The sequence below is a fragment of the Arachis stenosperma genome, chromosome 4, assembly GCF_014773155.1.
Source record: "Arachis stenosperma cultivar V10309 chromosome 4, arast.V10309.gnm1.PFL2, whole genome shotgun sequence".
Taxonomy (NCBI): Eukaryota; Viridiplantae; Streptophyta; class Magnoliopsida; order Fabales; family Fabaceae; genus Arachis; species Arachis stenosperma.
Genome location: NC_080380.1, coordinates 121545969 through 121618057, shown reverse-complemented (window position 1 = coordinate 121618057; position 72089 = coordinate 121545969). Strand labels below are relative to the sequence as shown.

Genomic DNA, 72089 nt, shown 5'->3' with positions numbered 1-72089 from the left:
AGTATATAATATAAAAACTCCCAAAGTAGATCTTTACTTCTGGAAGAGTTTCCAGCACACTTAGCGTGCTGCCTCACATCCTGTATCTGAAAAATAACAAATACATATGGAATGAGAACCAGAGGTTCTCAGTATGGTGATGGTGTTTGCATTGATAATAAATAATGTCCTGGAAAGCCAAAGGCATTCCAAACCTCCAACAACCCATATTTATATCTTAAAGTTTTCTCTAAACCATAATAGGGTAACTATATCTATGGAATCTAATCTAATTCCTCACTTCCCGTTCTCTACAGACCTCTATTTTACCATGTAGAACAACCCTCAGCGTCTCTTCCACCAGTATGATGAGGAATCTCTCAGAAAACAAACACAAACAAGGAGAAATACAAATATAGAAACAGATACGGCAAATAGATCAAATAGCAGTTAGTTATAGATAAGCAATTAGGCAAGCCAAACAAATGCATACTCAAACAAAATATACAAGTGCATATGATGCATGTCTGCCCTATGGCCGATGATATCATTTGTCGGTTATACGGCAAAATCCGACATGTCCGGTAGCTAACCCTGGATAGAAACACTACCTCGCGGAGCAAGTGGGACTAAGCCATAACCCTTGCATACTACCCACTTAACCCAGAGCAAGTGGAACGAACCACTACTCCTACATACTACCCAGGTGGGCATTTACAAACTCAACCCAGAGCAAGTGGGGCAAACCACAACTCTTACTATTACCCATGTGTCTCAAACTACTAACCCGGAGCAAGTGGGACGAACCATAACCCTTGCTACTACTCAGGTGTCTCAAACATTAACTTGAAGCAAGTGGAACAAGGCCTGATCCTTGCATACTACCCAGGCAGCACATCTCAATCTCATAACCATCCTCATCACATTTCAATCTCTTAGTCATTCACATTATCCTCATAATCACAATCAATCATTTTCATTGTAATAATTATCCTCATCATAACTCCACATCTTGTAACACCCTAATTACCCTAAGCCTTACCTCGTGTCGTAAAGCAAAGGTTAATCAAAGGTTACGAGAATTCTAAAGCTTATACATATTATATAGAAAGAAATAATATATTCTAGAAGCCCGATGAAGAATTAAGCTAAAAAACAGGATTTGAAAAGCGTAAAACGTACTCGCAAAACTACACTAAACGAGGCACAAGATATACATACAGATATCAACTTATATATATAGATATATCAAAAGATAATAGCTATAAGGATCTAGCCGCCACTTGCGGAGTTTAAGCCGGCTAGTTATATACAGACATACAGAGTTTAGAAAGTAAAACAGCTTATACAAGTTTTTCTCTCAAAGTAAGTCTGTAGGTACAAAAATACAAAAGTGAAAGATTTAAATAAAGTAAATCAAAAGACTTCAAAACGGAATAGAGATCCTCCGCTCTATCACCACCACCAACTTACCGAGGTGCGTTGCGACCTGCATCTGAAAAACAACAACAGAATATGGTATGAGAACCAGAGGTTCTCAGTATGGTAACAGTGCCCAGTGATGTAAGATATAAGACTCCGGGATGCCGGAGGCAATCCTAGAACTTCATATCCATCACAAGATTCATCTTAAAGCATAACTAAAACATTATAACATAACTTAAAACCATAACATAATAAAGGGGTAATCTAACTTAGTGGATTTTCTAAACTAACATATCTCCGCTGTCCCACAGCCTTCACCAACCTATCCTCCATGCGATCCCATCGCCACCGCCTTCCGAACCTCCTCAATTCCAGTAGAAAGCACAATTAATACAATGCAAGTAAAGCACAAGTATAAGCATGTATATCAAGTAATTCAAATAGACAATTAGGCATGTTATACAATTAAGCAATCAAACTCAAGTCGGCAAAGCAAACAAACAGTTAGAATGTGCACATGATGAATGCCTGTCCTACTGGCTGTGATATCACATTGTCGGTTCAACTGCCAACCTGACACATCCCCCCGGGATGTTACCTTTCGGTCACGAATAAAATGGGTACCCCGGCGATATCATGCCCGGTTCACGGTCCAGGGATATAATGCCCGCTGCACTCTTGTGATTCCGAAAGGATGCGAGCGAGATACTCTGCCACAGACCTCACATCTCAACGTAAGCAGAATTAACCACCGCCCTTACACCGCCGCCGCAACCTCGACAGGCGGGATTAACCGCCGTCCCTGCCAGGCGAATAGTGTCTCAACAATCTTATCAAAATATTACATCAGGTGTTTTTAAAATCATTTCATTCAGTACTCAGTAGTTTACCACTTCCACAATTCATTCAGTACTCATTAGTCCACCAATTTCACAATTCATCCAGTACTCATTAACACAATCCTCCACCTTCTCACTCAACCAAATTCGTCCTCAGTACTCCAGAAACCTATGCCTCCGTTCTCTAATAATTTTTACCAGAAATACCTAATTAGATTCACCTAGGACTTTCTCTATGTTTTGACATCTAAAAACAAGCCAAAGAGTCTTAGATAAGTGTCACAGAAGCTTACAAGCTTGCTGGGAAGGTGAAACAGTTAAAAACAAGGTTTCTATTGAAAAACAAGGCAGTGTGTGTACGCATAGGGGTGTGCATATGCACGCCCATGAGGATTTTCAAGAAGTGTGCGTACGCATAGAGGTGTGCGTACGCACAGGAGTAAAATTTTGCAATTCTGCTCGTTCACACAAGGCGTGCGAACGCCCTCAATAGAATACACCTTCCAATGTGTGCGTGTGCATAGCTTGCAAAACTTCATTGGTTGTGTGTGCGCACAGAGCGTGCTAGCGCTCCCAACAGTAGCCATATCCCCGTGTGTGCGTGTGTACAAGGCTGTGCATGCGCACACTTTCAAAAATACACAGGGTGTGCGTGTGCACAGGGCTGTGCGTGCGCACACAAACCAGAAATCACAAATTCTGCAACATTCATAGAATTCAGATTTTAGACACCAACTTTCAACGATCATATCTTTCTCTACAAAATTCAGATTTCCACAAAATTTATACCATTTTAAAGCTTTTTAAATTATATTTCATTTAATATAAAATGCATTCAATTTCAAAAACCATAGCTCAAGATATGATTCGTCAAAGTTCACCAAAAATCCATTTTTACCAAAGTTCCCTAAATTCTCAACTTGCCAACATTTCCAACCAAAACCAAACCAAAACCACTCCAAACTCCAATATACCTCATAACTTACCTCTTGTGCCACAAATCATCATTTACACCAATTTCTATTCACATTATACATTCTTCAACCTCAATTTATCAATTATTTCACACTAAAACATTTTTCACCCAACACAATCACCCATCATCATTATATCACCAACAATCATCATGATCAATCTCAATCTAAATCTTCAACACCATATTATCAACATCAACATCACAATTCATCAAAATAACTCAGATCATCATACATCATCATACAACAATTCCAACAACCAATTTAATCCAATCCTATCCTATGGGTCACTAGCCTAAGTGTCCATAAATATTATACATTACATAGAGGAAACCGAAACCATACCTTGGCCGATTCCCAATATGTATTAAATAACTAAATTAACCTCCACCAAGCTTCCACAAGCTCTCAAACTCAATCAAGCCACCAAGTCCACTTTCAAGTCACCAACATTATCCATATAACACCAATTCAAGCTATATACACATAATTCATAATTAATCAACCTAGGGTTCATCATAATCACAATTTCACAAGAGTTAAGAATAAACTCACCTTACCCAATGTTGATTAGGTCAAAACCCAATAGGAAATCAATGGCTAGAGTGTACCTAAACACCCAAAATAAAAAATTTCACTCAACACTGATGAGCGGATATTTTATACGCTTTTTGGGGGTAATTTCATGTAGATTTTAGTATGTTTTAATTAGTTTTTAGTTAAATTTTATTAGTTTTTAGGCAAAAATCATATTTCTGGAATTTACTATGAGTTTGTGTATTTTTCTATGATTTCAGGTATTTTCTGGCTGAAATTGAGGGAGCTGAGCAAAAATCTGAGTTAGGCTGAAAAAGGACTGTTGATGCTGTTGGATCCTGACCTCCTTGTACTCGAAATGAATTTTTTGGAGCTACAGAAGTCCAATTGGCGCGCTCTCAACGGCGTTGGAAAGTAGACATCCAGGGCTTTCCAGCAATAAATAATAGTTCATACTTTGCGCGAAGAAAGACGATGTAACTTGGCGTTGAACGCCAAGTACATGCTGCTGTCTGGAGTTAAACGCCAGAAACACGTCATGATCCGGAGTTGAACGCCCAAAACACGTTATAACTTGGAGTTCAACTCCAAGAAATGCCTCAACTCATGGATAGCTTTAGTCTCAACCCCAGCACACACCAAGTGGGCCCCAGAAGTGGATTTCTGCACCAATTATCTTAGTCTACTCATATTCTGTAAACCTAGGTTACTAGTTTATTATTTAAACAACTTTTAGAGACTTATCTTGTACCTCATGACATTTTCAGATCTGAATTACATACTTTTTGACGGCATGAGTCTCTAAACTCCATTGTTGGGGGTGAGGAGCTCTGCAGCGTCTCGATGAATTAATACAATTACTTTGTTTTCCATTCAAACACGCTTGTTCTTATCTAAGATGTTCATTCGCGCTTAATTATGGAGAAGGTGGTGATCCATGACACTCATCACCTTCCTCAATCCATGAACGTGTGCCTGACAACCACCTCCGTTCTACATTAGATTGAATGAGTATCTCTAAGATTCTTTAATCAGAATCTTCGTGGTATAAGCCGGATTGATGGTGGCATTCATGAGAATCCGGAAAGTCTAAACCTTGTCTGTGGTATTCCGAGTAGGATTTTGGGATTGAATGACTGTGACGAGCTTCAAACTCCTGAAGGCTGGGCGTTAGTGACAGATGCAAAAGAATCAATGGATTCTATTCCAACCTGATTAAGGACCGACAGATGATTAGCCGTGCTGTGACAGAGCATAGGAACGTTTTCACTGAGAGGATGGGAGGTAGCCATTGACAACAGTGACACCCTACATAGAGCTTGCCATGGAAGGGATCTTGCGTGTGGGAAAAGGATTTCAAGGAAAAGTAGAAATTCAAAGGACAAAGCATCTCCAAAACTCCAACATGTTTCTCATTATTGCACACCAAGTAACAATTTGATTCTCTTTTATTTTTCTAATAATTTTAAACACTTTGACTTCTTACAATTAAATCCAAATAATCTTATTGGCCTCCTGACTAAGATTAATAAAATAAATATAGCCTGCTTCAAACCAATAATCTCCGTGGGATCGACCCTTACTCACGTAAGGTATTACTTGGACGACCGAGTGCACTTGCTGGTTAGTTGTGCGGATCACAAATTCGTGCACCAAGTTTTTGGCTCCGTTGCCGGGGATTATTCGAGTTTGAACAACTAAAGGTTTATTTTGTTGCTTAGATTAGGAAGAATTTATCCTTTTTTTACTAGAATTGCATCTTTTATTATCCCTTTTTAAAAAAAAAATTTTTTTTTCAAAAATATTAGTTTTCTTTATCAAATTTTAATTTTTTTCGTGAGTTTAGTGTTTTGTTCTAAGTTTGGTGTCAATTGCATATTTTATATTTTTCTTTAAAATTTTCGAACTTGTGTTCTTTGTTCCTCATTGATCTTCAAGTTGTTCTTGTTTACTTTTCTTGTTTGATCTTGAGTTTTTCTTGTTTTGTGTCTTTTCTTGTTTTTCTTGTGCTTTTTCAAAACATTAACTTTCAAAAATTATACTTTTATCCATAAAAATAATACATCTTTAAAATACGTTACATTTTTAGCTCAGTTGATTATAGCGTGGGTTTATGTTCTTAGCAATTGGGCACCTTCTTTTTAAAATCCTTTTTTAAAAATAATTTTTCTTGATTTAATCTTGTGCCAAACTTTAAGTTTGGTGTTTTCTTGTTAATCTTTTCATAATTTTCGAAAATTTTATTAAAGATTTCTAAAAATTTTAAGTTTGGTGTTCTTCCTTTTGTTCTTGGTGTTCTTGTGAATCTTCAAGGTGTTCTTGAGTTTTTCTTGTGTCTTGATCTTAAAATTTTTAAGTTTGGCGTTCCTTGGTGTTTTCCCTCCAAAATTTTTGAAAATAAGGAGCATTAGATCTAAAAATTTTAAGTCTTGTGTCTTTTATGTGTTTTTCTCTTTCATCATAAAATTCAAAATTCAAAAAAATATCTTTTCTAACTAATTTTGAACTATTTTTTCGAAAATTTTTTATAAAAATTTAGATTTCAATTTCAAAATTTTTCAATTCTTATCTTTTTAAGTTTTTTAAAAAAAAATTTTATCTTTTTCAAAAATAGCCTAACCACTTTCTCTCTCCTCACTTTTTCAAAAGTCTTCATAAAATATTTTCAAATTCTTATTACTTTTTTTTATTTTAATTTTCTTATTTTATCTTATTTTTATTTTGGTTTTTATTTTATTTCGAATTTTTTATTTATAAACTAAAAATTTAAATCCACATTACCCCTTTACTCCAACATGGACATAAGCGGAAATGAACTGTCCAGGAGGACTCTGGGGTCATATGCTAACCCCACTACTACTTTATATGGGAGTAGTATCTGTATACCCTCCATTGGAGTTAGTAGCTTTGAGTTGAATCCTCAGCTCATTATCATGGTGCAGCAAAACTGCCAGTATTCCGGTCTTCCACAGGAAGAACCTACAGAGTTTCTGGCACAATTTTTACAAATTGCTGACACAGTACATGATAAGGAAGTAGATCAGGATGTCTACAGATTGTTACTGTTTCCATTTGCTGTAAAAGATCAAGCTAAGAGATGGTTAAATAACCAGCCTAAGAACAGCATAAAAACATGGAAACAGCTGTCAGAAAAATTCCTGAATCACTATTTCCCTCCAAAACGGATGACACAGCTACGGCTAAGCATCCAAGGCTTCAAACAAGGAGATAATGAATCCCTTTATGATGCTTGGGAGAGATACAGAGAGATGCTAAGAAAATGCCCCTCTGAAATGTTTTCAGAGTGGGTGCAATTAGACATCTTCTACTATGGGCTTACAGAAAAAGCTCAGATTTCTCTAGACCACTCAGTTGGTGGATCTATACATATGAGAAAAACAATTGAAGAACCTCAAGAGCTTATTGATACAGTTGCCAGATATCAGCATCTGTACCTAAACAGTGAATCTTCCATGAAAGAAGAAGCTAAAACAGTAACTGCTGAACTCAATCCGGTAGATCAAGCTAATGAATTCAATCAGCAGCTGGACTTTCTAACCCAGCAGCTAGCCGAATTCAAGGAAATACTCCAGGAAACAAGAATGGCTAACAGGAATATGGAAGTACATTTAAAGCAAACAGAAAAGCAACTATCAAAACAAATAATAGAAGAATGCCAAGCAGTTCAATTAAGAAGTGGGAAAACATTAAATACCTCACTTCAAAGCAGTAGGAAGCCAAGAAATGAACAAATGGCTGCTCAAAATCCCTCTGAGGACAATCAGAGCCCAGAGAGGAATAATGCTGGCGCTGAACGCCCAGACCATGCTCATTCCTGGCGTTCAACGCCAGAAACAAGCATGAATCCGGCGTTGAACGCCCAAAGGAAGCACAGTTCTGGCGTTCAGACGCCAGTAACAAATAAGGAGTTGGCGTCTAACGCCACTCCAGCTTCCACCCCTGGCATTCAAATGCCAGTGGGGGATCAGTCACATACAAGTGCTGATAACAACCCTTCTAAAAAGGCTTCCCAACCCACTTCTGTAGGTAATAAACCTGCAGCAACTAAGGTTGAGGAATATAAAGCCAAAATGCCTTATCCTCAAAAACTCCGCCAAGCGAAACAGGATAAGCAATTTGCCCTCTTTGCAGACTATCTCAGGACTCTTGAAATAAAGATTCCGTTTGCAGAAGCACTTGAGCAAATACCCTCTTATGCTAAGTTCATGAAAGAGATCTTAATTCATAAGAAGGATTGGAGAGAAACTGAAAAAGTTTACCTCACTGAAGAATGCAGTGCAGTCATTCTGAAAAGCTTACCTGAGAAGCTTAAAGACCCCGGGAGCTTTATGATACCATGCACATTAGAGGGTAATTGTACCAAGCAAGCTCTATGTGATCTTGGGGCAAGTATCAACTTAATACCTGCATCTATTATCACAAAGCTTGGTTTGACTGAAGAAGTCAAACCAACCCGGATATGTCTTCAACTTGCTGATGGCTCCATTAAATACCCATTAGGCGTGATTGAAGACATGATTGTCAAGGTTGGGCCATTTGCCTTTCCTACTGACTTTGTGGTGCTGGAAATGGAGGAGCACAAGAGTGCAACTCTCATTCTAGGAAGACCTTTCTTAGCAACTGGCCGAACCCTCATTGACGTCCAAAAAGGGGAAGTAACCCTGAGAGTCAATGAGGAGGAGTTCAAGTTGAATGTTGCCAAAGCCATGCAATATCTAGACACCCCAGATGACTGCATGAGTATTGATATCGTTGACTCTCTGGTAAGAGAGGTCAATATGGCTGAGAGTCTCGAATCAGAGCTAGAAGACATCTTTAAAGATGTTCAGCCTGATTTGGAGGAATCAGAGAGAATAATAGAACCTCTGAAAATCCCTCAGGAAGAGGAGAAACCTCCCAAACCTGAGCTCAAACCATTACCACCATCCCTGAAATATGCATTTCTAGGAGAAGGTGATACCTTTCCTGTAATCATAAGCTCTACCTTAGAGCCACAGGAAGAGGAAGCACTAATTCAAGTGCTAAGGACACACAAGACAGCTCTTGGGTGGTCCATCAGTGATCTTAAAGGCATTAGCCCAGCCAGATGCATGCACAAGATCCTATTGGAGGATGACGCCAAGCTAGTGGTCCAACCACAAAGGCGGCTGAATCCAGCCATGAAGGAAGTTGTGCAGAAGGAGGTCACTAAATTACTAGAGGCTGGGATTATTTATCCTATTTCTGACAGCCCCTGGGTAAGCCCTGTCCAAGTCGTCCCTAAGAAGGGAGGCATGACAGTGGTTCATAATGAAAAAAATGAACTGGTTCCTACAAGAACAGTTACAGGGTGGCGTATGTGTATTGATTATAGAAGGCTCAATACAGCCACCAGAAGGATCATTTTCCTTTACCATTCATAGACCAAATGCTAGAAAGACTAGCAGGTCATGAATACTACTGCTTCCTGGATGGATATTCAGGTTATAATCAAATTGCAGTAGATCCCCAGGATCAAGAGAAAACGGCATTCACATGCCCATCTGGAGTATTTGCATACAGAAGGATGCCATTTGGCTTGTGCAATGCACCTGCAACCTTTCAAAGGTGCATGCTCTCTATCTTCTCTGATATGGTAGAGAAGTTTCTGGAAGTCTTCATGGATGACTTTTCAGTATTTGGAGACTCATTCAGCTCCTGCCTTAACCATTTAGCACTTGTTCTGAAAAGATGCCAAGAGACCAACCTAGTTTTAAACTGGGAAAAATGTCACTTTATGGTGACTGAAGGGATTGTCCTTGGGCATAAAATTTCAAACAAAGGAATAGAGGTGGATCAAGCTAAAGTTGAAGTAATTGAAAAATTACCACCACCTGCCAATGTTAAGGCAATCAGAAGCTTTCTGGGGCATGCAGGATTCTATAGGAGGTTTATAAAGGATTTTTCAAAAATTGCAAAACCTCTGAGCAATCTGCTAGCTGCTAACACGCCATTTGTGTTTGACACAAAGTGTCTGCAGGCGTTTGAGACCCTGAAAGCTAAGCTGGTCACAGCACCAGTTATTTCTGCACCAGACTGGACATTACCCTTTGAACTAATATGTGATGCCAATGACCATACCATTGGTGCAGTATTAGGACAGAGGCATAACAAGCTTCTGCATGTCATTTATTATGCTAGCAGTGTTTTAAATGATGCCCAGAAAAATTACACAACCACAGAAAAAGAATTACTTGCAGTGGTTTATGCCATTGACAAGTTTAGATCCTACTTAGTAGGATCAAAAGTGATTGTGTACACTGACCATGCTGCTCTTAAATATCTACTCACAAAGCAGGATTCAAAGCCCAGGCTCATAAGATGGGTGTTGCTTCTGCAAGAGTTTGATATAGAAATAAGAGACAGAAAAGGAACAGAGAATCAAGTAGCTGATCACCTGTCCCGGATAGAACCAGTAGTAGGAGCATCCCTCCCTCCTACTGAGATCTCTGAAACCTTTCCGGATGAGCAATTGTTTGCTGTTCAGGAAGCTCTGTGGTTTGCAGACATTACAAACTATAAGTCACAAGGTTCTCTTTTTGTAACAATGGAGAGGAAGCATGAAAAGCTTCTCTCACTGCAGAGTCAACCAAAGCCCCCACAGTCCAACTCTAAGTTTGGTGTTGGGAGGCCACAACCAAACTCTAAGTTTGGCGTTGAACCCCCACATTCAAACTCTAAATTTGATGTTGGGAGGTCCCTACCTTGCTCTGATTATCTGTGAGACTCCATGAGAGCTCACTGTCCAGCTAAGGACAATAGAGAAGCGCTTGCTGGGAGGCAACCCAGCCAATCACAAAATTTAATTTTATTTGTTTTTGTTGATTTTTACAGGTATATGTCAAAGTATCTTCAAGGTAAAAAAGCAATTGATTGAATTCACAGAGTTACAAGGGAATTTGGAAGCTCACTGGCGTGAAAAAGCCAGTAAGAAATGTTTTGGGCGTTGAACGCCCAAAAGAAGCACCCACTGGGCGTTCAACGCCAGTAAGGGTAGCCATCTTGGCGTTCAACGCTAGAAAGAAGCAACAGCTGGGCGTTGAACGCCCAGGAGAAGCATCAATTGGGCGTTAAACGCCCAAAACATGCAGCAGTTGGGCGTTTAACGCCAGAATGGTGGGGAGGAGGTAAAATTCGTTTTCCTTCACAAATTTTCTAATTTTTATGTTTCAATTCATGATTTCTTGCATAAACATGTTTCAATTCCAAAAATTTTAATCCTAATTTCTAAAAACCCTAATTTCTAAAATCCCTTTTTTTTTTTCAAAAATATCAAATGTATCTTAATTCATAAACACAAATCTTTTTCCAATCCAATTCTTTTTCAAATCTTTTTAATTTCTTCTCATATCTTTTTCAACTCATCTTATCTTTTTTTCGAAACTGCCTCTCCTTCTACTCCTCTCCTTTCCTTTCTTTTGCTTGAGGACAAGCAAACCTCTAAGTTTGGTGTGATTTGCCATGATCACTGAGCTAAAACTCATTAAGATCATGGCACCTAAGGGAACAGGAAGAGCAAGGATGTGAACTTAAGGGAGCTGAAGCGTCAGAAATTAATTCTTGAAGGCACCCCACAGACTAGAGGAACATCCACTTCCCAAAATACAGGTTGTTAAGTTCTAATTCTAGCTTTAACTCTGTGATAGTATTATTATAGGATTTTACCTTAGAAGTTATATAGGAGTAGTAGTAATTAGCATATCTACTTTGGCTTTATTTCCAATTAAGTTATAACTTATTTTTCTCATCATCATCAAACATGAATAAAATAGTAGATTTGTAGAATAAAGAGGCAATTTAATTTTTTTGAGTTCTTAATAAGGAATATTCTAATTATTTATATGTGGTGGCAATACTTTTTGTCTTCTGAATGAATGCTTGAACAGTGCATATTTTTGATATTGAATTTTATGAATGTTAAAATTGTTGGCTCCTGAAAGAATGATGAACAAGAGAAATGTTATTGATGATCTGAAAAATCATGAAATTGATTCTTGAAGCAAGAAAAAGCAGTGAAAAAAAAAATTTCTTGCGAAAAAAAAATGCCAAAAAGAGAGAAAGAAAAAGCAAGCAGAAAAAGTCAATAGCCCTTAAAACCAAAAGGCAAGGGTAAAAAGGATCCAATGCTTTGAGCATTAATGGATAGGAGGGCCCAAGGAAATAAATCCAGGCCTAAGCGGCTAAATCAAGCTGTCCCTAACCATGTGCTTGTGGCATGCAGGTCCAAGTGAAAAGCTTGAGACTGAGTGGTTAAAGTCGTGATCCAAAGCAAAAGAGTGTGCTTAAGAACTCTGGACACCTCTAATTGGGGACTCTAGCAAAGCTGAGTCACAATCTGAAAAGGTTCACCCAATTATGTGTCTGTGGCATTTATGTATCCGGTGGTAATACTGGAAAACAAAGTGCTTAGGGCCACGGCCAAGACTCATAAAGTAGCTGTGTTCAAGAATCAACAAACTAAACTAGGAGAATCAATAATACTATCTGAATTCTGAGTTCCTATGGATGCCAACCATTCTGAATTTCAAAGGATAAAGTGAGATGCCAAAACTGTTCAGAAGCAAAAAGCTACTAGCCCGCTCATCTAATTAGAATCTGAGCTTCACTTGAAACTCTGAGATATTATTGTTTCTTAATTTCTTTTCATCCTATTTTATTTATCTAGTTGCTTGAGGACAAGCAACAGTTTAAGTTTGGTGTTGTGATGAGCGGATATTTTATACACTTTTTGGGGGTAATTTCATGTAGATTTTAGTATGTTTTAATTAGTTTTTAGTTAAATTTTATTAGTTTTTAGGCAAAAATCATATTTCTGGACTTTACTATGAGTTTGTGTATTTTTCTGTGATTTCAGGTATTTTCTGGCTGAAATTTAGGGAGCTGAGCAAAAATCTGAGTTAGGCTGAAAAAGGACTGCTGATGCTGTTGGATCCTGACCTCCTTGCACTCGAAATGGATTTTTTGGAGCTACAGGAGTCCAATTGGCGCGCTCTCAACGGCTTTGGAAAGTAGACATCCAGGGCTTTCCCGCAATATATAATAGTCCATACTTTGCGTGAAGAAAGATGACGTAACTTGGCGTTGAACGCCAAGTACATGCTGCTGTCTGGAGTTAAACACCAGAAACACGTCATGATCCGGAGTTGAACGCCCAAAACACGTTATAACTTGGAGTTCAACTCCAAGAAAAGCCTCAACTCGTGGATAGCTTTAGTCTCAACCCCAGCACACACCAAGTGGGCCCCAAAAGTGGATTTCTGCACCAATTATCTTAGTCTACTCATATTCTGTAAACCTAGGTTACTAGTTTATTATTTAAACAACTTTTAGAGACTTATCTTGTACCTCATGACATTTTCAGATCTGAATTACATACTTTTTGATGGCATGAGTCTCTAAACTCCATTGTTGGGGGTGAGGAGCTCTGCAGCGTCTCGATGAATTAATACAATTACTTTGTTTTCCATTCAAACACGCTTGTTCTTATCTAAGATGTTCATTCGCGCTTAATTATGGAGAAGGTGGTGATCCATGACACTCATCACCTTCCTCAATCCATGAACGTGTGCCTGACAACCACCTCCGTTCTACATCAGATTGAATGAGTATCTCTAAGATTCTTTAATCAGAATCTTCGTGGTATAAGCCAGATTGATGGCGGCATTCATGAGAATCCGGAAAGTCTAAACCTTGTCTGTGGTATTCCGAGTAGGATTCTGGGATTGAATGAATGTGACGAGCTTCAAACTTCTGAAGGCTGGGCGTTAGTGACAGATGCAAAAGAATCAATGGATTCTATTCCAACCTGATTGAGGACCGACAGATGATTAGCCATGCTCTGACAGAGCATAGGAACGTTTTCACTGAGAGGATGGGAGGTAGCCATTGACAACGGTGACACCCTACATAGAGCTTGCCATGGAAGGGATCTTGCGTGTGGGAAAAGGATTTCAAGGAAAAGTAGAAATTCAAAGGACAAAGCATCTCCAAAACTCCAACATGTTTCTTATTATTGCACACCAAGTAACAATTTGATTCTCTTTTATTTTTCTAATAATTTTAAACACTTTGACTTCTTATAATTAAATCCAAATAATCTTATTGGCCTCCTGACTAAGATTAATAAAATAAATATAGCCTGCTTCAAACCAATAATCTCCGTGGGATCAACCCTTACTCACGTAAGGTATTACTTTGACGACCCAGTGCACTTGCTGGTTAGTTGTGCGGATCACAAATTCGTGCACCAAACACCATAGCCAAATTCGAATGAACTAGGAAAGAAGTTGAAGGTTCCTTACCGCTTTGTTCAGATGAAATCGAAGAGCTCGATGAGAGTTTCACGTGGCAACTGACGGCACGCGAATCGGAGCTCTGTAGCTCAAGTTATAAGAGAAAGAAGGAGAAGATGAATAGTAAATGAAACCCTCACCTCTCCTCTCTTTTATTCACGTTGCTACTGCTGTTTGGTATTAGAAGTGGCTGAAATGGCCACTTAAATGGCTATATATATATGTTGGGTTTGGCCCGGTCCAATCCGTTAGCGTTTTTGGCCTAACTTTGGGCCAAACCTTTAAAGTTAGTATTCGGTTTTCAATTCTAAATATTTTTCTAAGGTTTTCTACTATTTTTAATTATTCTCGCACAGTACCGGACAGACCCAAACCGGTACTGCCGGTTCATTTACCGGTATGCGTTTTTACGCAATTTTTCGAAGAAAATTACATTTTCTAACTCAGAAAAATCTACTAAGTCCAAATATCATATTTATATTTTCTAATTAATATTCTAAAATTTTGAACCCATTTTGGACAATTAAATTATTATTATTTTACGCTAATTAATTGGTTAATTAATTTGCGATTCTTACACATCTCAACATCATTATCATTTTCATCATGTCCCAATAAAAAATCAGTTATCCTCATCACAACTCTCTCATTACACTATCCATTTTTTCTCAATATTAATTCAACACCTTCAATATGTTTGCTCTTATTTTGAAGCCTAAAAACTAGCTATCGGGACTTAAACAAGGGCTACAAAAGTTTACAAGTTTTCCAAGAAGGTCAAACAGTTAAAAATAGAGTTTTATGTGAAAAACAGGACTAGTTTGTACGCATCATTGCTGTGCGCACGCATGCACTAGAATGAATTCCTAGCCTGTGCGTAGGCAGCATTACTATGCATACGCATAACTTGTAAAATTCTAGGGTGTGCATACACACACCCCTCGTGCGTACTCACGAGTCTCGTCACACGTCCTGTTCTGTGCGTGCACACGATAGGGTGCGTGGGCACCCAAACTAGAAATTATAGTTTTCTGCAACTTCTCAAGTTTCAATTTTTTATACCTAACTTTCAATGTTCATAACTTTATCTACAAAACTCTATTTTCTTTCATTTTTAAATCGTTTTAAAACTCTTATAATCATCTTTGATTTAAGATAAAATTCACTCAATTCCAAACTTCGAGGGCCAAGTTATGACCCGCCGAAGTTGGTTAAAATTATGTTTTTACCATATTTTGCCAACTCCTCTAATTGTCAAAATTTTCAACCCAGAACCAAACCAACCACAACCAAATCATTACCAATTACTTATATACACTAACACATACTCTTTATCCACTTCACAATCATTTCAACAATCAAATCCTTCAAATCATTCAATAATTTCTACTCACAAACTCACCAATTTCCACTATTATCATCAATCATTGTCAACAACAATGATTAACATATATTCTACCACATCAATAATCATCATCGATCACATTTTATCCACATACTAAATCAAACCTTTATTCAAATCACCAACTTTGCAATTTACACATTCAACACCAAATTAAACAATTATCATTGATGAGCGGATAATTTATACGCTTTTTGGCATTGTTTTTAGTATGTTTTTAGTTTGTTTTAGTTAGTTTTTATTATATTTTTATTAGTTTTTAGTTAAAATTCACTTTTATGGACTTTACTATGAGTTTGTGTATTTTTCTGTGATTTCAGGTATTTTCTGGCTGAAATTGAGGGACCTGAGCAAAAATCTGATTCAAAGGCTGAAAAGGACTGCAAATGCTGTTGGATTCTGACCTCCCTGCACTCGAAGTGGATTTTCTGGAGCTACAGAAGCCCAATTGGCGTGCTCTTAATTGCGTTAAAAAGTAGACATCCTGGGCTTTTCAGCAATGCATAATAGTCCATACTTTGTCCGAGATTTGATGGCCCAAACCGGCGTTCCAAATCAGCTCAAAACTGCCCGGCGTTAAACGCTGAAACTGGCACAAGAATGGGAGTTAAATGCCCAAACTATCACAAAAGCTGGTGTTTAACTCCAAGAGAAGTCTCTACACGAAAATGCTTCAATGCTCAGCCCAAGCACACACCAAGTGGGCCCGGAAGTGGATTTTTATGTCATTTACTCATCTTTGTAAACCCTAGGCTACTAGTTTTCTACAAATAGGACCTTTTGCTATTGTATTTTTATATTTGGATCTTTGGTCATCTTGAGATCTTTGAATCTTCTGATCACGTTTTGGGGGGGCTGGCCTCACGGCCATGCCTGAACCTTGTTCTTATGTATTTTCAATGGTGGAGTTTCTACACACCATAGATTAAGGTGTGGAGCTCTGCTGTACCTCGAGTATTAATGCAATTACTATTGTTCTTCTATTCAATTCAGCTTATTCTTGTTCTAAGATACTCATTCGCACCCAAGAACATGATGAATGTGATGATTATGTGACGCTCATCATCATTCTCACTTATGAACGCGTGCCTGACAACCACTTCCGTTCTACAAGCAAACAAGGCTTGAATGTTTATCTCTTGGATTCCTTAATCAGAATCTTCGTGGTATAAGCTAGAATTGATGGTGGCATTCAAGAGAATCCGGAAGGTCTAAACCTTGTCTGTGGTATTCTGAGTAGGATTCAATGATTGAATGACTGTGACGAGCTTCAAACTCCTGAAGGCTGGGCGTTAGTGACAGACGCAAAAGAATCAATGGATTCTATTCCAACCTGATTGAGAACCGACAGATGATTAGCCGTGCTGTGACAGGGTGCGTTGAACATTTTCACTGAGAGGACGGGACTGTAGCCATTGACAACGGTGATGCCCAACATACAGCTTGCCATGGAAAGGAGTAAGAAGGATTGGATGAAGACAGTAGGAAAGCAGAGAGACAGAAGGGACAAAGCATCTCCATACGCTTATCTAAAATTTTCACCAATGAATTACATAAGTATCTCTATCTTTATTTTATGCTTTATTCATATATCATCCATAACCATTTGAATATGCCTGACTGAGATTTACAAGGTGACCATAGCTTGCTTTATACCAATAATCTCTGTGCGATCGACCCTTACTCGCGTAAGATTTATTACTTGGACGACCCAGTGCACTTGCTGGTTAGTTGTGCGAAGTTGTGAAATTATGTTTAGACCATGGTATTGAGCACCAAGATTTTGGAGCCATTACCGGGGATTGTTTGAGTTATAAAAAGTAGAGATCACAATTTCGTGCACCACTCACCAAAGAACTGGATAACTTGTCTAGGCAGAAATTACCTCAAAAGAAACAAGACCCTGGGAAGTTCTCAATACCTTGTGCCATAGGCACCATGACCTTCAAGAAGGCCTTGTGTGACCTAGGGTCAAGCATAAACCTCATGCCTCTCTGTGTAATGAAGAAGCTAAGGATCTTTGAGGTACAAGCTGCAAGAATCTCACTAGAGATGGCAGGCAATTCAAGAAAACAAGCTTATGGACTTGTAGAGGATGTTCTGGTAAAGATTGAAGACCATTACATCCCTGCTAATTTCATAGTCCTAGAGACTGGGAAGTGCATGGATGAATCCATCATCCTTGGCAGACCCTTCCTAGTCACAGCAAAAGCTGTGATTGATGTTGACAGAGGAGAATTGATCATTCAAGTGAATGAAGAATCCTTTATGTTTAAGGCTCAAGGATATCCCTCTGTTACCATGGAGAGGAAGCATGAAGAGCTTCTCTCAAAACAGAGTCAAACAGAGCCCCCACATTCAAACTCTAAGTTTGGTGTTGGGAGGCCACAACCAACTTCTAAGTTTGGTATTGAACCCCCACATTCAAACTCTAAGTTTGGTGTTGGGAGGTTCCAACATTGCTCTGAGTATCTGTGAGGCTCCATGAGAGCCCATTGTCAAGCTATTGACATTAAAGAAGCGCTTGTTGGGAGACAACCCAATGTTATATTATCTATTTTCCTTTGTTATTTTATGTTTTCTGTAGGTTGATAATCATGGGAAGTAACAAAATCAATTAAAAAAGCAAAAAAAGAATGAAAAACAGAAAGAAAAATAGCACACCCTGGAGGAAAGCCTTGCTGGTGTTTAAACGCTAGTAAGGGCAGCAAATGGGCGTTTAACGCCTAGTCTGGCACCATTCTGGGTGTTTAACGCCAGAAAGGGGCACCAGACTGGCGTTAAACGCCAGAAAGGGGCACCAGACTGGCGTTAAACGCCAGGAAAGGACAAGAAGTTGGTGTTAAACGCAGAAATAGGCACCAGCCCGGCGTTCAACGCCAAAATTGGCACAAAGAGCATTTTTGCTCGCCACTTGGTGCAGGGATGAATTATCCTTGACACCTCAGGATCTGTGGACCCCACAGGATCCCCACCTACCCCACCACCCTCTCTCTTCTTCACCCATTCACTAATCACCTCAACATCTCTTCCCCAAATATCCCTCACCTATCAAATCCCACTATTCTCTTCACCACTCACATCCGTCCTTCATAAAACCCCACCTACCTCACCATTCAAATTCAAACCACTTTCCCTCCCAAATCCACCCATAATGGCCGAACCCTACCCCTCTCTCCACCCCTATATAAACCCATCTTCACCCCTTCATTTTCACACAACCTAAACACTACTTCTCCCCCTTTGGCCGAACCACAAAGCCATCTCTATCTCCTCTATTTCTTCTTCTTCTACTCTCTTCTTTCTTCTTTTGCTCGAGGACGAGCAAACTTTTAAGTTTGGTGTGGTAAAAGTATTGCTTTTTGTTTTTCCATAAGCATTTATGGCATCTTAGGCCGGAGAAACCTCTAGAAAGAGGAAAGGGAAGGCAAAAGCTTCCACCTCCGAGTCATGGGAGATGGAGAGATTCATCTCAAAGGTGCATCAAGATCACTTCTATGAAGTTGTGGCCATGAAGAAGGTGATCCCCGAGGTCCCTTTCAAACTCAAAAAGAGTGAATATCCGGAGATCCGACATGAGATCCGAAGAAGAGGTTGGGAAGTTCTTACCAACCCCATTCAACAAGTCGGAATCTTAATGGTTCAAGAGTTCTATGCCAATGCATGGATCACCAAGAACCATGATCAAAGTGTGAACCCGAACCCAAAGAATTGGCTTACAATGGTTCGAGGGAAATGCTTAGATTTTAGTCCGGAAAATGTAAGGTTGGCATTCAACTTGCCCATGATGCAAGGAGATGAACACCCCTACACTAGAAGGGTCAAATTTGATCAAAGGTTGGACCAAGTCCTCATAGACATTTGTGAAGAGGGCGCTCAATGGAAGAGAGATTCAAGAGGGAAGCCAGTTCAACTGAGAAGGCATGACCTCAAGCCCGTAGCTAGGGGATGGTTGGAGTTTATCCAACGCTCAATCATTCCCACTAGCAACCGGTCTGAAGTTACTATAGACCGGGCCATCATGATTCATAGCATCATGATTGGAGAGGAAGTAGAAGTTCATGAGGTTATAGCCCAAGAACTTTATAAGGTGGCGGACAAGTCCTCTACCTTGGCAAGGTTAGCCTTTCCTCATCTCATTTGTCACCTCTGTTATTCAGTTGGAATTGACATAGAGGGAGACATCCTCATTGATGAGGACAAGCCCATCACTAAGAAAAGGATGGAGTAAAGAAGAGATCCCACTCATCATGAAATCCCTGAGATACCTCAAGGGATGCACTTTCCTCCACAAAACTATTGGGAGCAAATTAACACCTCCCTAGAGGAATTGAGTTCCAACATGGGACAACTAAGGGTGGAGCACCAAGAACATTCCATCCTCCTCCATGAATCAGAGAAGATCAAGGAATCATGAGAGAGGAGCAACAAAGGCAAGGAAGAGACATTGAGGAGCTCAAGCACTCCATAAGATCTTCAAGAGGAAGAACAAGCCGCCATCACTAAGGTGGACCCGTTCTTTAATCTCCTTGTTCTTTATTTTTCTGTTTTTCGAAAATTATGCTTATGTTTACCTATGTTTGTGTCTTATGGTCATTAGTGTCTTAGTGTCTATGCCTTAAAGTTATGAATGTCCTATGAATCCATCACCTTTCTTGAATGAAAAAATGTTCTTAATTGAAAAAGAGAATAATTGCATGAATTTTGAATTTTATAACAGATTAATTATTTTGATGTGGTGCCAATACTTTGACTTCTGAATGTATGCTTGAACAGTGCATATATCTTTTGAATTTGTTGTTCATGAATGTTGGCTCTTGAAAAAATGATGAAAAAGGAGACATGTTACTGAGGATCTGAAAAATCATAAAAATGATTCTTGAAGCAAGAAAAAGCAGTGAATTCAAAAAAAAAAGTATATGCGAAAAAAAAAGAGAGAAAGCAAGCAGAAAAAGCCAATAGGCAAGGGTAAAAATAAAGTTGTGATCCAAGGCAAAAAGAGTGTACTTAAGAACCCTGGACACCTCTAATTGGGGGCTCTAGCAAAGCTGAGTCACAATCTGAAAAGGTTCACCCAATTATGTGTCTGTGGCATGTATGTATCCGGTGGTAATACTGGAAGACAGAGTGCTTTGGGCCACGGCCAAGACTCATAAAGTAGCTGTGTTCAAGAATCATCATACTTAACTAGGAGAATCAATAACACTATCTGGATTCTGAGTTCCTATAGAAGCCAATCATTCTGAATTTCAAAGGATAGAGTGAGATGCCAAAACTATTCAGAGGCAAAAAGCTAAAAGCCCCGCTCATCTAATTAATACTGATCTTCATAGATGTTTTTGGAATTCATTGCATATTCTCTTCTTTCTATCTTATTTGATTTTCAGTTGCTTGGGGACAAGCAACAATTTAAGTTTGGTGTTGTGATGAGCGGATAATTTATACGCTTTTTGGCATTGTTTTTAGTATGTTTTTAGTTTGTTTTAGTTAGTTTTTATTATATTTTTATTAGTTTTTAGTTAAAATTCACTTTTCTGGACTTTACTATGAGTTTGTGTGTTTTTCTGTGATTTCAGGTATTTTTTGGCTGAAATTGAGGGACCTGAGCAAAAATCTGATTCAGAGGCTGAAAAGGACTGCAGATGCTGTTGGATTCTGACCTCCCTGCACTCGAAGTGGATTTTCTGGAGCTACAGAAGCCCAATTGGCGCGCTCTCAATTGCGTTGGAAAGTAGACATCTTGGGCTTTCCAGCAATGTTTAATAGTCTATACTTTTCCCGAGAGTTGATGGCCCAAACTGGCGTTCTAAATCAGCTCAAAACTGCCCGACGTTAAATGCCGGAACTGGCACAAGAATGGGAGTTAAATGCCCAAACTGGCACAAAAGCTGGCGTTTAACTCCAAAAGAAGTCTCTACACGAAAATGATTCAATGCTCAGCCCAAGTATACACCAAGTGGGCCCGGAAGTGGATTTTTATGTCATTTACTCATCTTTGTAAACCCTAGGCTACTAGTTTTCTACAAATAGGACCTTTTGCTATTGTATTTTTTATCTTTGGATCTTTGGTCATCTTGAGATCTTTGAATCTTCTGATCACGTTTTGGGGGGCTGGCCTCACGGCCATGCCTGAACCTTGTTCTTATGTATTTTCAACGGTGGAGTTTCTACACACCATAGATTAAGGTGTGGAGCTCTGCTGTACCTCGAGTATTAATGCAATTACTATTGTTCTTCTATTCAATTCAGCTTATTCTTGTTCTAAGATACTCATTCGCACCTAAGAACATGATGAATGTGATGATTATGTGACGCTCATCATCATTCTCACTTATGAACGCGTGCCTGACAACCACTCCCATTCTACAAGAAAACAAGGCTTGAATGTTTATCTCTTGGATTCCTTAATCAGAATCTTCGTGGTATAAGCTAGAATTGATGGCGGCATTCAAGAGAATCCTGAAGGTCTAAACCTTGTCTGTGGTATTCTGAGTAGGATTCAATGATTGAATGACTGTGATGAGCTTCAAACTCCTGAAGGCTAGGCGTTAGTGACAGACGCAAAAGAATCAATGGATTCTATTCCAACCTGATTGAGAACCGATAGATGATTAGCCGTGCTGTGACAGAGCGCGTTGAACATTTTCACTGAGAGGACGGGACTGTAGCCACTGACAACAGTGATGCCCAACATACAGCTTGCCATGGAAAGGAGAAAGAAGGATTGGATGAAGACAGTAGGAAAGCAGAGAGACGGAAGGGATAAAGCATCTCCATACGCTTATCTGAAATTCTCACCAATGAATTACATAAGTATCTCTATCTTTATGTTTTATGCTTTATTCATAAATCATCCATAACCATTTGAATCTGCCTGACTGAGATTTACAAGATGACCATAGCTTGCTTCATACCAACAATCTCCGTGGGATCGACCCTTACTCGCGTAAGGTTTATTACTTGGACGACCCAGTGCACTTGCTGGTTAGTTGTGCAAAGTTGTGATAAAGAGTTGAGATTTCAATTGAGCGTACCATGTTGATGGCGCCATTGATGATCACAATCTCGTGCACCAATCATCATTAAACATTAACAATTTACTTCACATACATATACCATATCTAATCAACTAAATCTACCAATTCATATTATTCAAACCTATCTTAAGGTAATGAGCCTAAGTTTTCACGCAACATTATATGTTAGCTACAAGAAACCGAAACTATACCTTGGCCGATTTCTCCCTAAACTTAGAACACCACAAAAGCTCCTCTTTCACAAGCTTTCAACTACCAAAGTCTCTTTTTCGCAGCTCCCAAGTCTCCAATTTCACTAATTCCGTTAGTCCCAGCCACCAAAGCTCCAATTCAAGTATTATAGTTCACCAATTTGACTTCAATTCACACGTATCCAATCTAATTTTATTCAATTGCATCATAATCAATTCTAGGGTTCACTAATTCAATAATTCACAAGGGATTAGTAGTTTCTAACCTTATTCACTGATTTCATGGACAAATTCCAATGCTAGCTCGTGCTAGATCACCTCTAAATTATCAAAATTACAAAATCTCTCAATATTCAAAAAAAAATTACAGAATTGAAGGGAGGTGAGAACTGGATGAGAAATTTTGATTTTCTTACCACTTTGTTCAAATGGATTTGAAGAGAATTCCGAGATGAACGCGTGGCCACAGATGGCTCATCAATCAGAGTTGCGGATTGAATGTTACGAGTGATTTAAGGTGATGTGTGAATAGTGTTTAAGGATTGACTCACCTCTTCTTCTCTTCTTTGTGGAATATAACCACAAGGGGGGGGGAGTGGCTGAAATTTTCGGTTTTTGTGGGATATATAAGTTGGGTTTGGGCCCGACATGGGCCCAGTTCATCCGGTTTAGCCCGTTGGTCCAACTTTGGGCCAAAATCTTTAAAATTAGTGTTTTAATTAGTATTTTAAATATTTTTACTTCTTTAAATTATAAAATTTAATTTTCTAATTTTCTTTGCTCATAATTAATTTATTAGTTAATTATTTATTAATTAACCAGGGTTTTACATCCTACCCACCTAAAAAAAAATTTTGCCCTCGAAAATATAGATTACCACAAAAGTACATGAGAGTAGTTCTCTTTTAACTCAACGTATAGTTCCCTGACCTTTTGCCAATCTTCACAACGGCTTGTCTCTTGCAACTTTTCCTCATCATTCTATTAGTCCTAATGTCTTCACAATCACCGCGCTTTCACTCCCGCACTCTGATTTATTTGTCTTTAAGAATTTGTATATTCGCCCTACGCCAATCAAAATCTCCTTAAGCTCTACAAGCTCTAACGGCAATATCCTACGCAGCACAATTAAGTTTGGTTCCAAGTTTAATACTAAGCTTGACATTTTCAGTCTTAAACATTAATCCCTGTCATAGGCTATTGGTGCACAAATTTGTGATCCGCACAACTAACCAGCAAGTGCACTGGGTCGTCCAAGTAATACCTTACGTGAGTAAGGGTCGATCCCACGGAGATTATTGGTTTGAAGCAAGCTATATTTATTTTATTAATCTTAGTCAGGAGGCCAATAAGATTATTTGGATTTAATTGTAAGAAGTCAAAGTGTTTAAAATTATTAGAAAAATAAAAGAGAATCAATTTGTTACTTGGTGTGCAGTAATGAGAAACATGTTGGAGTTTTGGAGATGCTTTGTCCTTTGAATTTCTACTTTTCCTTGAAATCCTCTTCCCACACGCAAGATCCCTTCCATGGCAAGCTCTATGTAGGGTGTCACCGTTGTCAATGGCTACTTCCCATCCTCTCAGTGAAAACGTTCCTATGTTCTGTCACAGCACGACTAATCATCTGTCGGTTCTCAATCAGGTTGGAATAGAATCCATTGATTCTTTTGCGTCTGTCACTAACGCCCAGCCTTCAGGAGTTTGAAGCTCGTCACAGTCATTCAATCCCAGAATCTTACTTGGAATACCACGGACAAGGTTTAGACTTTCCGGACTCTCATGAATGCCGCCATCAATCCGGCTTATACCACGAAGATTCTGATTAAGGAATCTAAGAGATACTCATTCAATCTGATGTAGAACGGGGGTGATTGTCAGGCACACGTTCATGGATTGAGGAAGGTGATGAGTGTCACAGATCATCACCTTCTCCATAATTAAGCGCGAATGAACATCTTAGATAAGAACAAGCGTGTTTGAATGGAAAACAAAGTAATTGTATTAATTCATCGAGACGCTGCAGAGCTCCTCACCCCCAACAATGGAGTTTAGAGACTCATGCCATCAAAAAGTATGTAATTCAGATCTGAAAATGTCATGAGGTCCAAAATAATTCTCTAAAAGTTGTTTAAATAGTAAACTAGTAACCTAGGTTTACAGAATATGAGTAAACTAAGATAATTGGCGCAGAAATCCACTTCTGGGGCCCACTTGGTGTGTGCTGGGGCTGAGACTAAAGCTATCCACGAGTAGAGGCTTTTCTTGGAGTTGAACTCCAAGTTATGACGTGTTTTGGGCGTTCAACTCCGGATCATGACGTTTTTCTGGCGTTTAACTCCAGACAGCAGCGTGTACTTGGCGTTCAATGCCAAGTTACGTCGTCTATCTTTGCGCAAAGTATGGACTATTATATATTGCTGGAAAGCCCTGGATGTCTTCTTTCCAACGCCATTGAGAGCGCGCCAATTGGACTCCTGTAGCTCCAAAAAATCCATTTTGAGTGCAGGGAGGTCAGGATCCAACAGCATCAGCAGTCCTTTTTCAGCCTAAGTCAGATTTTTGCTCAGCTCCCTTAATTTCAGCCAGAAAATACCTGAAATCACAGAAAAATATACACACTCATAGTAAAGTCCAGAAATATGATTTTTGCCTAAAAACTAATAATATTTAACTAAAAACTAATTAAAACATGCTAAAATCTACATGAAATTACCCCCAAAAAGCGTATAAAATATCCGCTCATCAGCTATGAATAAATGCGGTGCTCCAAAGTTATATACTGCAATCTAAATTCGGTTGTGAATTTTTCGGAATTACCCCAACCCTGTTGTTGCGATCGACCCACATCCTAAGTCCTCCCTTGCAGACAATTTCTGGACACATGCACTAGTAAACCGCACTTGTAACATATGCCTAATCCAAAACGACACAACCTATCTAGATGGTACCTTCCACATCTCTGACAGCTCAGGTCATCTGAAGCAGCCCTTGTCTGTTTTTTTCTACCATTTTCCTGGTGATCATCATTCCTCCCAGAATTGCTCTGACCTTGGAGAAATCGTTGAGTTATACCTGGGTGCTCCAGTGTATTAATAATGATGAGGAGTGACTTTTCAGGAGATAAGATAGTTATCTTATCTTATCTTACCTTTGAGTGAAGTCATCTTATCTTTAAGGGAACCGCCCTCATCTCTATAGGCTTGGGCTGCCTTGGGATTTGGGTCGTGTTCCTCTGTTTGTGCCCTTTTTGGGCTTTTCTTGGTGATTTGGCCGAGCTCTTTGAGAAGAGGTCGGTCGACTTGTCATCAAGCAACTCGGGTCGGATAGCTGGACCTAGGGTATGAACTGTGCCCCCTGCTTGAGCGTGGTCTTCCTTTTGAGGTCGAGTCCCTAGTTTCAGGACTTCAATCCTTCTCTGTAGAAGCCGAGCTCGAGCATTATCGATTTATTTTTGTAGAGACCCCTTCTGAATACGAAGCGTTTTTTCTTTTTTCTTTGATTTTGAAAACAGGCGTTCCTTGCCTTGGGAACATGCGAGGGTTTTTAATGCCCCATTAACTTCTTAATGTTTCGTTTCCTTCGTCTCCCGCTTTCTCGTTTCATTTTGAATTACATCAAAACTTTCTCTTTTCTGTTTCTCTTTCTCTTGCTCACTGTAACCTCCTCCTTTCTCTTTTATTCTTCCGTTTCATTTGTGCTTCTTCATTCTCTTGGGACTTTTGTTTTCGTGTTTTCACGCTTCTCTTTGTGACGCCATTGATGGTTGCTGGTGCTTCATTTGTTCGAAAGGTGATTCCTGGTTTCGCTTCCCGTCTTCAACCTCTTCAGCGTTCATCGTCTTTGCAGGTTGGTTTTCTTTCTTCTTCATTCCTTCCGCACTATTTTGTACTTGCAAAGTTTTGATCTTGCTTGGCTTTGTGTTTAAAAAAGCTTGGATCTTTTCTGCGTTTTGTCGTGCATGTACTTATCACTGTAATGTGTGCTCTGGGAGTCTCTTTAATGTTGAATGATCCTTTTTGCATTCGGCATTTTTATTGTTTTTGCATGCCTTTATTATTTCTGATTTTGAATCTGCATGTCGTTACTGAGGCTTATGAACTGCTTAATTCTGAAGAAGATTGTGCCTTTGCTGGTTTCTCTTTGTCTTGTTTTGTTTTTGAGAGCTTTCTTTGCTAATAGACTTTTTGACTTGCGACTTTTTTTCTCGAAGTGTTTATTTGTAAAAAGGAGGATTATTTTCTTTGTTGATAGATTTGTTGGGATGTAGCCTCGTAGATTTTTCTGAGTCCTTACTCTGTTACTGCCTCCAAAGGATGCCCCTTGACCTTGGTGTGCATCTTGGGGTTATCCTTTTACTGTTTGTATGCTTGAGTCTTGTTTGTTCGAGCTGATTTCTTTGATTTCACCCGAGCTGCTTTGGTTAGTAATCCACTTTCTTTTTCTTGCTGTAGGACTAGTTGACCATGTCTTCTCGCAAAAATATTGTTGAGACGTCTTCCAAGGTCCCTGAGGGTATGTCCGACTGGCTGGACTCCCTTGTGTTGATGTGTGTCTCTGTGGTAAATGCTGAGTACTGCGTAGAGCTGAAGAAACATCATAGGATTTGTAGTAGTCGAGCCCAGGAGAAAGATTATGAGTTGTAGCACCTGATTCCGATGAGAGGGTTTGTTTCCCGACCTCGATCCAGGGGGAGCATCCCTTCTTTTATGCCTATGACTATTTTTTCAGCCAGTTGAACATTACTTTCCCTTTTACTCCTTTTGAGACCAATTTGATGTGGTCGTGCAATGTATCTCCCTCCCAGCTTCACCCGAATTCGTGGGGCTTTCTTAAGATTTTTTAATTACTGTGTAAAGAGTTTGATGTTAAACCATCTCAAACCCTTTTTCTTTACCTCTTTGTTTTGACCAAGCCCGGGGTGGCTAAGAAGAAGGCTGCTTGGGTATCTTTCTGTGCTGCCCAAGGAAAGAAAGTTTTTTCAATGTACGATGAATCTTTTCACGATTTTAAGAACTATTTCTTTAAAGTCCGAGCTGTTGAAGGAGCCCGACCTTTCTTTTTGGATGAGAATGGCGAGCCCAGTTTTCCTTTAGAGTGGTAACAGAATGTAGTGGTGTCTAGGTATACTTGGGAGATGTTGGATAAGGTTGAGCAAGCCTTTGTGACTGTGCTGGAAGAGAACTGGGGGCAGCCTCCCCATCTTGATACAAAGAAATTCCTAGGAAATCCCTATCTTCTCCGAGCTGAGCGGGTAGTAATCGACTTCTTTGTGCTTTGTTTATTTTGTCGAGTTCCTTCCTTTTCTTTCCGATTTATAACTCGGTTTCTTGCTGTATGTTATTTTAGAGATGATTAAAAACAATGACTCCATGAGGGCCTTTAAGAAGGCGAGAAAGGCTACAGCTGCACAGAACATCTCGGCCAAGGTGGCTGGGGAAGGATCCTCTCATGTTCCTCCAAAACAGCCGATATCGAGCTCTCCTGGACCGAGGAGGATGATTCCTACTCCTCGGGTTCACTTGATTGATCCTCCCCAGGCTTCTGCTGCTACCTCTTCTCCTACTGTTGTTCCTCCTCCAAAAAGACATAGGACTGTTGAGCCCTTCAGCCTGGATGCCCCCAACTTCGATGCTGTCAGGTTTGTTGATCAACAAATTGCTCCTTATGGTGTCATTCCTACTGATGATGTTTCCCTCCTTCATCACTTGGACTTCATTACCTGGAGTAGCATTAAGATGGCACATATGGGGGCGGCTCTGTACCGAACTACTCAGGATCTTCTTATTCATGCAACGAAGGCTTTTATAGAGGATGCCAAATTAGAGTTCGACCGGATCAAGGGTTTGAAGGAGGAGCTGGAAGTAAAGGTGGCGAAGCTAGAAAAAGAGTTAGAGAGTGAGAAGACTCAGGCTACTGCTGCTGTGGCTTCTGCAAAGTTGGCTGAGGATATGGCGCTGAGGCATAAGGAGAGCTGTGTCACAACTTATGGGGAGATGATGGATCTTAGGGAGAGTTTAGAGTCTCTACGAGCTGACTATGCCGAGCTCCAGGGTCATCTTGTAGGCAGTGTAAATACTGCTTATGAAAATTTGAAGGATCAGGTTCGAGTTCTTGCGCTCGAGCTCGACCTCCCCCTTTTTAGCTTGGACAACATTGTAAAAGATGGTAAGATTGTCCCTGATGACCCTGATGATGATGATGATGTTGACCCTCCTCCTGCACCCTCTGCCAAAGCTTCTGTTGCCCCGCCTTCCTTAACTCCAGCAGCTGAAGTCGGTCAGCCCGAGTCCAATCCTGATGTCCAGATCTTGAATTGGGATGATGGGACAGTAGATGCGGTACCCCTTCAGACTCGTCCTCTTTCACCCCGAAATACTGCTACTGGGTAGTCTTTGGATCTTCTATAATTTTTTCTTTGATGTATGATGTACAGCCCAGTCTGTAGGCTTTTAAACTTTTATTTCTGTAATTGGTGGTTTGTTTGACTTCGGATACTTTAGTTACTTTTCTTTTAGCAACCTTATTTTGTCAAAACAAAGTATTTTTTCAAGCCTCTTGGGGTCGATTTCAGGCGGCCTTTTAGGTCTTGTTATTATAGCAACTTTATATTTTTTGTGACATGCTTGTCGGCTATTTGCTTAGCACTTTCTAGGAATCTTCAGGGTGTTGGAATCTTGTTTTCCGACCTCTTTTGATTGCCTTTATATTTTAATACTTGTAGATTGATTCTTTTGAGGTTATGGCTTTCCGGGTCCAATTTGGAGTCCCTTATGGCGCATACCTTCTGTCGATCGATGTCTTTGCGAATTAGTTTTAGTAATCCCTTAGGGTTTACTTTTTATAACTCTGTAGCTTTTGGTCTGATTTCTACATGTCGGTCCCTTCTAAGCTATTTTGGTAATCCATTTGATTTGGACCTTTGTCAGGTCTCTTTTATGGATTACTTTGTATAGCTTTTTGTAGCTTCGTTAGGCCGACTTCGTCATGTCGATCCCTTTTAAGTTATTTCTTAGTAATCCATTTTTTCGGATCTTGTCAGGTCTCTTTTTATGGATTACTTATTTATAACTTTTGGTAGCTTGGTTGGGCCGACTTCATCATGCCGGTCTCTTCTAAGTTATTTCTAGTAATCCATATTATTTGGACCTTGGTCAGGTCTCTTTTATGGATTACTTTTTATAACTTTTGTGATTTTGTTGGGCAGACTTTACCATACCGATCCCTTCTAAGTTATTTCTAGTAATCCATATTATTTGGACCTTGGTCAGGTCTCTTTCATGGATTACTTTTTATAACTTTCGTGATTTTGTTGGGCCGGCTTTACCATGCCGATCCCTTCTAAGTTATTTCTAGTAATCTTCTTTTTTAGGGCTGGGCAGGCCTCTTTCTAGGGATTTACTTTTTATAACTTTTGTTGTTGTGGTCGACTGGTCCGACTTCTTTACGTCGATCCATCTTTAAGTTATTTTTAGCAACCCATTTTTATTAAGACCTCGTCAGGTCCTTTCCTGTGGGTCACTTTCGATAACTTCTTGCATTATTCTGTTTTTGCCGCTTTTCATCTTTGCCGATTTTGTAGAAATTGGGTTTGATCCTCATTTGGTCAACCTTCGATGAATTTGGTTTTCATCTTCGTTGGTCTTTATCGTGATGGAGCAGTGAATTTGATTTTCAATTTTTGCCGATCTGTAGCTTTATAATCGGGCGATGAATTCTTTTGCATTTCAGATTAATGCGTCTTGATAAGAGGATTTGTAGAAAATCTAAAAAACTTTATTCAAAATAGAAAATATGCAAATATATACATGTGGGAGTTTTACCCCTCTAAGTTAGGTATTTCATGGATCTTGGCTTGGTGCCTCGTTAAAAAACCTTATTTAGGAAAAAGAGTGCATCTCTGCTAAGATCTTTATTACGTCCTAACTGTAATACCTTCTTAAGTTGCAGGCGTGCCATGACCTTGGAAGCTCTCGTCCTTCGAGTTCGGACAACCTGTAGTAGCCCTTTCCAAGCACTTCCATGACTCGGTAGGGTCCTTTCCAGTTTGCTGCCAGCTTTCCTTCTCCAGGTCGACTTGTTCCGATATCATTTCGGATTAGGACGAGGTCGTTGTTGGCAAAGCTTTGCTCTACTACCTTCTGATTGTATCTTGAGGCCATCCAACATTTTAATGCCTCTTCCTTAATCTGAGCTCTTTCTTAGATTTCAGGAAGTAGGTCAAGTTCTTCCCTTTGAAGTTGGGAGTTGGCCTCTTCACTGTAGTGGATTACTCTAGGTGATCCTTCTTCGACTTCCACTGGGATCATTGCCTCCATTCCGTAAGCTAATCAGAAGGGTGACTCCCTTGTTATGGTGTGTGGAGTTGTCCGGTATGCCCATAGAACTTGTGGGAGCTCTTCAGCCCAGGCCCCTTTTGCATCCTGTAATCTCCATTTTAGCCCGGCTAATATGACTTTGTTAGCAGCTTCTGCTTGTCCATTAGCCTGGGGATGTTCTACGGAGGTGAATTGGTGTTTTATGTTCAGGTTGGCCACTAACTTTCTAAAGCCTGCGTTTGTGAACTGAGTGCCATTGTCTATGGTAATGGAGTATGGAATCCCAAACCTTGTAACAATGTTCCTATATAGGAATTTTCGACTTCTTTGAGCAGTGGCGTTAGCTAAGGGCTCTGCCTTAATCCATTTTGTGAAATAGTTTACCCCTACGATGAGGAACTTGACTTGTCCCAATCCTTGAGGGAAAGGACCGAGAAGATCGAGTCCCTATTTTGCAAATGGCCAAGGTGAGGTTACGCTGATGAGCTCCTTTGGTGGGGCGATGTGAAAATTGGCATGTTTCTGACATAGTGGACATGTCTTTACGAATTCTGTTGCTTCTTTTTGTAAAGTCGGCCAATAGAATCCGGCCCGGAGCACTTTTTTTGGTGAGAGCTTGCGCTCCAAGATGGTTGCCACAGATGCCATTGTGTATTTCTTCTAAAACTTCCTTGGTGTTGGAAGTCAGCACACATTTTAATAGTGGTGTTGAAATCCCTCTCTTGTATAGAGTGTTGTTTATGATGGTATAGTATTGTGCCTCTCGTTTTAACCTCTTTGCCTCCTTCTTATCTTTGGGGAGTGTTTCTATTTTGAGGTAATTAATTATAGGAGTCATCCATCCTTGATCTAGACCTGTTATGGCCAAGAATTTTTCTTCTTTTGAGATGCACGGGTTCTGCAGTATCTCCTGGATGAGGCTTCTATTGTTGCCCTCTAGTTTGGTGCTGGCTAGTTTTGAGAGTGCATCAGCTCGAGCATTCTGTTCCCGAGGTATGTGGCGGACCTCATATTCCCTGAGTTGTTCGAGCTGTTCCTTGGTTTTGTCCAAGTACTTTTTTCATGGTGGGATCTTTGGCTTGGTAGCTCCCTGCTATTTGAGAGGTGACCACTTTCGAGTCGCTGAAGATAATAAGCTTTTGAGCTCCAACCTCCTTAGCCAGCTTCAAACCAGCTAGTAGTGCCTCATATTTGGCCTGGTTGTTTGAAGCAGGGAACCCGAATTTGAGGGAAAGTTCGATTTGGGTTCCCTGATCGCTTTCTATTATCACGCCTGCGCCACTTCCGGTTTTGTTTGAAGAACCATCTACGTAGAGATTCTATTCTGTAGGGATTTTCGGGATGTCGGTAAACTCTGCAATGAAGTCGGCCAGATACTGTGATGTGATGGCTGTCTGAGCTTTATATTGAAGGTCGAATTTGAAAAACTCGACTGCCCATTGCAAGATTCTTCCTGCTAAGTCTGTTTTCTGCAGAATGCCTTTTATGGGCTGGCTGGTCCGAACCCTGATGATGTGGGCTTGGAAATATGGGCGAAGTCGTCGAGATGTTAGTATGAGAGCATAGGCGAATTTTTCTATTTTTTGATAGTTCAGTTCAGACCCTTGTAGTGCTTTGCTGATGAAGTATATAGGTTGTTGTCCACTGTCGTCTTCTCGGACCAGTACTGAGGCTACTGCCCGATTTCCTACTGCGAGACACAATACAAGTGGTTCTCCTTCCCGTGGCCGAGTTAGAATAGGTGGTTGTCCCAGGAACTTTTTGAAATCCTAGAAGACTTGCTCGCACTTCGTTGTCCATTCAAACCTCTTTCCCTTCCTTAGAGTGGCGTAGAAGGGGAGAGATCTTATTGCCGATCCAGCTAGAAATCTGGACAAGGCTGCCAATCTTCCATTAAGTTGTTGTACCTCTTTGACGTAGGTCGGACTCTTCATGTCGAGTATAGCCTGGCATTTATCCGGATTTGCCTCGATTCCTCTTTGTGTGAGCATAAAACCCAAGAATTTGCCAGCTTCTACTGCGAAGGTGCATTTTGTAGGGTTAAGTCGCATGCCATGCCTTCTTATAGTGTCGAATACTTGGGTGAGGTCGGACAGTAATGACTCTTCACTTTGTGTCTTTATTAACATGTCGTCTACATGGACTTCCATGACTTTCCCGATGTGGTCTGCGAAGACCTTATTCATTAATCTTTGATAAGTGGCTCCTGCGTTTTTGAGTCCAAACGGCATGACGATGTAGCAGTAGTTTGCTTTCGGGGTTAAGAATGAGGTTTTTTCTTGATCAGGTGGGTACATCGGGATTTGATTGTATCCTGAATAGGCGTCCATAAACGAGAGGTATTTGTATTCGGAGGAGGCATCCACCAAAGCGTCGATACTTGGGAGTGGATAAGGATCTTTTGGGCAGGCTTTGTTGAGATCAGTGTAGTCGGTGCATGATGAGCGGATAATTTGTACGCTTTTTGGCATTGTTTTTAGTATGTTTTTGGTATCTTTTAGTTAGTTTTTAGTATATTTTTATTAGTTTTTAGTTAAAATTCACTTTTCTGGACTTTACTATGAGTTTGTGTGTTTTTCTGTGATTTCAGGTATTTTCTGGCTGAAATTGAGGGACCTGAGCAAAAATCTGATCCAGAGACTCAAAAGGACTGCAGATGCTGTTGGATTCTGACCTCCCTGCACTCGAAGTGGATTTTCTGGAGCTACAGAAGCCCAATTGGCGCGCTCTCAACGGCGTTGGAAAGTAGACATCCTGGGCTTTCCAGAAATATATAATAGTCCATACTTTGTCCAAGATTTGATGGCCCAAACCGGCGTTCAAAGTCACCTCAAGAAATTCCAGCGTTAAACGCCGGAACTGGCACCTAATTGGGAGTTAAACGCCCAAACTGGCACTAAAGCTGGCGTTTAACTCCAAGGAGAGTCTCTACACGAAAAAGCTTCATTGCTCAGCCCAAGCACACACCAAGTGGGCCCGGAAGTGGATTTTTATGTCATTTACTCATCTATGTACTAGTTTTCTATAAGTAGGACCTTTTACTATTGTATTAAGAGAGACTTTTGGTAGCTATCTTTGTTTTATGCTATCTTAGGCCTTTGGAGGCTGGCCATTCGGCCATGCCTAGACCTTGTTCTTATGTATTTTCAACGGTGGAGTTTCTACACACCATAGATTAAGGTGTGGAGCTCTGCTGTACCTCGAGTATTAATGCAATTACTATTGTTCTTCCATTCAATTCCACTTGTTCTTTGTCCAAGATATCACTTGTTCTTCAACATGATGAAGGTGATGATTGACGCCCATCACCATTCTCACTCATGAACAAGGTGACTGACAACCATTCTTGTTCTACAAGCATCTGAGGCTTAGTGAATATCTCTTGGATTCTTTAATCGGAATCTTCGTGGTATAGGCAAGAACTGATGGCGGCATTCAAGAGAATCCGGAAGGTCTAACCTTGTCTGTGGTATTCTGAGTAGGATTCAATGATTGAATGACTGTGACGTGCTTCAAACCTGTAACCTACTGGGCGTTAGTGACAGACGCAAAAGAGTGATTCTATTCCGGTAGGGGAGGGAACCAAACCGGTGATTGGCAGCACTGTGACAGAGTGCGTGCATTAGCTTTCACTGCGCGGATGGGAGGTAGCTGCTGACAACAGTGAAACCCTACACGAGCTTGCCATGGAAAGGAGTAAGAAAGGATTGGATGAAGGCAGTAGGAAAGCAGAGAGACGGAAGGGAAGGCATCTTCATACACTTGTCTGAAGCTCTTACACCAATGATATACATAAGTATCACTATCTTTATCTTTTATGTTATTTTCGTTCATCATCATATACATTTGAGTTTGCCTGACTAAGATTTACAAGATGACCATAGCTTGCTTCAATGCTAACAATCTCCGTGGGATCGACCCTTACTCACGTAAGGTATTACTTGGACGACCCAGTGCACTTGCTGGTTAGTTGTGCGAAGTTGTGTAATGCCATGGTATTGAGCTACCAAGTTTTTGGAGCCATTACTGGGGATTATGAGAGTTGTGAAAAAAGTATTGTTCACAATTTCGCGCACCAAGTTTTTGGCGCCGTTGCCGGGGATTGTTCTAGTTTGGACAACTGACGGTTCATCTTGTTGCTTAGATTAGGTATTTATTTTTTTCGAAATTCTTGAGGATGAATTCTAGAGTTTCATGATGATTTGTTGAAATCTGGCTGGCTGAGAAGCCATGTCTAATCTGATTGGACCGAGGTTTCAACTTATCACCACAAGAGCTTGTTGATTTTCATCAATTTTGCTTTTGGAGCAGTGATCTGCTAAGGCTTGGCTGACCTTTGGTCATGTCTAGTGTTTTGGACCGAAGCTTTCTTTGAAAGCTTGGCTAGCTGTGAAGCCATGTCTAATTCCTGGACCGGAGTCTTAGACTAGCATTGCACTGATTCCTGGAAATTCTCATTAAGAATTTTGATACCTTTTTCCACTTAATTTTCGAAAAACACAAAAAAATTTTTTACAAAATCATAAAAACCAAAAAAAAAAATATTTGCTGTTTCTTGCTTAAGTCTAGTGTCTCATCTTAAGTTTGGTGTCAATTGCATGCATTCATTCATGTGTCTTAAGGATCTTCAAGTAATTCTTGATGATTTCTTACTCTGATCTTTGAATTCTTTTGGCTTGAGTATTTATGTGTCTCATATAGTGTCAGTAGTACACAAACTGCTAAGTTTGGTGTCTTGCATGCATTGTTATTTGATTCTTGTTGCATTTTGATTATTAAAAATCCAAAAATATTTTTAATTTGTGTCTTCTCAAGTCAATAATACAAAGAATTGAAGATTCAGAACATGCTGCAGAGGAATTATACAGAAAAAGCTGAGCATTCAAAAATGCCCAGTGAAGAAGGCAGACTGGCGTTTAAACGCCAGCCAGGGTACCTGGTTGGGCGTTTAACGCCCAAAGAGGTAGCATTTTGGGCGTTAAACGCCAGAATGTATACCATTCTGGGCGTTTAACGCCAGGATGGTGCTAGGGGGAAGAATTTTGTTTTCAAATCAATTTTTTTTCAAGTTTTCAAAGTTTTTCAAAATCAAATCTTTTTCAAATCATATCTTTTCAATCAAATGTTTTCAAAATCAATTTCTTTCCTTTTTCAAAGATACTTACTAACAATTAATGATTTGATTGAACATTTTTTGCCTTTTTCTGTTGAGGAAGGTTTTATGTTTAAATCATATCTTTTCTTGTTAGGCAAGTCATCAATTTTTTTTTTAAATCATATCTTTTCAAATTGTTTTCAAATCATATCTTCTCAATCACATCTTTTTAAAACCATAACTTTTCAATCAAATCTTTTTAACCTCATCTTTTTTAAATAGTTTTCAATCAAATCTTTTTAATTTCAATCAAAAATCACTTGATTTCTTTTTCACTTTTAATTTTCGAAAATTATCAATCAAATTTTCAAAATGTTTTCAAAATCTTTTAATTGAATTTTCGAAAATTCTCTTCCCTCCTTCCCACATCCTTCTATTTATGGAGTACTACTCCTTCTTAATGCACAATTCGAACCTTATCTAATTAAAGTTCGAATTCTTCTTCTCCTTCTTCTTACTATTTCTCTTTTCCTCTGACACTTCAAGGAATCTCTATACTGTGACATAGAGGATTCCACATTTTCTTTTTCTCTCCTATTTCATATGAGCAGGAGCAGAGACAAAGGCATTCTTGTTGAAGCTGATCCTGAACCTGAAAGGACCTTGAAGAGAAAGCTAAGAGAAGCTAAAGCACAACTCTCTTTAGAGGACCTGACCGAATTCTTCAAGGAAGAAGAACACATGGCAGCCGAAAACAACAACAATGCCAACAATGCAAGGAAGGTGCTGGGTGACTTTACTGCACCTACTCCTGATTTCTATGGGAGAAGCATCTCTATCCCTGCCATTGGAGCAAACAACTTTGAGCTTAAGCCTCAATTAGTTTCTCTAATGCAACAGAATTGCAAGTTCCATGGACTTCCAATGGAAGATCCTCATCAGTTCTTAGCTTAATTCTTGCAAATCTGTGACACAGTCAAGACTAATGGGGTTAACCCTGAGGTCTACAGACTGATGCTATTCCCTTTTGCTATAAGAGACAGAGCTAGAATATGGTTAGATTCTCAACCTAAAGAAAGCCTGGACTCTTGGGAAAAGCTAGTCAATGCCTTCTTGGCAAAGTTCTTTCCACCACAAAGATGGAGTAAGCTTAGAGTGGAAGTCCAAACCTTCAGACAGAAGGATGGAGAATCCCTCTATGAAGCTTGGAAAAGATACAAACAATTAATCAGAAGATGTCCCTCAGACATGCTTTCTGAATGGAGCATCATAGGTATTTTCTATGATGGTCTTTCTGAACTATCCAAGATGTCCTTGGATAGCTCTGCTGGAGGATCTCTTCATCTGAAGAAGACGCCTGCAGAAGCTCAAGAATTGATTGAAATGGTTGCAAATAACCAATTCATGTACACTTCTGAAAGGAATCCTGTGAACAATGGGACTAGTCAGAAGAAAGGAGTTCTTGAGATTGATACTCTGAATGCCATATTGGCTCAGAACAAGATATTGACTCAACAAGTCAATTTGATTTCTCAAAGTCTGTCTGGAATGCAAAATGCACCAAACAGTACTAAGGATGCTTCATCTGAGGAAGAAGCTTATGATCCTGAGAACCCTTCAATGGAAGAGGTGAATTACCTAGGAGAACCCTATGGAAACACCTATAATTCTTCATGGAGAAATCACCCAAATTTCTCATGGAAGAATCAAGAGAGACCTCAACAAGGTTTCAATAACAATAATGGTGGAAGAAACAGGTTTAGCAATAGCAAGCCTTTTCCATCATCTTCTCAGCAACAGACAGAGAGTTCTAAGCAGAATACTTCTGACTTAGCAACAATGGTCTCTGATCTAATAAAGACCACTCAAAGTTTCATGAATGAAACAAGGTCCTCCATCAGAAATTTGGAAGGACAAGTGGGACAGCTGAGCAAGAAAATTACTGAACTCCCTCCTAGTACTCTTCCAAGTAATACAGAAGAAAATCCAAAAGGAGAGTGCAAAGCCATAGACATGGCCGAACATGGAGAGGAAAGAGAGGAGGAGGACGCCACTGAGGAAGACCTCAGTGGGCGTGTACCAACCTCCTCTGAGTTCCTCAATGAGGAACCATGGGAATCTGAGGCTCAAATTGAGACCATAGAGATTCCATTGGACTTACTTCTGCAATTCATGAGCTCTGATGAGTATTCTTCCTCTGAAGAGGATGAGTATGTCACTGAAGAGCAAGTTGCTAAATACCTTGGAGCAATCATGAAACTGAATGACAAGTTATTTGGAAATGAGACTTGGGAGGATGAACCACCTTTGCTCACCAAAGAACTGGATGACTTGTCTAGGCAGAAACTGCCTCAAAAGAGGCAAGATCCTGGGAAGTTTTCTATACCTTGTACCATAGGCACCATGACCTTCAAGAAGGCCTTGTGTGACTTAGGGTCAAGTGTAAACCTCATGCCCCTCTCTGTAATGGAGAAATTAGGGATCTTTGAGGTGCAAGCTGCAAGAATCTCATTAGAGATGGCAGACAATTCAAGAAAACAAGCTTATGGACTTGTAGAGAATGTTTTGGTGAAGATTGAAGACCATTACATCCCTACTGATTTCATAGTCCTAGAGACTGGGAAGTGCATGGATGAATCCATCATCCTTGGCAGACCCTTCCTAGCCACAGCAAAGGCTGTGATTGATGTTGATAGAGGAGAGTTAATCATTCAAGTGAATGAAAAATCCTTGGTGTTTAAGGCCCAAGGACATCCCTCTATCATCATGGAGAGGAAGCATGAAGAGCTTCTCTCAAAACAGAGCCAAGCAGAGCCCCCACAGTCAAACTCTAAGTTTGGTGTTGGGAGGCCACAACCAAACTCTAAGTTTGGTGTTGAACCCCCACATTCAAACTCTAAGTTTGGTGTTGGGAGGTTCCAACACGGTTCTGAGTATTTCTGAGGCTCCATGAGAGTCCTCTGTCAAGCTAATGACATTAAGGAAGCGCTTGTTGGGAGGCAACCCAATGTTTTATAGCTAACTATTTTCTTTTGTTATTTTATCTTTTTTTGTAGGTTGATGATCATAAGAAGTCACAAAAACAATGAAAAAAGCAAAAACAGAATGAAAAACAGGAAGAAAAACAGCACACCCTGGAGGAGAAGAAGCTGGCGTTCAAACGCCAGTAATGCTAGCTGTTGGGCGTTTAACGCCCAGTCTGGCACCATTCTGGGCGTTTAACGCCAGAAAGGGGCACCAGACTGGCGTTAAACGCCAGTAAAGGGCAACAACCTGGCGTTAAACGCCAGGAATGGGCACCAGCCCGGCGTTTAACGCCAGAAAAGGTTCAAAACGTGATTTTGAGCAACATTTGGTGCAGGGATGACTTTTTCTTGACACCACAGGATATGTGGACCCCACAGGACCCCACCATCACTCTCTCTCTTCTTCCCCCATTCACCAATCACCTCAATACCTCTTCCCCAAAAACCCTTCACCTATCAAATCCCATCTTTCTCTTCACCACTCACATCCATCCTTCATAAATCCCCACCAACCTCACCCTTCAAATTCAAACGACTTTCCCTCCCAAACCCACCCATAATGGCCAAACCCTTACACCCCTCTCTCCTATATATACCCTTCTTCAACCCTTCATTTTCACACAACCTAAACACCCCTTCTTTCCCTTCTTGGCCGAACACACCACCTTCCCCCTCTTCCTCATTTCTTCTTCTTCTACTCTCTTCTTTCTTCTTTTGCTCGAGGACGAGCAAACATTTTAAGTTTGGTGTGGTAAAAGCGTTGCTTTTTCATAACCATTTATGGCATCCAAGGCCGGAGAAACCTCTAAAAAGAGGAAAGGGAAGGCAAAAGCTTCCACCTCCGAGTCATGGGAGATGGATAGATTCCTCTCAAGGGTGCATCAAGTCCACTTCTATGAAGTTGTGGCCTTGAAGAAGGTGATCCCCGAAGTCCCCTTTTCACTCAAAAAGGGTGAATATCCGGAGATCCGCCATGAGATCCGAAGAAGAGGTTGGGAAGTACTTACCAACCCCATTCAACAAGTCGGAATCTTGATGGTTCAAGAGTTCTATGCCAATGCATGGATCACCAAGAACCATGACCAAAGTGTGAACCCGAATCCAAAGAATTATCTCACTATGGTTCGGGGGAAATACTTGGATTTTAGTCCGGAGAGTGTGAGGGTAGCGTTCAACTTGCCTATGATGCAAGGAGATGAGCACCCTTACACTAGAAGGGTCAACTTTGATCAAAGGTTGGACCAAGTCCTCACAACCATATGTGAAGAGGGCGCACAATGGAAGCAAGATTCAAGAGGAAAGCCGGTTCAATTGAGAAGGCATGACCTCAAGCCCGTGGCTAGAGGATGGTTAGAGTTCATACAACGCTCAATCATTCCCACTAGCAACCGGTCCGAAGTTACCATAGACCGGCCATCATGATCCATAGCATCATGATTGGAGAAGAAATAGAAGTTCATGAGGTTATAGCCCAAGAACTCTACAAGGTGGCGGACAAGACCTCCACCTTGGCAAGGTTAGCCTTTCCTCATCTCATCTGTCACCTCTGTTATTCAGTTGGAGTTGACATAGAGGGAGATACTCCCATTGATGAGGACAAGCCCATCACCAAGAAAAGGATGGAGTACACAAGAGACCCCTCTCACCATGAGATCCCTGAGATTCCTCAAGGGATGCACTTTCCTCCACAAAATTATTGGGAGCAATTAAACACCTCCCTAGGAGAGTTGAGTTCCAACATGGGACAACTAAGGGTGGAGCATCAAGAACACTCCATTCTCCTCCATGAAATTAGAGAAGACCAAAGAATCATGAGGGAGGAGCAACAAAGACAAGGAAGAGACATTGAGGAGCTCAAGCACTCCATAGGATCTTCAAGAGCAAGAAAAAGCCGCCATCACTAAGGTGGACCCGTTCCTTGATTTCCTCGTTCTTTATTCTTCTGTTTTTCAATTTTTATGCTTTATGTTTATCCATGTTTGTGTCTTGTGATCATTAGTGTCTTAGTGTCTATGCCTTAAAATTATGAATGTCCTATGAATCCATCACCTTTCTTGAATAAAAACGTGCTTAATTGAAAAAGGAAAGAATTGCATGAATTCTGAATTTTATAGTAGTTTAATTAATTTGATGTGGTGGCAACACTTTTGTTCTCTGAATGTATGCTTGAACAGTGCATATGTCTTTTGAACTTGTGGTTCATGAATGTTGGCTCTTGAAAGAATGATGAAAAAGGAGACATGTTACTGAGGATCTGAAAAATCATTAAAAATGATTCTTGAAGCAAGAAAAAGCAGAAAAAAAAAAGAAAGAAGCAAACGAAAAAAAAAACCGAAAAAAAAAGAAGAAAGAAAAAGAAAGAAAAAAAAAAGTTGTGATCCAAGGCAAATAAGAGTGTGCTTAAGAACCCTGGACACCTCTAATTGGGGGCTTTAGCAAAGCTGAGTCACAATCTGAAAAGGTTCACCCAATTATGTGTCTGTGGCATGTATGTATCCGGTGGTAATACTGGAAGACAGAGTGCTTTGGGCCACGGCCAAGACTCAAGAAATAGCTATGTTCAAGAATCATCATACTTTACTAGGAGAATCATTAACACTATCTGGATTCTGAGTTCCTAAAGAAGCCAATCATTCTGAATTACAAGGGATAGAGTGAGATGCCAAAACTATTCAGAGGCAAAAAGATAAAAGCCCCGCTCATCTAATTAATACTGATCTTCATAGATGTTTTTGGAGTTCATTGCATATTCTCTTCTTTTTATCTTATTTGATTTTCAGTTGCTTGGGGACAAGCAACAATTTAAGTTTGGTGTTGTGATGAGCGGATAATTTGTACGCTTTTTGGCATTGTTTTTAGTATGTTTTTGGTATCTTTTAGTTAGTTTTTAGTATATTTTTATTAGTTTTTAGTTAAAATTCACTTTTCTGGACTTTACTATGAGTTTGTGTGTTTTTCTGTGATTTCAGGTATTTTCTGGCTGAAATTAAGGGACCTGAGCAAAAATCTGATCCAGAGACTCAAAAGGACTGCATATGCTGTTGGATTCTGACCTCCCTGCACTCGAAGTGGATTTTCTGGAGCTACAGAAGCCCAATTGGCGCGCTCTCAACGGCGTTGGAAATTAGACATCCTGGGCTTTCCAGAAATATATAATAGTCCATACTTTGCCCAAGATTTGATGGCCCAAACCGGCGTTCAAAGTCACCTCAAGAAATTCCAGCGTTAAACGCCGGAACTGGCACCTAATTGGGAGTTAAACGCCCAAACTGGCACTAAAGCTGGCGTTTAACTCCAAGGAGAGTCTCTACACGAAAAAGCTTCATTGCTCAGCCCAAGCACACACCAAGTGGGCCCGGAAGTGGATTTTTATGTCATTTACTCATCTATGTACTAGTTTTCTATAAGTAGGACCTTTTACTATTGTATTAAGAGAGACTTTTGGTAGCTATCTTTGTTTTATGCTATCTTAGGCCTTTGGAGGCTGGCCATTCGGCCATGCCTAGACCTTGTTCTTATGTATTTTCAACGGTGGAGTTTCTACACACCATAGATTAAGGTGTGGAGCTCTGCTGTACCTCGAGTATTAATGCAATTACTATTGTTCTTCCATTCAATTCCACTTGTTCTTTGTCCAAGATATCACTTGTTCTTCAACATGATGAAGGTGATGATTGACGCCCATCACCATTCTCACTCATGAACAAGGTGACTGACAACCATTCTTGTTCTACAAGCATCTGAGGCTTAGTGAATATCTCTTGGATTCTTTAATCGGAATCTTCGTGGTATAGGCAAGAACTGATGGCGGCATTCAAGAGAATCCGGAAGGTCTAACCTTGTCTGTGGTATTCTGAGTAGGATTCAATGATTGAATGACTGTGACGTGCTTCAAACCTGTAACCTACTGGGCGTTAGTGACAGACGCAAAAGAGTGATTCTATTCCGGTAGGGGAGGGAACCAAACCGGTGATTGGCAGCACTGTGACAGAGTGCGTGCATTAGCTTTCACTGCGCGGATGGGAGGTAGCTGCTGACAACAGTGAAACCCTACACGAGCTTGCCATGGAAAGGAGTAAGAAAGGATTGGATGAAGGCAGTAGGAAAGCAGAGAGACGGAAGGGAAGGCATCTTCATACACTTGTCTGAAGCTCTTACACCAATGATATACATAAGTATCACTATCTTTATCTTTTATGTTATTTTCGTTCATCATCATATACATTTGAGTTTGCCTGACTAAGATTTACAAGATGACCATAGCTTGCTTCAATGCTAACAATCTCCGTGGGATCGACCCTTACTCACGTAAGGTATTACTTGGACGACCCAGTGCACTTGCTGGTTAGTTGTGCGAAGTTGTGTAATGCCATGGTATTGAGCTACCAAGTTTTTGGAGCCATTACCGGGGATTATGAGAGTTGTGAAAAAAGTATTGTTCACAATTTCGCGCACCAGTGCACATCCGCCACTTTCCATTTGATTTTTTCACCAAGACGATGTTAGCTAGCCATAGTGGGTACTTGACTTCTCTTATGAATCCTGCCTCCAGTAGAGCTTGTACCTGCTCTTCCACAGCTTGGGATCGTTTTGGTCCGAGCTTTCTACGTCTCTGCTGTACTGGCCGAGATCCTGGGTAAACTGCCAACTTGTGGCACATTAACTTAGGGTCTATGCCTGGCATGTCTGCGGCCTTCCATGCAAAGAGGTCGACATTGTCTCTTAAGAATTGTATGAGGGACTCCTTTACGTCTCCTTTTAGGATTGTGCCAATATTAGTTGTTTTTTCTGAAGTGTCTCCAATTTGGACTTTTTCTGTCTCGCCTTCAGGTTGTGGATGAAGTTCTTCCCGCCTTCGAACTCTTCCGAGTTCAATGGTGTGGATTTCCTCTCCTTTACCCCTGAGGTTCAGACTTTGTTGTAACAGCGGCGTGCTGTCTTCTGATCTGCTCTTATTGTAGCGATCCCTTCTGTGGTTGGGAACTTCATGCACAGATGTGGAGTCGATACTACTGCACCGAGTTGATTTAGCGTTGTCCAACCTATCAGGGCATTGTAAGCGGTACTTACGTCGACCACGATGTAGTCTATGTTGAGTGTCCTTGACCGATTTCCTTTTCCAAAGGTTGTGTGCAATGAGATGTATCCAATGGGTTGGATTGGAATGTCTCCCAGCCCGAATAGGCTGTTCGGATATGCTCTGAGCTCTTTTTCCTCTAGGCCGAGTTTGTCGAGGGCGGTTTTAAACAGTATATCAGCTGAGCTTCCCTGGTCTACCAACGTGCGGTGGAGATTAGCATTGACTAATATGATAGTGATGACCATGGGATCGTCATGTCCTGAGATGACGCCAGCTGCGTCCTCTTTGGTGAAGGTGATAGTGGGGAGTTCGGGTGTTCCTTCTCCTCCTTCGACATGATATACTTCCTTCAGATGTCTTTTGCGAGATGATTTGGAGATTCCTCCTCCCGCAAATCCTCTGTGTACCATGTGGACATGTCTCTCCGGGGTACGAGGTGGTCGTTCAGTTCGTCCGACCTCTTCGTCTCTTCTTCTTTTTCTTGGCTCATCTATTTTGCTAGCTAGGTACCGATCTAGTCTTCCTTCTCTTACTAATTTTTCTATGACATTCTTCAAATCGAAGCACTCGTTGGTGGGATGTCCATAGATTCGATAGTATTCACAGTATTCTGTCTGATTTCCTCCTCCTTTCTTGCTTTTGAGTGGGTGAGGTGGCGGTATCTTTTCTGTGTGGCATACTTCTCGATAGACATCTACAAAAGACACCCGAAGAGGGGTGTAATTGTGGTATTTTTTATTTTTTCTCCATGCTGATCTTCTTTTTTCTTGGACTCCTTATCCTTATCTCGGGAGGAGTAGGAGAAGCCGGGCTTTGAGGTCTCTCCTAATCGAGAGTTTTCTTCCATATTGATGTACTTTTCTGATCGTTCTTGTACTTTATTTAGAGATGTGGGATGTTTTTTCGATATGGAGTGACTGAAAGGTTCCTCTCGCAGGCCATTGATGAGACCCATAATGGCTGCTTCTGTTGGTAAACTTTGTATGTCCAAACATGCCCTATTGAATCTTTCCATGTAGCTACGAAGACTTTCCCGATCTCCTTGCTTGATCCCGAGTAGACTTGGAGCGTGTTTAGTTTTGTCCTTCTGGATGGAGAATCTAACTAGAAACTTTTTGGCTAAGTCGTCAAAGCTTGAGATGGACCTGGGGGGCAGATTATCGAACCATTTAATTGCTGTCTTCGTCAAGGTAGTCGGGAAGACTTTGCACCGAATTGCATCTGAGGTGTCGGTGAGGTACATTTTGCTTCAGAAGTTGCTGAGATGGTGGCTGGAATCTAATGTGCCATCGTATTGAGTCATGTCGGGAGGTTTGAAGTCTTTTGGGATTTTGGCCTTCATGATCTCTTTGGTGAATGGGTCTTGGTCCTTACGGGAGCTATCTTCGTGGCTAGATCGAGTATTTTTAGCTTTGAGATTGGCTTCGAGCTTTAGGAGCTTGTCCTCTAATTTGCGACGTCGTCTAGCTTCCCTTCGTAGGTCTCTCGGCTTCCCGCTGATACTCAACCTCTTTTTCGAGTTGTTTTAGGCGATCCTGAAGTGCCTCCATGGCCCCCGTGTTTGGTTGGTTCTTGTCTTTGTTAGGTTGAGAAGCATCGTCTAGTGTGACCTCCACGTTCTTATGTGGCGTTCTGTTCTCCAAATCAGAGTTGTGGTTGCTGTCAAGGTTGTCTGCCATGATGATGGGATAACTTCCAGGTCCCCGACAATGGAGCCAATGTTCCGAGGGTTACCTGAAACTGTAGGTTGATCTCGGATGAGATCTTCTGTACTGGTCGGAGCTGACGTGTCCGGCTCGTGGGTGGTGGCCGGAGCTATCGTGTCTGACTTGTTGGACTGGTAGTGGTGCTGATCCTTCGTCACCAGAGGATAGGGGTGTAAATTACCGAACTGGACCAAAAATTATCGCAGAACCGAACCGAATTTTACAACAACCGATTGAAAAAACCAAAAAAACCGGTTTTTTTTTTGTTTTTTCGAACTAAACCGATCGATTCGGTTCGATTTTCGGTTGCCTTTGCTAAAACCGAACCGAACCAGACTGAACCAAAGAATGAGGGTTCAGTGGAGTGTGAATTTACTAAGTTGCCCCTTAACCTAGGTATAAAAGGTAAACTCAGAAAAATAACCTAGCTTTCTTCTTCCCCTTTCTTCTTCAGCCGCAAACCCTACCCTATACCCACTTACCCAGTCTGCCAGTCACCCACACTTCTCTCCCCCATTCTTTGAAGGTTCCACGGTTCCACCTCCGACCTCCATACTTGAGAGAAGGAGAGGCTGAGGGAGACAGAAAACTCGCCAGTCGTCGCTCGAAGCCTCGAGGTCATTCATCATCGCCGTTGCAGGGTCGCCGTCGCAGGGTTGCCGAGCAACAAAGCCAAAGCCGAGCACTCGAGCAGCACTCCAACGTCCAACCAGTCCAGCCGCCGAGCAAGACTTCAGTGGCCGAGTCGCGGAACAACCAGTCCCTCTCCTGCAAAAACCCAAAACGAAACAGAGCTATGTCTTCGTCGGAGGTAAGATTTTGTGTTTGGTTATTTGTATTGTTATGTGAGTTTCTGATTGTATGTTTAGTGATTTGGAAGACTTATTTAAAAATATGCAGAGTTAATGAACAGAAAAAATGAAGTTCTGGAGTTGTTAGATCTGAGAAAAACTTTGCAACTTTTATTTTTTAGTTAATGTTGTTGTGTTGTTTTTGTTAACTACTAGTGAGTCTCTTTGATTGCTCTTTCTTGTTCTTGTGATACTGAATTACTGATCATTGCTGAGGCCTTAGAAAAATTTATGTTGCTGTGTTATTTTTGTTAACTCCTTGCTGAACAACACGAACAAGAACAATGCCTTTTCTATACTACTTTATTGTAACTACTTAGAAGTTTCTCAAATCACATCTTACATCGTATCTGTGTACAAATCACTACAAATTAATATTAAAGTACTCTTACTTTCTTTTAATTTAGATCTCTCATGTGCTCTTATTGACCAATCGTGAATTCGTGAGGTTCCTAGCTAGTAGCTATAACTATGCACATATATTAAGATAAATTAAAATGTGTACTTATCTATTTATAAATAACTCAGTAACTAACTTTTTATTAGTAAATATTAATCAATCTTTTTAATATTGTAAAATTATTTTTTTAACTCTTATTTGTGATACTGATCATTGCTGAAGCCTTAGAAAAAATTATGTTGCTGTGTTGTTTTTGTTAACTCCTTGCTGAACAATGCCTTATAAATATGCACATATACTTAACAAGCTTTGCACCTTATAAATATGCACATATACTTATAAATATGCACTCCTTGTTTTTGTTAACTTAACTCCTTGCTGTGTTGTTTTTATTGTATGCTTGGACAGGAATTAGGATAGAAAATTCTTGTTCTGGTAGAAGGTATTGGTTTATTTTATATAGAGGTTGTCTGCACCTTTTTCATAGAAGTCTGGTTGCATCTTTGTTTATTAATGAACATGGTTACATTGAAAAAAAAACACTATGCATATACTCTTATAACAAACATCATTTTGACTTCAGTATTGATATCAACCAAATTTATTTATTTGTTAATATATAACTAATTGTTGATTGGCTGCTTATGAGCTGTTGTGGTTTTGTTGATGGAAACAAAACTGTTGGTTCTGTTCATGAGTTAAAAATGCTCCTTTTTCATTGTTTTGTTTATATGTATGCAGCCAACAAGCAATGAGGTGCCCAATGAACGGACGCCTGAAGTTGGGGGTGAAAATGTCGATTCCGTGGTACGTTCCTCAATGGACAGTGGCGCGCTTACCAAACCCCCGCCCCATCCTCGATCAAAGAAGAGGAAGGTTGATTCAACTAATGTGGGTGCAACTTCAGGAGCAACTCCTACAAATCCAGCTCCAAGCAATGTGGACACTGATGAAGAGGATGGCAAGGATGAAGCCAATGAAGGTAACAGAAAACCTTCTAGACCTAGATCCTGGACTTGGGAACACTTTACAAGGGATCCTAAGTCCAAGCCATCACATTCTAGGGCTAAATGTAATTGGTGTGGTGCATCATATGCATGTGACTCTCATAGAAATGGTGCAACTAATATGCGTTATCATTTGTTGAATCAATGTAAAAAATTTCCTAGAGACTCGGGTGACCCTAGTCAAACAATCCTTACCTTCCAATAAATAAAAGAGGGTGAAGGGGTATTTACTGCAGTTACTTTTGATGCTGAAATGTGTAGAAAAGCCCTTGCTAGGATGATAATTGTTGATGAGCTACTGTTCAAGTTTGTTGAGGGAGAGGGATTCAGATTCTATATGAGTATTGTGCAACCTAGATTTCCACTTCTAGGAAGGATTACTGTTGCTAAGGATTGTTGGAATCTTTATATTAGTGAGAAGAATAGGTTGAAAACTGTGTTCAAACAACCGAATCAATCTGTTTGTTTAACTACTGATTATTGGACTTCTGTGCAAAATCTGAATTATATGTGTCTCACTGCTCATTACATTGATCATTGATGAGCGGATATTTTATACGCTTTTTGGGGGTAATTTCATGTAGATTTTAGTATGTTTTAATTAGTTTTTAGTAGAATATTATTAGTTTTTAGGCAAAAATCATATTTCTAGACTTTACTATGAGTTTGTGTGTTTTTCTGTAATTTCAGGTATTTTCTGGCTGAAATTGAGGGAGCTGAGCAAAAATATGCGTTAGGCTGAAAAAGGACTGCTGATGCTGTTGGATCCTGACCTCCCTACACTCGAAATGGATTTTTTGGAGCTACAGGAGTACAATTGACGCTCTCTCAATGGGGTTGAAAAGTAGACATCCAGGGCTTTCCAGCAATATATAATAGTCCATACTTTGCGTGAAGATAGACGACGTAAACTGACGTTCAACGCCAGTTCCATGTTGCAGTCTGGCGTCCAGCGCTAGAAACAGGTTACAAGTTGGAGTTCAACGTCCAAAACACGTTACAACCTGGCGTTCAACTCCAGAAACAGCCCAAGCACGTGAGAGACTTAAGTCTCAGCCCCAGCACATACCAAGTGGGCCCCAGAAGTGGATTTCTGCACCAATTATCTTAGTTTACTCATATTCTGTAAACCTAGGTTACTAGTTTACTATTTAAACAACTTTTAGAGACTTATTTTGTACCTCATGACATTTTAGATCTGAAATTTGTACCTTTTGGCAGCATGAGTCTCTAAACTCCATTGTTGGGGGTGAGGAGCTCTGCAGCGTCTCGATGAATTAATACAATTACCTTTGTTTTCCATTTAAACACGCTTGTTTCTATCTAAGATGTTCATTCGCACTTAAACATGAAGAAGGTGATGATCCGTGACACTCATCACCTTCCTCAGATCCATGAACGTGTGCCTGACAACCACCTCCGTTCTACATCAGACTGAATGAGCTTCTCTTAGATTCCTTAATCAGAATCTTCGTGGTATAAGCTAGAATTGATGGCGGCCACTCTTGAGGATCCGGAAGGTCTAAACCTTGTCTGTGGTATTCCGAGTAGGATTCAAGGATTGAATGGCTGTGACGAGCTTCAAACTCGCGATTGCTGGGCGTGATGACAAACGCAAAAGAATCAATGGATCCTATTCCAACATGATCGAGAACCAACAGCTGATTAGCCGTGCTATGACAGAGCATCTGGACCATTTTCACTGAGAGGATGGGAGGTAGCCACTGACAATGGTGACACCCTACATACAGCTTGCCATGTAAGGAGCCTTGCGTGTGGAAAAGGATTTCAAGGAATAGTTGAAGTTCAGAGGACAAAGCATCTCCAAAACCCCAACATGTTCTTCATTAATAAAGTAACAATTACTTATTCCAAACACTTTTACTTCTTACAATTAAATCCAAATAACCTTATTGGCATCCTGACTAAGATTAATAAAATAAACATAGCTTGCTTCAAACCAATAATCTCTATGGGATCGACCCTTACTCACGTAAGGTATTACTTGGACGACCCAGTGCACTTGCTGGTTAGTTGTGCGGATTGCAAAAGTGTGATTGCAATTTCGTGCACCAAGTTTTTGGCGCCGTTGCCGGGGATTGTTCGAGTTTGAACAACTAAAGGTTTATTTTATTTCTTAGATTAGGAAGATTTTGGCAATTGGGTCAGAGTCTTTTATTTTCTTTTCAAAAAAAAATTATTATTTTTCTTTATTAATTTTTAATTTTTCTTTGAGTTTAGTGTCTTGTTCTAAGTTTGGTGTCAATTGCATATCTTGTATTTTCCTTTAAATTTTCGAATTAGTGTTCTTTGTTGTTCCTTGATCTTCAAATTGTTCTTGTCAATTTTCTTGTTTGATCTTTGGTTTGTCTTGTTATGTGTCTTTTCTTGTTTTTCTTGTGCTTTTTCAAAATATTAGTTTTCAAAAAAAAAATTTATTCTTATCTATAAAGATAATACATCTTTAAAACACGTTACATTTTTAGCTCAGTTGGCTAGAGCGTTGGCGTATGTTCTTGGCAATTGGGTATCTTCTTTTTAAAATCTTTTTCAAAAATAAATTTTCTTGATTTAATCTTGTGCCAAACTTTAAGTTTGGTGTTTTCTTGTTAATCTTTTCATAATTTTCGAAAATTTTATTAAAGTCTTCTAAAAATTTTAAGTTTGGTGTTCTTTCTTTTGTTCTTGGTGTTCTTGTGAATCTTCAAGGTGTTCTTGAGTCTTTCTTGTGTTTTGATCTTAAAGTTTTTAAGTTTGGTGTTCCTTGGTGTTTTCCCTCCAAAATTTTCGAAAATAAGGAGCATTAGATCTAAAAATTTTAAGTCTTGTGTCTTTTATGTGTTTTTCTCTTTCATCATAAAATTCAAAATTCAAAAAAAATATCTTTTCTAACTAATTTTAAACTATATTTTCGAAATTTTTTTATAAAAATTCAGATTTCAATTTCAAAATTTTTCAATTCTTATCTTTTTAAGATTTAAAAAAAAATTATATATATTTTTATCTTTTTTCGAAAATATCCTAACCACTTTTTCTCTCATCACTTTTTCGAAAATCTTCATAAAATATTTTCAAATTCTTAGTAACTTTTTTTTTTAATTTTCTTATTTTATCTTATTTTTATTTTGGTTTTTATTTTATTTTATTTCAAAATTTTTTTTATTTATTTATAAACTAAAAATTTAAATCCACATTACCCCCTTTACTCCAACATGGACATAAGTGGAAATGAACAGTCCAGAAGGACTCTGGGGTCATATGCTAACCCCACTACTGCTTCATATGGGAGTAGTATATGTCCCTCCATTGGAGTTAGTAGCTTTGAGTTGAATCCTCAGCTCATTATCATGGTGCAACAAAGCTACCAGTATTCCGGTCTTCCACATGAAGAACCTACAGAATTTCTGGCACAATTTTTACAAATTGCTGACACAGTACATGATAAGGAAGTAGATCAGGATGTCTACAGATTATTACTGTTTCCATTTGCTGTAAAAGATCAAGCTAAGAGGTGGTTAAATAACCAACCTAGGAACAGCATAAAAACATGGAAATAGCTGTCAGAAAAATTCCTGAATCACTATTTTCCTCCAAAACGGATGACACAGCTAAGGCTAAGCATCCAAGGCTTCAAACAAGGAGATAATGAATCCCTTTATGATGCCTGGGAGAGATACAGAGAGATGCTAAGAAAATGCCCTCTGAAATGTTTTCAGAGTGGGTGCAATTAGACATCTTCTACTATGGGCTTGCAGAAAAAGCTCAGATTTCTCTAGATCACTCAGCTGGTGGATCTATACATATGAGAAAAACAATTGAAGAAGCCCAAGAACTCATTGATACAGTTGCCAGAAATCAGCATATGTACCTAAGCAGTGAATCTTCCATGAAAGAAGAAGCTAAAACAGTAACTACTGAACTCAGTCCTGTAGATCAGGCTAATGAATTCAATCAGCAGTTGGACTTTCTAACTCAGCAGCTAGCCGAATTCAAGGAAATACTACAGGAAACAAGAATGGCTAACAGGAATATGGAAGTACAGTTAAAGCAAACAGAAAAGCAATTGTCAAGACAAATAACAGAAGAATGCCAAGCAGTTCAATTAAGAAGTGGGAAAACATTAAATACCTCACTTCAAAGCAGCAGGAAGCCAAGAAATGAACAAATGGCTACTCAAAATCCCTCTGAGGACAATCAGAACCCAGAGAGGAATAATACTGGCGCTGAACGCCCAGACCATGCTCATTCCTGGCGTTCAATGCCAGAAACAAGCATGAATCCGGCGTTGAACGCCCAAAGGGAGCACAGTTCTGGCGTTCAGATGCCAGTAACAGATAAGGAGTTGGCGTCTAATGCCACTCTAGCTTCCACCCCTGGCATTCAAACGCCAGTGGGAGATCAGTCACATACAAGTGCTGATAACAACCCTTCTAAAAAGACTTCCCAACCCACTTCTGTAGGTAATAAACCTGCAGCAACTAAAGTTGAGGAATATAAAGCCAAAATGCCTTATCCTCAAAAACTCTGCCAACCAGAACAGGATAAGCAATTTGCCTGCTTTGCAGACTATCTCAGGACTCTTGAAATAAAGATTCCGTTTGCAGAAGCACTTAAGCAAATACCCTCTTATGCTAAGTTCATGAAAGATATCTTAAGTCATAAGAAGGATTGGAGAGAAACTGAAAAAGTTTACCTCACTGAAGAATGCAGTGCAGTCATTCTGAAAAGCTTACCAGAGAAGCTTAAAGACCCCGGGAGCTTTATGATACCATGCACATTAGAGGGTAATTGTACCAAGCAAGCTCTATGTGATCTTGGGGCAAGTATCAACCTAATACCTGCATCTATTATCACAAAGCTTGGTTTGACTGAAGAAGTCAAACCAATCCGGATATGTCTTCAACTTGCTGATGGCTCCATTAAATACCCATCAGGCGTGATTGAAGACATGATTGTCAAGGTTGGGCCATTTGCCTTTCCTACTGACTTTGTGGTGCTAGAAATGGAGGAGCACAAGAGTGCAACTCTCATTCTAGGAAGACCTTTCCTAGCAACTGGCCGAACCCTTATTGACGTCCAAAAAGGGGAAGTAACCTTGAGAGTCAATGAGGAGGAGTTCAAGTTGAATGTTGTCAAAGCCATGCAACATCCAGACACCCCAAATGACTGCATGAGTGTTGATATCATTGACTCTCTGGTAAGAGAGGTCAATATGGCTGAGAGTCTCGAATCAGAGTTAGAGGACATCTTTAAAGATGTTCAACCTGATTTGGAGGAATCAGAGAGAATAATAGAACCTCTGAAAATCCCTCAGGAAGAGGAGAAACCTCCCAAACCAGAGCTCAAACCATTACCACCATCCCTGAAATATGCATTTTTGGGAGAAGGTGATACCTTTCCTGTAATCATAAGCTCTGCCCTAGAGCCACAGGAAGAGGAAGCACTAATTCAAGTGCTAAGGACACACAAGACAACTCTTGGGTGGTCATCAGTGATCTTAAGGGCATTAGCCCAGCCAGATGCATGCACAAGATCCTATTGGAGGGTGACGCCAAGCCAGTGGTTCAACCACAAAGGCGGCTGATTCCAGCCATGAAGGAAGTGGTGCAGAAGGAGGTCACTAAATTACTAGAGGCTGGGATTATTTATCCTATTTCTGATAGCCCCTGGGTAAGCCCTGTCCAAGTCGTCCCTAAGAAGGGAGGCATGACAGTGGTTCATAATGAAAAAAATGAACTGGTTCCTACAAGAACAGTTACAGGATGGCGTATGTGTATTGATTATAGAAGGCTCAATACAGCTACCAGAAAGGATCATTTTCCTTTACCATTCATAGACCAAATGCTAGAAAGACGAGCAGGTCATGAATACTACTGCTTCTTGGATGGATATTCAGGTTATAATCAAATTGTAGTAGATCCCCAGGATCAAGAGAAAACGGCATTCACATGCCCATCTGGAGTGTTTGCATACAGAAGGATGCCATTTGGCCTGTGCAATGCACCGACAACCTTTCAAAGGTGCATGCTCTCAATTTTCTCTGATATGGTGAAAAAATTTCTGGAAGTCTTCATGGATGACTTTTCAGTATTTGGAGACTCATTCACCTCCTGTCTTAACCATCTAGCACTTGTTCTAAAAAGATGCCAAGAGACTAACCTGGTTTTAAATTGGGAGAAGTGTCACTTTATGGTGACTGAAGGAATTGTCCTTGGGCACAAAATTTCGAACAAAGGAATAGAGGTGGATCAAGCTAAGGTAGAGATAATTGAAAAATTACCACCACCTGCCAATGTTAAGGCAATCAGAAGCTTTCTAGGGCATGCAAGATTCTATAGGAGGTTTATAAAGGATTTTTCAAAAATCGCCAAACCTCTGAGCAACCTGCTAGCTGCTAACACGCCATTTATCTTTGATAAAGAGTGTCTGCAGGCATTTGAGACTCTAAAAGCTAAATTGGTCACAGCACCAATAATCTCTGCACCAAACTGGACATTGCCATTTGAACTAATGTGTGATGCCAGTGACCATGCCATTGGTGCAGTATTGGGACGAAGGCATGACAAGCTCCTGCACGTTATTTACTATGCCAGTCGTGTTCTAAATAATGCACAGAAGAACTACACAACCACAGAAAAAGAGCTGCTTGCAGTGGTTTACGCCATTGACAAGTTTAGATCCTATTTAGTAGGATCAAAAGTGATTGTGTACACTGATCATACTGCTCTTAAATATCTACTCACAAAGCAGGATTCAAAACCCAGACTTATCAGATGGGTGCTGCTTCTACAAGAGTTCGATATAGAAATAAGAGACAGAAAAGGGACAGAAAACCAAGTAGCAGATCACCTGTCCCGAATAGAACTAGTAGAAGGGGCGTTCCTCCTTCTTACTGAGATCTCTGAAACCTTTCCGGATGAGCAACTCTTTGCCATCCAGGAAGTGCCATGGTTTGCAGATATTGCAAACTACAAGGCAGTGAGGTTCATACCCAAAGAGTACAGTAGGCAGCAATAAAAGAAATTGATCACAGATGCAAAGTACTATCTTTGGGATGAACCATATCTCTTTAAGAGATGTGCAGACGGAGTAATCTGTAGATGTTTGCCTAAAGAAGAAGCGCAGAAGATCATATGGCACTGCCATGGATCACAGTATGAAGGACATTTTGGAAGTGAGCGAACAGCCACAAGAATCCTCCAATGTGGCTTCTACTGGCCTACTCTCTATAAAGATTCCCGAGTGTTTGTACTTAATTGTGACAGTTGCCAAAGATCTGGTAATCTGCCTCACAGTTATGCCATGCCTCAACAAGGGATCTTGGAGATTGAGTTGTTTGATGTATGGGGTATTGACTTCATGGGACCTTTCCCACCATCATACTCAAACACTTATATTCTGGTGGCAGTGGATTATGTATCCAAATGGGTGGAAGCTATTGCAACACCCACTAATGACACTAAAATAGTGTTAAAATTCCTCCAGAAACACATCTTCAGCAGATTTGGTACCCCTAGAGTATTAATCAGTGATGGGGGCACTCATTTCTGCAATAAACAGCTCTATTCTGCTTTGGTTCGTTACGGAGTTAGCCACAGGGTGGCTACTCCATATCACCCACAGACTAATGGGCAAGATGAAGTCTCAAATAGAGAACTCAAAAGAATTCTGGAACGGACTGTAATTAACCGTAGAAGGGATTGGGCAAGAATCTTGGATGATGCTCTGTGGGCATACAGAACAGCATTCAAGACCCCTATAGGGACCTCTCCATACCAGCTTGTGTATGGAAAGGCATGTCACTTGCTAGTGGAACTGGAACACAAGGCCTACTGGGCAACTAGATTTCTGAACCTTGATGCCAAGTTAGCTGGAGAAAAACGATTGCTCCAGTTAAATGAGCTCGAGGAATTTAGACTCAATGCTTTCGAGAATGCAAAAATTTACAAAGAGAAAACAAAAAGATGGCATGATAAGAAGCTGTCATCCAGAGTCTTTGAGCCGGGGCAGAAAGTTCTGCTATTTAATTCTAGGCTCAAATTATTCCCAGGGAAATTAAAATCCCGGTGGAGAGGTCCATATGTGATTACAAGTGTATCACCATATGGATACGTAGAGCTTCAGGATAATGACTCTAACAAAAAGTTCATCGTTAATAGACAAAGAGTTAAACATTATCTTGAAGGTAATTTTGAGCAAGAATGGTCAAAACTGAGACTTGATTAGAGCTTAGTAATAGTCCAGCTAAGGACAATAAAGAAGCGCTTGCTGGGAACCCAGCCATTTACAAAATTTAATTTTATTTGTTTTTGTTAATTAATTGATTTTTACAGGTATAGGTCAAAGTATCTTCAAAAGGTAAAATAGCAATTGATTGAATTCACAGAGTTACAGGGGAATTTGGAAGCTCACTGGCATGAAAAATCCAGTAAGAAATGTTTTGGGCATTGAACGCCCAAAAGAAGCATCCACTGGGCGTTCAACGCCAGTAAGGATAGCCATCTGGGCGTTGAACGCCAGAAAGGAGCATCTTCTGGACGTTAAACGCCAGAAAGAAGCACCTTCTGGGTGTTTAACGCCAGATTGACAGCGTCCTGGGCATTCAGAAAAACGCTAAGTGACAAAGGACTTCCTGGCGTTCAACGCCAGAAAGAAGCAACAGCTGGGCGTTGAACGCCCAGGAGAGGCAGCAATTGGGAGTTAAACGCCCAAAACATGCAGCGTTTGGGCGTTTAACGCCAGAATGGTGGGGAGGAGGTAAAATTCGTTTTTCTCCATAAATTTTCTAATTTTTATGTTTCAATTCATGATTTATTGCATAAACATGTTTCAAAATATCATCCTTCAATTCCAAAAATTTTAATCCTAATTTCTAAAAACCCTAATTTCTAAAATCCCTTTTTCAAAAATATCAAATGTATCTTAATTCATAAACACAAATCTTTTTCCAATCCAAATCTTTTTCAAATCTTTTTCAACTCATCATATCTTTTGGATTTCGAAATTGCGTCTCCCTCTATTCCTCTCCTATCCTTTCTTTTGCGTGAGGACAAGCAAACCTCTAAGTTTGGTGTGATTTGCCATGATCACTGAGCTAAAACTCATCAAGATCATGGCACCTAAGGGAACAGGAAGAGTAAGGATGTGACTTGAAGGATCAAGCATCCCACAGACTAGAGGAACCCCCACTTCCCAAAATAAAGGTTGTTGAGTCCCAATCTTTGCCTTAACTCTGTGATAACTGTTCTTATTAGAAATTTACCTTAGAAGTTATATATTAGTAGTAGTAATTAGTATCTCTACTTTGATTTTAATTCTAATTAAGTTATAATTTATTTTTCTCATCATCATCAAACATGAATAAAATAGTAGATTTTTAGAATAAAAGAGGCAATATTTTTTTTCGAGTTCTTAATAAGAAAAATTCTAATTATTTATATGTGGTGGCAATACTTTTTGTCTTCTGAATGAATGCTTGAACAGTGCATATTTTTGATCTTGTTGTTTATGAATGTTAAAATTGTTGGCTCTTGAAAGAATGATGAAAAAGAGAAATGTTATTGATGATCTGAAAAATCAAAAGAAATTGATTCTTGAAGCAAGAAAAAGCAGTGAAAAAAAAATTTTGCAAAAAAAAAAAAAAAGAGAGAGAGAGAAAGAAAAAGCAAGCAAAAAAAGCCAATAGCCCTTAAAACTAAAAGGCAAGGGTAAAAAGGATCCAAGGCTTTGAGCATTAATGGATAGGAGGGCCCAAGGAAATAAATCCAGGCCTAAGCGGCTAAATCAAGCTGTCCCTAACCATGTGCTTGTGGCATACAGGTCCAAGTGAAAAGCTTGAGACTGAGTGGTTAAAGTCGTGATCCAAAGCAAAAAGAGTGTGCTTAAGAGCTCTGGACACCTCCAATTGGGGACTTTAGCAAAGCTATGTCACAATCTGAAAAGGTTCACCCATTTATGTGTCTGTGGCATTTATGTATCCGGTGGTAATACTGGAAAACAAAGTGCTTAGGGCCACGGCCAAGACTCATAAAGTAACTGTGTTCAAGAATCAACATACTACACTAGGAGAATCAATAATACTATCTGAATTCTGAGTTCCTATGGATGCCAATCATTTTAAATTTCAAAGGATAAAGTGAGATGCCAAAACTGTTCAGAAACAAAAAGCTACTAGCCCCGCTCATCCAAATTAGAATATGAGCTTCACTTAAAACTCGGAGATTTTATTGCTCCTTAAATTCTTTTTATCCTATTTTGTTCATCTAGTTGCTTGGGACAAGCAACAGTTTAAGTTTGGTGTTGTGATGAGCGGATATTTTATACGCTTTTTGGGGGGTAATTTCATGTAGATTTTAGTATGTTTTAATTAGTTTTAGTAGAATATTATTAGTTTTTAGGAAAAAATAATATTTCTGGACTTTACTATGAGTTTGTGTGTTTTTCTGTGATTTCAGGTATTTTCTGGCTGAAATTGAGGGAGCTGAGCAAAAATCTGAGTTAGGCTGAAAAAGGACTGCTGATGCTGTTGGATCCTGACCTCCCTACACTCGAAATGGATTTTTTGGAGCTACAGGAGTCCAATTGACGCGCTCTCAATTGGGTTGAAAAGTAGATATTCAGGGCTTTCCAGCAATATATAATAGTTTATACTTTGCGCGAAGATAGATGACGTAAACTGGCGTTCAACGCCAGTTCCATGTTGCAGTCTGGCGTCCAGCGCCAGAAACAGGTTACAAGTTGGAGTTCAACGCCCAAAACACGTTACAACCTGGCGTTCAACTCCAGAAACAGCCCAAGCACGTGAGAGACTTAAGTCTCAGCCCCAGCACATACCAAGTGGGCCCCATAAGTGGATTTCTGCACCAATTATCTTAGTTTACTCATATTCTGTAAACCTAGGTTACTAGTTTACTATTTAAACAACTTTTAGAGACTTATTTTGTACCTCATGACATTTTAGATCTGAAATTTGTACCTTTTGGCAGCATGAGTCTCTAAACTCCATTGTTGGGGGTGAGGAGCTCTGCAGCGTCTCGATGAATTAATACAATTACCTTTGTTTTCCATTTAAACACGCTTGTTCCTATCTAAGATGTTCATTCGCGCTTAAACATGAAGAAGGTGATGATCCGTGACACTCATCACCTTCCTCAGATCCATGAACGTGTGCCTGACAACCACCTGCGTTCTACATCAGACTGAATGAGCTTCTCTTAGATTCCTTAATCAGAATCTTCGTGGTATAAGCTAGAATTGATGGCGGCCACTCTTGAGGATCCGGAAGGTCTAAACCTTGTCTGTGGTATTCCGAGTAGGATTCAAGGATTGAATGGCTATGACGAGCTTCAAACTCACGATTGCTGGGCGTGATGACAAACGCAAAAGGATCAATGGATCCTATTCCAACATGATCGAGAACCAACAGCTGATTAGTCGTGCTGTGACAGAGCATCTAGACCATTTTCACTGAGAGGATGGGAGGTAGCCACTGACAATGGTGACACCCTACATACAGCTTGCCATATAAGGAGCCTTGTGTGTGGAAAAGGATTTCAAGGAAGAGTTGAAGTTCAGAGGACAAAGCATCTCCAAAACCCCAACATGTTCTTCATTAATAAAGTAACAATTACTTATTCCAAACACTTTTACTTCTTACAATTAAATCCAAATAACCTTATTGGCATCCTGACTAAGATTAATAAAATAAACATAGCTTGCTTCAAACCAATAATCTCTGTGGGATCGACCCTTACTCACGTAAGGTATTACTTGGACGACCCAGTGCACTTGCTGGTTAGTTGTGCGGATTGCAAAAGTGTGATTGCAATTTCATGCACCAATCATGATTGGAAATTGCAAAAGAGGATTATCAATTTTTGTCTTATTAAAAACCACAAGGGAGAAATAATCGGTAGAAAAATTGAGAGATGTCTTTTGGGGTGGGGGATATCTAGAGTGTTCACAATTACTGTTGATAATGCTAGTTCTAATGATACTGCAATATCTTATCTAAGAACTAGAATGGAAGATTGGAATTTACATCCTTTGAAAGGAGAACATTTGCATGTTAGGTGTTGTGCACATATTCTTAATCTTGTTGTTAATGATGGATTGAAAGAGATGCATGAATCTATTAGTAAGATAAGAAATGATATTAGATATGTGCATGCTTCCCCTAGTCGCATGAATAGATTAAAAATTTTCATAAAGGAAGCTAGGATACAAGACAAGTGTACTGTTCAACTCGATGTTCCCACTAGATGGAACTCTACATACACTATGCTTGAAAGTAGTTTGAAGTTTCAAAAGGTGTTCAAGCAGCTAGGGGAGAGAGATACAGAATATGCTCTAATGCAAGGTGGTATTCCGCGGAATATTGATTGGGACAATGCAAAACACTTTATGGAATTCTTGAAAATTTTTCATGATGTTACAAAGAGTGTGTCTGGTAGTTTGCTTGTGACTTCTTCTCAATATTTTCATGAGTTTTGTAAGATTTTGCGAGTGTTCAAGGCTTCTTGTGGTAGTCGAGATCTATTACTTGGGAGTATGGCTGAGAGGATGAAGCTTAAGTATGACAAGTACTGGGGTAACATAAAAAATATCAATATGATGATTTTTGTTGCTGTGGTTCTTGATCCTAGATACAAGTTGAAGTTTGTGAACTTTAGCTTTGAAAAGCTATATGATAAGGATGATGCTGATTTTTTGGGTGCAAAAGTGAAAGAGACCTTCTCCAAGATGTTTGATTGCTATGTGAGTGCAAATAATGGGGGTAGATCTTTTACTTCAGCAATAATGGATGATGCATCAGATGTGGGAGTACTTGATGGCGACATGGCTGGTGATTTTTTCAAGGAGGTACATTTTCATGAGATCATCAACAAGAATGAGGTGGATTTGTATTTGATGGATGGTTTAGAGAAGCATCGTGATCAAAATACTTTTGACATATTGAATTGGTGAAAGGTAAATTCTAGCAAGTATCCTATCTTATCCCAAATAGCTAGAGATGTCTTAGCAATGCCGGTTTCGACTGTTGCTTCAGAATCAGCTTTTAGCACTGGTGGAAGAGTGCTTAACAACTATAGAAGTTCTTTAACTCCAAAGCCAGTTGAGGCATTGATATGCACACAAAATTGGCTTCGTGCTTCTTCAATGACAACTGATTTTGAGGTGCTTATTGAAGGGTTTGAGAAACTTGAATTAGGTATGCAAAAAAGAAATTTGTAGTTCCTTTTATGGTTTATGTTTATAATTTATAATCTATATTGATTTTTTTGTTTTATTTTTGTAGAAATTGCACCAACCAGAGAAGATGAGGATGAGTCTGGTGTGGATTCTGATTAAACATGGTGGCTGTTTGGCTTTTATTTGTTTTAAAGTGAATGTTTCGGTTTAAACTATGTTTATTTTTGTTGTTTTACTAGACATTTTTAATTGTCTTTGTTTTATGTTTAATTAAGTTGACTTTGTATTGGATTCGGATGTGATAAACTCTTGTTATTCTAGTTTATTGAAAGTTTTAAATTTCATTTTATGGCATTTTAAATTGAGATAAGTAGGTGTAAAAAAAACTGAAAAAATTGACCGAACCAAACCGCTGTTGGTTCGGTTCGGTTGCTCAAACAGCAGCCAACCAAACGGTTAGCCTCTTTGAAGAACCGATCAGGTCGGTTCGATTGGTTTTCGGTCCAAAACCGAACCGAACCGAGCCGATTACACCCCTACCGGAGGGTGGTGGTACCTGCAAGGGACTCCGATGCTTAAGTTAACAAGGGTATTAAGTAGGTTTTTAGTAGGATCAGAGTGTGAGTTATACCTGGGTGCTCCAGTGTATTTATAATGATGAGGAGTGACTTTTCTGGAGATAAGATAGTTATCTTATCTTATCTTTGAGTGAAGTCATCTTATCTTTAAGGGAATCGCCCTTATCTCTATAGGCATGGACTGCCTTGGGATTTGGGTCGTGTTCCTCTGTTTGGGCCCTTTTTGGGCTTTTCCTGGTGATTTGGCCGAGCTCTTTGAGAAGAGGTCGAATAGTCCTGACCTGAAGGGGCCGGTCGACCTGTCATCAAGCAACCCGGGTCGGTCAGCTCGACCCAGGGTATGAACAGTTTCCATTCCTCGTAATCCTCTAGAGCACCTTGGGGGCTTTTAGAGAACCGACAAAGCTCCTCAAACTTGTTAGTATATGTTCCGAGGGTTACCTGAAACTGTAGGTCGATCTCGGACGAGATCTTTTGTACTAGTCGGAACCGACGTGTCCGGCTGGTGTATGGCGGCCGGAGATGGTGTATCCGACTTGTTGGACTGGTGCTGCTAATCCTTTGTCACCGAAGGGTGGGGGTACCTACAAGGGACTCCGATACTTAAGTTAGCAAGGGTATTAAGCAGGTTTTATGTATAATCAGAGTATGAGTTATACTTGGGTGCTCTAGTGTATTTTTAATGGTGTGGAGTGACCTTCCTAGATAAGATAAGTTAGTTATCTTATCTTATCTTATCTTTGAGTGAGGTCATCTTATCTCCAAGGGAACCGCCCTTATCTCTATAGGCTTAGGCTGCCTTTGGATTTGGGTTGTGTTCCTCTATTTGGGCCCTTCGTTGGGCTTTCCTGTCGACTTGGCCGAGCTCTTTGAGAAGAGGTTGGTTTGCCTGACCTAAAGAGGTCGGTCGCTTTGTCGCCAATCATCCCGGGTCAGACAGCTCGACCCAGGGAATGAACAGTGCCCCTGCTTTGAGCTCGGTCTTCTTTTTTGAGGTCGAGTCCTTGACTTCGGTCCTTCTCTAGTGAAGCCAAACTCAAGCATTTTGTCGATTCCTTTCTTTGTAGAGCCTTTTTGAATGTGGAACGTTTTCCTTTAAAAGCGCGCGCTTTTATATCAGCGCTTTGGAAACGTGCGAGGGTTTAATACCTTCATTAATTGGCAATAATTGCCCCGTTTTTCCTTTGGCATTTTATTTTGAATTTTGCGATCAGAAAAGGTTTTTCTTCTCCGTCTTTCTTCGTAACTTCTCCCTTTTCTCTCTCGCTTTCTGTTTCTCGCCTAGAGTTCATAGTTTCTTCCTGCGATGCCTACTTTGCTACTGCTTTCTGTGGAAGAGAGGTGATTCTGGATTTCACCTTCCATTTCCTACTTCTGGCGAGTTTGAGGGGTGGCTCTTTCGCCTGTCGCTTCCATTTTTCTGCCTTCCTTTGAGGCTTTCTCCTATTTTCCCAGGTTTGGTTCTTCTTCCTTCCTCTTTCTGCGTCACTTTATATGTTTGTTTTTGAGAAAGTTTTGATTTTGCTTGGAGAAAGTTTGGATCTTTCTGCCTTTTGCTATGCCTGGTCGCTGTGTGTTCTGGAGTTTCTTCGTCTTTTGCATAAAATTTTCCGCCTTTTTGTTTGATGCTTTTAGGGCTTTTGAATGTTATCACCATTTCTGCTTATGCTTCTGATGATGGTTTTTGCTTGATTCTGAAAAAGGTTGTGTCTTTGACTTTTTTCCGCTTGGCATGTTTGACGTTGACAATGCTCTCTGCTGATAGACTGTAGAAAGATAATGGCTTTGATGACTTTTGTGTTTTTACTTTCCTTTTTCGAAACATTTGCAACGTTTGTTTATTTGAAATCTTCTTTTCTTGTTTGAAAGATGCCGGGACGTAAGCTGTAGATTTTTCTTGAAACCTTGCTTTGTTACTGCCTCCAAAGGATGCCCCAAGACTTTGGTTTGAGTTTTGGGATTTTCCTTTTCTGTTTGTTCTTCAGTATCATATTAGTCGAGTTGTCCGAGATGTTTTTAGTAATCCAATTCTTCTTTTCTTATTGTAGGATTAGTTGACCTCATGTCTTCTCGCAATAATATTGTAGAGATGTGTTCCAAAATTCCCGAGGGGATGTCCGATTGGCTGGACTCCCTTGTCTTGATGTGTGTCTCTGTTGTGGACGCTGAGTTTTGTGTAGAGCTGAGGAAACGTTATAGGATTTGTGGTAGCAGTGCCCGGGAGAGGGATTATGAGCTTGTAGCTCCCGACTCTGACGAGAGGGTTTGTTTTCCTACTTCCGTCGAGGGAGAGCGTCCCTTCTTCTATGCCTATGAATATTTCTTCAGCCAGCTGGATGTTACTTTTTCTTTTACTGCTTTCGAGACCGACTTGTTGTGGTTGTGTAACATTGCCCCATCCCAACTTCATCCGAATTCCTGGAGTTTTATCAAGATTTTTCAGCTGCTTTGCCAAAAGTTAGGCGTAACACCTTCTCAGACTCTTTTCCTTTATCTATTTGTCTCTGCCAAGCCTGGTGCCTCTTCCAAAAAGAAAGCTTCCTGGGTTTCTTTCAGGTCTGCCCAGGGTCATAAAGTTTTTGCCATGTATGATGAGTCTTTCAAGGACTTTAAGAATTACTTCTTTAAAGTTTTTTGCCATGTGTTTTTGCCCTTTTTTTTTGATGAAAATGATGAGCCTGCTTTCCCTCTAGAGTGGCAGAAGCATGTGAGGGTGTCTCATTATACATGGGAGATGCTTGACGAGGTTGAGCGGGCTTTTGTTATTGTTCTTGAAGATTTGTGGGGGGAACCACCCCATCTTGATACAAAAAGGTTTTTGAATGACACGTCTCTGGTTCGGATTGTTTTGGGTACTGTCTGGTTTGTTTCTGTACTTGTTTCTTAATTTTGCTTCCTCTTGCTGTGATTGTAACCCTTTACTGTGGCTGATTCTATTTTTGCAGAGATGTCAAAAAACAATGATTCCATGAAGGCCTTCAAAAAGGCAAGGAAGGCGGCTGCTGCTCAAAACATCTCGGCCAAGGCGGCCGGAGAGGGATCTTCTCAAGTTCAAGTGAAGCCGCCCGTGCCAAGTTCCCCTGGGCCGAGGAAGGTGATTCCCACTCCTCGGGTTCGTCTGGCTAAGCCTCCACAGTCTTCTGCCGCTGCTTCTGGTGCTCCTCCCCTCAAGAAGCAAAAAACAATTGAGCCTTTCAACCTTGATGCCCCTGATTTCGATGCAGTTGAGTTCGTAGATCAACAGATCGGTCCTTACGGTGCTCTTGATATGGATGATGTGTCACTCCTTCGCCATTTAGATTTTATAACTCGGAGTAGTGTTAGGATGGCACATATGGGGGCTGCCCTGTACCGGACTACTCAAAACCTTCCTCTCCATGCCACCAAATCTTTTATGAAGGAGGCAAAACGGGAGTTCGATCGGATGAAGGGCTTGAAGGAGGAGCTTGAGGTGAAGGTGGCCAAACTGGAAAAGGAGCTGAAGAATGAGAAGACTAGCTCCCTTGCTTTGGCAGCTTCTGTGAGGTTGGCCGAGGACACAGCATTGACGCACAAAGATAGCTACGTCAACTCCTATCGGGAGGGAATGCGCCTGAAGGAGGAGTTGGAGAACGCCCGAGCTGATTACTCTGAGCTCCAATGTCATCTTGTTGGCAGCGTAAATGCTGCTTATGAGAACCTGAAGGAGCAGGTTCGAATTATTGCTCCCGAGGCCGACCTTACTCTTTTTAGCCTAGACAATGTTGTGAGGGATGGTAAAATTGTCCCTGATGACCAGGATGATGACGATGTCGAGCCTCCCCCTGTGCCTTCTGCCAAAGTGTCAACTTCTTCAGTTCCCCCCGTTGAGGTCGATCATCCCGTGTCTGATCCGGATTGCCAAATTCTGAATAGGGATGATGGTACAGTGGATACAGTGCCTCTTCAGGCTCGCCCTCCTTCGCCCCGTACTGATGCTGTCGAGAAGCCTTCTGGTGTTTGACTGACTTTTCTATCTTTGTTTGTATATTGCCCGACTTGTGGGCTTTTAAACTCTTTATTGATGTTTTGTTAGCTGCTGACACTTCTTAGTTGCTTGTTTAGCAACTTTATTTTGAAAAACAAAAGTAGCTTTGTAGCTTTTGGGGCAGATTTTGGTGGCCTCTGAAGCTTGTTATAACTTTGTAGTTTATATCATGCTTGTTTGTGCTTGTCTTGGCACTTTTCTAAGCTTTGGAAGTGTTAAGGCCTTGCTGTTCAGCCTCTTTGGATCACTTTGTACTTGTAGCTTTTGAGGTCGTGGATGTGTGGGTCCAACTTGTATTTCGGTTTTCTCGCTCTTGTATTTATTTCTAGCAATCCATAACCGATTTCTTCACGTTGGTCCTCTTCCAAGTTATTTTTGTAGTCCTCTTTCTTGGACCCTTGTCAGGCCTCTTTCAGGGACTACTTTTATAACTTGTTTGTAGGAGGCCGACTTCTTTACGTCGCCCTCTTCTAAGTTATTTTTGTAATCCTCTTTCTTGGACCTTTGTCAGGTCTCTTTCAGGGATTACTTTTATAACTTGTTTGTAGGGGGCCGATTTCTTTACGTCGCCCTCTTCTAAGTTATTTTTGTAATCCTCTTTCTTGGACCTTTGTCAGGTCTCTTTCAGGGATTACTTTTATAACTTGTTTGTAGGAGGCTGACTTCTTTACATTGTCCTCTTCTTAGTTATTTTTGTAATCCTCTTTCTTGGACCTTTGTCAGGTCTCTTTCAGGGATTACTTTTATAACTTGTTTGTAGGAGGCTGACTTCTTTACGTCGCCATCTTCTAAGTTATTTTTGTAATCCTCTTTCTTGGACCTTTGTCAGGACTCTTTCAGGGATTACTTTTATAACTTATTTGTAGGGGGCCGATTTCTTTACGTCGCCCTCTTTTAAGTTATTTTTGTAATCCTCTTTCTTGGACCTTTGTCAGGTCTCTTTCAGGGATTACTTTTATAACTTGTTTGTAGGAGGCCAACTTCTTTACGTCGTTCTCTTCTACGTTATTTTTGTGATCCTCTTTCTTGGACCTTTGTCAGGTCTCTTTCAGGGATTACTTTTATAACTTGTTTGTAGGAGGCCGACTTCTTTACATCGTCCTCTTCTAAGTTATTTTTGTAATCCTCTTTCTTGGACCTTTGTCAGGTCTCTTTCAGGGATTACTTTTATAACTTGTTTGTAGGAGGCCGACTTCTTTACGTCGTCCTCTTCTAAGTTATTTTTGTAATCCTCTTTCTTGGACCTTTGTCAGGTCTCTTTCAGGGATTACTTTTATAACTTGTTTGTAGGAGACCGACTTCGTCATGTCGATCTCTTCTAAGTTATTGCAATTCCTCTTTTATAGGGTTGGCCAGACCTCTTTCCAGGGATTTGCTGATAACTTGGGTCGACTTGGTCCGATTTCTTTACATCGGCTAGTCTTTAAGTTATTATTTTAGCAATTCGTTAAGACCTCGTCAGGTCCTTTCTCTGGATCACTTTCGATAACTTCTTGTATTATTCTTTTTTCATCTTTGCCGATTTATAGAAGGTGGATTAAATCCTCGTTTATTCGACCTTTAGATGAATACGGTTTTCATCTGTGTTGGTTTTTATCGTGATTGTGCAGTGAATTTGTTTTTCACTTTCTGCCAATCTGTTGCTTTATAATCGGACGATGAACATTTCAGATTAATGCGTCTTGCAAACTTGTAGAATCGTCTAATATATTTTATTTAAAAGACAATGAAAATATGTACATATAGGTTTATTATCCTTTCGAATCGGATAATTTCTGGATCTCAATGTGGTGCCTCATTAAAAAACCTTTTCAGGAAAAAGAGTGCATCTCACGCTGAGATCCTTTATTTCTAACTATAGTACCTTCTTAAGTTACAGGCGTGCCACAATCTGGGGAACTCTCACCCGTCGAGTTCGGATAGTCTGTAGTAGCCCTTTCCGAGTACTTCTATGACTCGGTAAGGTCCTTTCCAGTTTGCCGCCAGCTTTCCTTCCCCAGGTCGAGTTGTTCCGATATCATTTCGGATTAGTATGAGATCGTTTTCAGCGAAACCTCTTGGCACTACTTTTTTATTATATCTCGAAGCCATTCGACGCTTTAGCGCTTCTTCCCTGATCCGAACTCTTTCTTGGATTTCCGGAAGTAGGTCGAGCTCTTCTATTTGAAATTGAGAGTTGGCTTCTTCATTGTAGTGGACTACTCTAGGCGACCCTTCCTCGACTTCTACTGGGATCATTTCCTCCACTCCGTACGCTAATCGAAATGGTGATTCGTTTATGGTGGAGAGTGGCGTCGTTCGATATGCCCATAGGACTTGTGGAAGTTCTTCGGCCCAAGCTCCCTTTGCATCTTGCAATCTCTGTTTCAGCCCAGCCAATATGACTTTGTTGGCCGCTTCGGCTTGTCCATTGGCTTGGGGATGTTCGACGGAGGTGAACTGGTATTTTATGTTCAAGTTAGCTACTAACTTTCTGAAGCTTGCATCTGTGAATTGGGTGCCATTATCTGTGGTGATGGAGTATGGGACCCCAAACCTTGTGACAATGTTCCTATATAGGAATTTCCGGCTTCTTTGAGCAGTGGCGTTGGCTAGGGATTTTGCTTCGATCCACTTTGTGAAATAGTCTACCCCGACTATGAGGAATTTAACTTGTCCCAATCCCTGGGGAAAGGGTCCGAGAAGATCGAGTCCCCACTTTGTGAATGGCCAAGGTGAAGTTACGCTGATGAGCTCTTCTGGTGGGGCGATGTGAAAGTTGGCATGTTTCTGGCATGGTGGACATGTCTTTACAAATTTTGTAGCTTCTTTTTATAGAGTTGGCCAATAAAATCCCGCCCGAAGTACCTTTTTAGTGAGAGCTTGTGCTCCGAGGTGGTTGCCACAAATGCCACTGTGTACTTCCTCTAAAACTTCCCTTGTGTTGGAGGTCGGTACGCATTTTAATAATGGTATCGACAGACCTCTTTTGTATAGGGTGTTGTTTATGATAGTGTAGTATTGTGCCTCCCGTTTTAACCTCTTTGCCTCCTTTTCATCTGTAGGGAGTATTCCTGTTTTGAGGTAGTTAATTATGGGGGTCATCCATCCTTGATCCTGTCCTATTATGGCTAGGATTTTTTCCTCTTCCGAGATTGAGGGGCTTTGTAGCATTTCTTGGATGAGGCTTTTATTGTTGCCTCCTGGTTTGGTGCTGGCTAGTTTTGAGAGTACATCAGCTCGAGCATTTTGTTCGCGGGGTATGTGGCGGATCTCGTATTCCCCGAGTTGTCTGAGTTGTTCCCTGGTTTTATCCAAATATTTTTTCATGGTGGGATCCTTGGCTTGGTAGCTCCCTGTTATTTGTGAGGTGACTACTTGTGAGTCACTGAGGATGATGAGTTTTTGGGCTCCAACCTCCCTAGCCAGCTTCAAACCAGCTAGTAGTGCTTCATATTCTGCCTGGTTGTTCGAGGCAGGGAACCCGAATTTGAGGGAAAGCTCAAGTTGGGTTCCTTGGTTGCTTTCAATTATCACACAAGTGCCGCTTCCAGTTTTATTTGAGGAACTGTCCACGTATATATTCCACTCTATAGGGGTTTCCGGGGTGTCTGTAAAATGAAGTCAGCTAAGTATTGTGATTTAATGGCTGTCCGAGCCTCGTATTGGAGGTCGAACTCGGACAACTTGATTGCCCATTGTAGGATTCTTTCCGCTAGATCTGTCTTCTGCAATATCCCCTTTATGGGTTGGTTGGTCTGAACCTTAATGGTGTGAGCTTGGAAGTACGGGTGAAGTCATCGAGATGTTAATATGAGAGCATAGGCAAACTTCTCTATTTTTTGGTAGTTCAACTCGGATCCTTGTAGTGCTTTACTGATAAAGTACACGGGTTGTTGCCCACTGTCGTCCTCTTGGACCAGTGCTGAGGCTACTGCCTGATTTCCTACTGCGAAGTACAATACAAGTGGTTCTCCTTCCCGTGGCCGAGTTAGAATAGGTGGTTATCCCAGGAACCTTTTGAAATCCTCGAATGCTTGTTCGCACTCCGTTGTCCATTCGAAGTTCCTTCCTTTCCTTAGAGTAGCATAGAAAGGAAGGAATCTTATCGCTGACCCCGCTAGGAATCTGGACAAGGCTGCCAATCTCCCGTTGAGTTGTTGTACCTCTTTGACACAAGTTGGGCTCTTCATGTTGAGTATGGCTTGGCATTTATCTAGATTTACCTCGATTCCCCTTTGTGTGAGCATAAAACCCAAGAATTTGCCTGCTTCTACTGCAAAAGTGCATTTTGCCGGATTGAGTCGCATGTCATGCTTCCGTATAGTGTTGAATACTTGGACCAAGTCGGACAATAATGTCTCTTCACTTTGTGTTTTTATCAACATGTCATCCACGTAGACCTCCATGATTTTTCCGACGTGGTCTGAGATCAGTGTAGTGGTGCACATTCGCCACTTCCCATTTGATTTTCTCACCAAGACGACGTTGGCTAGCCATAGTGGGTACTTGACTTCTCTTATGAATCCTGCCTCCAGTAGTGCTTGCACCTGCTCTTCCACAGCTTGGGACCACTCTAGCCCAAGTTTTCTTCGTCTTTGCTGTACCGGCCGAGATCCTGGATAGACTGCCAACTTGTGGCTCATCAGTTCGGGAACTATGCCTGGCATGTCGGTGGCTTTCCATGCAAAGAGATCGACATTATCCCGTAGAAACTGTACGAGTGATTCTTTTGCGTCTCCACTTAGAATCGTGCCGATATTAGTTGTTTTGTCCGAGGTGTCTTCGATATGAACTTTCTCTATTTCTCCTTCGGGTTTTGGACGGAGTTCTTCTCGCCTCTGGGCTCCACCAAGTTCAATTGTGTGGAACTCTTCACCTCTGGCGCGCCATCTTTTGATCTTCTTTTATCGTAGCTATCCCTTCCGCAGTTGGGAATTTCATGCATACATGTGGGGTTGAAACTATTGCACCGAGTTGATTTAATGTCGTCCGTCCTATCAAAGCGTTGTAAGCCGAACTCACGTCGACCACGATGTAGTCTATTTTGAGTGTTTTGGATTGGTTTCCTCTCCCAAACATTGTGTGTAATGAGATGTATCCAAGTGGTTGCACTGGGGTATCTCCTAGTCCAAACAGGTTGTTAGGGTATGTTCTTAGTTCTTTTTCTTCTAAGCCGAGCTTGTCGAAGGCAGTTTTGAATAAGATGTCGGCGGAGTTCCCTTGGTCTATTAGTGTGCGATGGAGATTTGCATTTGCCAGTATAATGGTGATGACCATGGGGTCGTCGTGTCCTGAGATGATACCGGATGCGTCTTCTTTGGTGAACGTAATTGCTGGGATGTCTAGTGCTTCCTCCTTTCCTTCGACATGATATACTTCTTTGAGATATCTTTTGCGGGATGATTTGGAGATTCCTCCTCCCGTAAATCCGCCGTGTATCATGTGGACGTGTCTTTCCGGTGTGCGAGGCGATCGCTCAGTTTGTTTGACGTCTTCCTCCCTTCTTTTTTTTCTTTGCTCATCATCCCGAGTGGCCAGAAACCGATCTAGTTTTCCTTCTCTCATTAATTTTTCTATGACATTTTTTAAGTCGAAGCATTCGTTGGTAGAATGTCCTCGGACTCGATGATACTCGCAGTATTCGTTCCGATTTCCTCCTCCTCTTTTGCCTTTGAGTGGTCGAGCTGGGGGTATTTTTTCTGTGTTGCAGACTTCTTTGTAGATATCCACAAGGGACACCCAAAGAGGGGTGTAATTATGATACTTTTTGATTTTTTCCCCTGTTTGCTCTTCCTTCTTCTTGGATTCTTTATCTTTATCTCGGTAGGTGAAACCGAATCTCGAGGCTTCTCCAAGTCGAGAATTTTCTTCCATGTTGATGTACTTCTCTGCCTGCTCTTGCACTTCATCTAGATTTGTGGGGTATTTTTTTGATATAGATTGGCTAAAAGGTCCTTCTCGTAGGCCATTTATGAGGCCCATGATGGCGGCGTCTGTTGGTAGGCTTTGTATGTCTAGGCATGTTTTGTTGAATCTTTCCATGTAGTTACGAAGGCTCTCCCAATCTCCTTGCTTGATTCCTAGTAGACTGGGGGCGTGTTTAGCCCTATCTTTTTGAATGGAGAATCTAGCCA

The 72089-nt window shown here is 40.5% G+C and overlaps 1 pseudogene; it reads left to right on the top strand.

Moving 5' to 3' along the window:
* Nucleotides 1–28087: 28087 nt before the first annotated feature.
* Nucleotides 28088–61548, top strand: LOC130975407 (zinc finger BED domain-containing protein RICESLEEPER 1-like; annotated as a pseudogene).
* Nucleotides 61549–72089: the final 10541 nt, after the last annotated feature.